Consider the following 72089-nt stretch of genomic DNA (forward strand, 5'->3'; position numbering starts at 1 on the left):
TACAATTACTTCCGCGATCTTCTGATAAGTTAACTCCATACTAAATAGTTTAATACTTACCCTATTGAGATTAACCATCTCATCTATTAAACGTAAACAACTCAGGCGTTGTTAATAAAAGTTATTTGCACCCTCTTTAATTTGGGTAATACCTTAATCATCTTGAAAAAATATGATTACAAACAATGAAACAAATACATAATAATATAGAGATATGTGACTGCAATTAGGAAATTAGTTAAAAGGCTATAATTACGTTATGCTGATGGTCTGTTTCGAATCCTTTTTTAGTATTCTTGTAAATTGATTAAAATTTAAATAGATTAAAAAATTGACCATATTACTTTGTATATATATATATTATATAAAATCTCTACCTATACCTGCGACACTAGTACACGCAATATATGTGAGTAGCATTCGATTCGCGCGTCAACATTATGTGGAAAGTATTAGATTCATGCGTCACATTGAAATTTATGTTTTAATTCACTGTCGTCATGTATGTGATTGATATCGTTTGAGAGACGAGTTTGGTGTGTGCTTAATTCTCTAGGGTAAGTGTGAGATTCCGCTATCCCGCAAAGCCACAATGCTTTGCATTGGACGTTTCAATACTGTAATCTGTTGTTAGTTTTTTATAGTTCTTGTTCTGTTTTAGAAGTGGTGTATGAACACTTGTTTTTCTCCTGATAATATTTCTGGAGTTTCATCGCTTGTTTATTGTGTACAAATTTGTTTTGTGCCGGACCCTTGCTATCAGTAAAATTCCGCATTTTTACTAAAGGTTAAGATGTTGTCCTTAAATTAAATTGCATTATATCACAAGTTATCCGGTAGGTCAAACATAAGAGGATTTTTTTAGCCGAATAAACTTAGCTTACTCTTAAGATAAGTGTTTCAGCGGGAATATTACACTCGAATCGATTGGTCTCAATTTAAGGAATACAAAATTGCTTCAATTGCTGTTGTCCGGATTCCCACTATTTTGAACAAAATATATCTAGTCTTAAACAACGCCGAATCATTTATCAAATAATGACAGTTGTATTAAAAATAACTGATGATACCATATGATTTTGAAATGAATTCAAAAGTGTAAGCTTCGTTTGTACTCTTAGATAAGTCGGGTTTTCCACAACCATGGTCATTACGGAGAAAATATTTTGTTTAACGTATACCTATATGGACTGCACAATTGTTGAGATTTAAAAATGACATTATTGTTTTATTGATGTGGTAAAATAATATCATTTTCAGATATATACATAATGCTATACAACCAAACATGAATATCTATAACATCACTCATGTTGTGTTATATTCAGTATGTAATGTTTATTTTTACAATAAAATGACTTGTTTTTAACCTTTATTCGCGAGACGAATAACAATGACGAAACTGGCATATGGGGCTTCGGTCGATTATATTAAACTTTGCTAATTGAGTTTATGTTCGCTTGTCAGTAGGTTTAAGTTGAAGCTTTAGAATTAAATATAAAATTTAAAGTTTGAATTTCAATTTAAATATCCGAAGCTTACGTATTTCTCTCCTATGGGTTGACCTCGCTCAAATTTTCAAAGTTGAATGACCCTTATAAATAGGTATGATCGTAAGGACCACAGGTATATAACAAGTTATTCAACTCACAATGTCCTAAAAACAGAGTACATCGCTATGAACAGCCACAACTTTATCTATTGTGCAGCTATTTCCATGAACTCGGTCTTATTCAACGCAGAAATGATTTTCCTTTTTGGAAATGTACATATCTTGTAAAATGTGTACAAATGCTGAGTCAACATTTAAGAAATAACACGATACACAACTCGTGTGACCCGTCATCGATCAAACCCGATCTAAGACTGAAATCTTCACGGAGGAAAGGGCATTCATTTTCCATACAAAAATCACGCACATCGGTTACATAATTTAATAAATCGTATGAAAAAACATTCTTACAATTCTTGTCGTTACATGTTGCATCAAATATATCTCCAGCGCCGTTTGAAACCTTTACCTACATACATTTCAAGTGGTCATTTTAAACACACAAGTAATTTCATTGGTCCAATCGCGAAGGTGTCTTTACTCCTTAAGATTTCATGCTTAAATCGGGTCTGACCGATGACACGCGAGTTTTCGGAAACTCCAAGGTTTCGGACACCCTCTTTTTTAGCAAACCAAATTATTTTTCGTGACACTAAGTTTTCGGACATACGGGTTTTCGTCCATAATTAATGTCTCTTAATTTTCGGACAGTATATTCTACCGCGCTTTTCTACAGACCTCGGCCCTGTTTTCGGTTATCTTGTGAAACTTTGATCGTCGATTTTTACATCGGGATTAAGGTCATAAAACCTTGCACATTCATATCTGAGGGCAATATACCATTATATTCGCGTAATTGGGTAAATAACCATGTATACCAGTAGAAAGTAATGGATATATCCAACAGACTTTTAAACAGTGTCGCCCTATTAAGGGAGCAGAATCGTTTTTGTTTTTACGTTTTTGTTCTATATCATTTCTGGCAAGAGTTAGTAAAGCTGTGAAGTTGTTTTTATTTTTAAGCAGAAAATGAAGAGTTAATCACAAGAAAAATATTTTACATATATGTATTGCATTTATGTCAATATAATTATAATTTTCGAACACCTACATTTTTGTCTCTAAATTTTTGGACACCTGTCATTTTTGAATGTTTTTCGTAACTAAATTTTCGGACACGAAAAAATAATTATTTTTAAGTGTCCAAAAACATAGAGTATTTAAGGTATTACATAACATATGTAAGTAGATATTACAAAAAAGATTTCGATTTAGGTTCCTGGTGAGAGCTGTGTCGGTACCCTATTGTGCATTCAATTGATAACAGAAAGCACAGAAGTGCAAAGGGACACATAAACTTGTACATAACTGTTAAAAATTTGGATACAATTGTGTATCGAGATGATACCTGATAGGGCTGCAACGGGTACCCGAAATATCCGATGATATCGGATCCAACTTCAGATTCGCGGGTACGGATCCACCCCTATAAAATTTCGGTTCCGGATATTTATTGTCATAGTTGTATGTAACTTAGCGCTGTTTTCACAAGTTTTGTTTTTTAATACAGACTGGTTATGTTGAAAAGATAAATCATACGTGTAATAGTCGATATTTATTGACGAGTGAAAGTCAAATAGCAGATCAATCGAGATCCTTAGGCTTTTATTGTCATTGGACATTCCGCAATGAGCCTCGAAAGCAAAACTAATTCGTAATCATGGAGGATCTACAAATTACAAATGCAATTCCTAATGGCAATAAGTAAGTTTTCAATCCTTACTGTCTTTCTGAGTTGTATTAAAAACAACGGTATTGGATCCAGTGGATCCAGCTCATTACGGAATGTCCAATGACAATAAAAGCCTAAGGATCTCGATTGATCTGCTATTTGACTTTTTGTATATATTTATTTCCGAAAATTGTATCCCTCTAGCAACAATACTTTGTGAGTAACAAGATATGAGTATTATTATTTAATTACTATTTTCTATTGTTGTTAAGTACTCTAAAATATTATTATTATTCATAACTTTCATTAAATAAGTCAGCATGTATATTTCCTTATGCGAGTATTATTTCCTTAATAGTGTTACTGCTATTTTATACTTATATTTTTAATTTCATTTCGTTATGCTAGAACTACTTTTACATAATTATTCCAATTATTTACATTAAGTAAAACATCAGTAGTTACTTTTAAGTTAGCAGAAGTATGATACATGTTTATATAGATTTATTGTGTACATATATCTTAACCAGACAATAATACATGCTAAAACTCGTATGTGACATGTTGTAATAAGGCGTAGTGGGAAATTCCGCCGTATTTTCCACTGTAGTTTTACTATTCGTAATCATTCAATCTCGTGACTGATCGTGTTTACGTAAACATTTTTAGAATTAAATATCAGGTGAACTATTTAATTGTGAAGTGATCGAACATTATATGTGAATGCATGTGAGAACATTAATAATTGAATACTATTCTTACTCACTGAGAGGACTATGTGGTGCATCTCGCCGTTTTTGCAAAGTAAGCGTGTTTTAACGATGTTGAGGTCAAGAAATGGCAGTCGGGTAAACGATGCGTTCCGGACACTACCGACTGTCACCGAACGAGCACGAAAGTTTAAGGTTTTACCTGCTTGGCGACGGCAGAAGCATCACAATGATCGAACTCTGCTATTCTTTCAGCAAAAGTAGGTTATTGTTTCTTTTTTCTCAAAAATTTCTGACAACTTACTCAAATATCAGACATGCCAACAAAATAATAATAATTTGAGGTTCTTCGCGGCGTCATGAATATATGCTATATATCCATTAACAATGTTTTGTGAAAATAATTATTTGGAAAAAAATGCGTCAATTAATGATTATCTCAAAATTAGAAATATAACTTATTTAGGCCGCAACAAAATAAGCAGCTTTTCATCGGATGTGCCGCACCTTACATTCGTTAAGTGGCCTGAATGAGATTATGGATGTTGCGTTTTTCATTTAATTCAGGTGTGCATGCTTGTATATGTTAGTATATCTTTTTCGGAACTGAGCTGAGAACGTACATGACAATGCAAGAACACGCATGGCGTTTTTAGAATGTATAAAAGAAGACTAGGAAATACATTAATTCATTATTTTCGAACTATATCTTCGACTATGTTCATTTCGCCAATTCTAGAGTAAGTTATCCATTTCTAGTACAGAGATCAGACGAACGCAGTGACATTTAACCCCCATCAATAGAATGAGACGAATTTCGTCAATACAATGAAATTTACGATTCCATGTGAGACTTTCTGAATAGCTAAAAATATTTATGCAGAATTATTTCGCACAGCGGTTAATTCTTCTGATTTGAAATGCCGCCAAATTTGGTTTAATGTATAAAAAGGCAAGTAGAACATCAGTATTTAGCAAGTCAAACCTGCATGAAAACAGCAAATATACAAAGTAAAAACATTTCCATGTTCCTCAAAATAACTGTGCCTGAATAGCTGAATATATTTGCTGTTGTTTGTCGACTAAAAATTATGAAGATAGACATTCAATCATTTAAAATTACAAAATTACAAAACTAGTTGCAGAACAATGCTGTTCCAGTATTTTATATTTTATGAGTGTCAAAATAAACACTAACATTAGCACAAAAGCGGCAACAAAAGTCAATCAAAAACTGAGCCTAATTTTATTAAGAGGAAACGTTTGGAAATAGTAAGCGTTAAATGCGTGGCAGAAATGTTCATTTAAAACGGGCAATTTTTTTCTGTGCACTAAACTCGCCTATGATTTTATCGAAAACTTTTAATACTTTTTGTTGCGCTCGCTGGTTCCATTTTTTTCTGCCAAACAATCGATCAATTACTTAGGACCTTAGTAAAAAGTTGTCCCTGGATTATTAAGTGCTTTATTAAATATGACAGTGTTTTTTGTACTGGCATGGAAATATGATATCAGTCTGTATACAAACAGTTTCATGGATTTGCACGAATTTTTCTCACAAAATGTTAATAAAGATTCGGACGTTTAAGCTCTATGTATATGTAACATCAAGGAATATTAAATTCACATGTTCGAACGATCGACGCATTTTTCTGTTGTAAAGTGACATTTAATTGATAAAATAACACATTTTTTATAAGTACATGTATAAAAAAAGTAGTTCGCATATAAACACAAAAAATGTGAAGCAACTTTATCGCAAAACGCGTTGTTCAATTTCTTCCATTAATCACATACATGTAAACAAATATAATGAAGATTCAAATTATTTATTGTCTGTAATGCCTTGTAATTGTGTAAGTTTTACATGTTTATAATGGTACTATATAATACGAAAACTTAATTGTAATGCCCTTTTTCGTGTGGTTTAGATAATTATAGTATAGCATTTATGTAAACCTATGTTTGTCTTTATTTTCCGATCAAATTAGTTAACAATTGTGTTTTCATGAATACCTAATATAAAGGTTCTTATGAAGAAAACTTGGCGCAAATATTAATGCATTAGATTATTTCAAATTTATTTTGTTCATGTTACGTTTTCTTAAGGTGTTCGAATAATCTAGGATTCGATATGCTTTCTAAGTGGCGATCGAACAATCGGTGGTCCGAGTGTCAAGTAATTATTCATTTGGTCATCGAACATAATTTAAGAGAAAACAGACAGTTCACTATTTTTTCATCGCCGTTTGTCTTCTTTAAAGACATGTATTGTTTAGCATGGCGTGAAGCAGATTTGTTTAGAGATGACGTAATTCTAAAATGACATTTATTCATTCATAATGTTCATTAAAAAACAATTGAAATAGTGTTTTACTTATCTGTTTTCATTTTAATTAGTATTTCATTTGTATGATTTTGCGTTCAAATAATAGCTTTTTATGTCCCCCAGTCTATACTGGGGAACATATTGTGTTTGGCCTGTCTGTTTGTTGGTTTGTTGGTTTGTTTGCGTCAAACTTTAACATTGGCCATAACCTTTGCAATATTGAAGATAGCAACTTGATATTTGGCATAAATGTGTATCTCATGGAGCTGCACATTTTGAGTGGTGAAAGGTCAAGGTCATCTTTCAAGGTCAAAGGTCAAATATATGGGGGGGACATAGTGTTTCACAAACACATCTTGTTGTTTATGCAATCTTGAGTCCCATGTACGAAAAACAAATGATAATGTAGTTAAATTTTATCAGGCTTGTTTGTAAACCATTGGGGTTAGATGTTAAAACGAACATTATCATCTGGTAATAGTATTACATTGTTAAAACGAACATAATCATTTGGTAATAGTAACATGATAAGTGATACATTTTGAAAACAATACACGTGTACTTAAGACACCTCACTAATACTTTTTAAACATTTGTAAACAACGTTTGAAGCAGTGGAACGCCTTAATTAACACACATCGTTAAAATTTGAATGCAGAGGAATAACTTTATCATTTTTCATTGTCTATGGGAATTACGTATTTAATCCATAAAAAAAATAATGTACAAAAGTGTCAAATCATCGTTTGTGACCAATTATTTTTCATATATATCGTTCAAAGCTATAAACATGAACAACATAAGTAAGAAGAATGAATATACATCGACCAGTTCTACTATTATAATGAAAGCCAACGAAGTATCATTTACCCATGGTCTTGTTAGCACTATTAACTCCCGTTTATTGAAAACAAAAGTGGGAGCATTTTATATTTAATTTCTTTAAATAGTCTTTAATGGAGTGTTATTAGCATATTAGCATATTTTGAATAGAAACAATAGCCACATTTAATTGAAGTTAAAGTCTTATATATTTGTGGTTATATAGTTTGTAAGCTCATATGAAATTAAAATACCTTCAAGCTCTTTGTAAAATCGAAACAATCTGATCTTAAATGTTATTTTTGAACGTGCAATATTAACTGAGTATTGATTCATATATCTCCCACATCTAAAACGCTGTTGCAGTATTTATTATAAATCGTTATGCCATTTTAAGATTCAATTACAAAACTACAACTTCAACTACAAAAACGTCATTTTAACTCTTGTGCACAAACAATACCAATAAACGCTGTAACAAGCTGGCAATCAAAACAATGCAATTATGTATCAATGTAATTTTATCGTATGCAAATCGTCTATTTGTGTTTTATTTCTCATAATAGTTTATGATAACGCAAACCAATGTTAAATATAGATTCACCAAATGAAGAAAAGAAGGCCACCATTTTACTGCATAACAAAACAACTCTAAATATTGCATTATAAATATTGATTACGCATAGCACTTTAAATTAAATAAGCAAAAAAATAAGTTGAAGCATAGCAATTTATGGAAATAAATTTATGTCTAGAGCAAAAGCAAAACGAACTTGATTTACTACATTGCATTATTAGTATGAAATTTCTTCTATTGCTACACGCACGAGTAGTCGATCTTTCTGTTAAGGAAAACCGTGGGAATTTCCTAGACCAGTAATAGTAACATGGAAAAGCCAAAATTTGGATTTTGACATTGGTATTTACTAGTATTGAAAACAAAATATTTACGTGATCAAGTGAATACAATGTAAGCTAATTATTGATAAAATTTGAAATGTTTAGTTATTATATACACGTGTATGTATTCATTATATACGGAATAAATTATGTATTTCGATGATTTCATTATTGCATATTGTAATATTGTTACACTGATACATTCAGGCATATATTTTTTATTAATAAATTTCACTCAACATTCAGAAATCAATATATAATCTTACTTGTTATTACATGTTATTTTTATATCAAATCAACCTAAAATTAAATAATATAACTATTAAGTTGCAATAAAGCAGCGATAAAAAATATGTCCTCAATATTATTTTAATTGAACTTCGGCAGCAATTGTTCCCTTTCCACGTATTATTAAACAAAGGAAAACATATCACATCGAAATCGCTGAAAAGTAACGTTTTGGTATTTTGTTATCCAATGAATGCATTAATGGGCATCAAGGAACTGCCGAGAAACGTCCCGCAATGCAGCCGCGATTATACAATGTATGTAAAAACCTAAACATTGCATAAATATGACATAACAGATACAAATCATGTTGTTGTCAGCACGTTGTAGGCACGTGCTACGTCACTTGCAAGGGCCGAGCACAAAACGAAAATGCGTCGTACTCTACTGCACAAACTCGTACGCGGACGTTTTGCATACAATACGTTTTCTATGAAAGTGGCTAAGAACTACAGTTAATGTCTTTTTTGCATTATATCAAAAAGTCCACATGCAATAATACGAACATTTATTGTTACATAATTATGACTTGGTATCTCGGCGAAAACAGATTATAGTGGCTCAATACAAGTACTTAGAGTAGTTCCAAATAATGAGATGTTGGCAGACACAAACATTACAGACTGTAGTGCAAAAACGCTTGAATACATGTCCTTTACACGAATGAATTAAACATATATTATGTATAACAGTTATAAATACATATATAATTTCATATATCAGTTTAGGTTGAGTAATGTGTGTACGGCAAATACGAGTCGCAAACATTATATTTGAATTTAATTAAATGTAAGTTAATTTATTGTAAAGGTGAACGTCCTTGTGTATCATATATGTGTCATCGTGTTATAAGCTTACGTTTGGTATTTAGTTTATTATATACTCATAGATGGAATAAGAACATTTTGTTTTCTTAACAATTAAAACTACAACTGCGACAAATCTTATCCAGTGATGTAGTATTACAATGTGATGCATTTAAAGCTATTATGTAGTGTAACCAAATAAAAACTGACAGAAAATGTTGTTAAAATAGCCTTGTTATGATTTGAAGTAATTAATTTACACCAACATTGTCATTGTCATAGTGGAAGTCATACAACGACAAAATGATAAAAGAATATGAGGTATATTACTGTTCTGAAAACTGTCTGCAGTTTTGATTGCAGTATGTTTCAAAACATTTGAGGTGGTCTATTGATGTATGCTGTTTTCATTCCTTTGTTATTATATGATAAAATAATTGCTTGTTCCCTATGAATGATAGCGTGCATTATCACTGTATTAATAATGATATATTTTGCATATTAGAGACAGTGAATTACGATGTGTCTATGTTGGAAGAAGATAATGGTAAATGACAAATGACATGGACTTTGAGCTTCCAAATCTGAACGATCACTGATCGTAGAGGCCTGCTGCTGAAGCAACCTGCATAATCGATTATTTTTAATCGTATTCCACAATACCGCCAAGTGCAGCATATCCATTTGATCTAATAGTGATACCAGGGTGCAATAGTACGTGACTTTGTGGGGTTCCCAATTAAACGTTAATAGATATAAACACACCGGTAAGTGGTGCTTTTTTAAACATTTTTTCTTCTAAATATTAACTAGTTCATAAAATATAGACTTTAATGCTAGTCATTGCGATGTGAAATACATCAGAATTACTTTATTTAAAAGCCTGTAGTATCAAGTTATTGTGTACTGCACGGTTATGCTTCACGCAACGTGACATTTTGTCACCGATTTCAGACGTATTCGATTTTGTATTCTTATACTTAAGGATATCAAAAGAAACAGCTTGAAAAACTGCCTTTTATACACTTAAGATTTTACGAATGTATTTCAATTAATTGAGATATTTGAAAATAAAATAAAGTTCTTAATGGTGTGTTTAAATTCTGTCCAGCAAGTATGTAAACCCATGAAAACCCCGTTGATTATTCACCCTGGATACTGGTCCGTATTGTATTGATTTAACTGAGCAACAAATGGCATCAGGCATTAGCAAGGAGTTGCTCGGTATTCAAGGAGCCATGTACCAGTATTTCTGTTCAAAGGAAGACGTTATGTCTATCTTGGAAAAAACTACTTAGACAAAAACCGTCGAGCAAATGAAACATATATGGACACAATGCACAGCCAATCCAAAAAAAGAAGAAATTTAAGGTGGCAGGTGGTAAACTAAGTGCACAAAATGCGTCCTTTCCACTAAATATTGTCCTCCATACAATTCCAAAAAGTATAAACCCAAGCTAAAAGACTTAGTAGAGTGCGTTATAAACATCTGGAAACAAATATAATTAAAAATTCGTTGTTTGTAACAAATTATTATTTTGCAGCATTAGTTTTTGTGAAATATTATAAGATGAAAAGATTATGTTTTACCGTATACACCAACTTGCGCATGGCGTCCTTTTTGTGGACATATCTGATCTTATACGAAATGATACATATTTGTCAAAATCATGTACAATCAACACAGATTTGGTGATAAGTTATGGTTTCCTATACACCAACACAGAGGGTCATTGAAATTATGCGTTACTCATTTAACTAATCAATAAGCAATATTACAATAGCATTGTCATTGTTTTAAAAACATATTTATACATGATCAAGAACACAAAAGTGTGGTGTGAAATATAACAATACCGCTGTAAGTAATACTTTTAAAAGTATGACGATCAATTGCACAATAATGTATCAAAGCAATGACCGTACATCACATATGTTTTCGACCAAACGCATTTTTTATCACACTAAAAATATATATTAACCAGCGTGATGTAAGTACTTATATACCTTGACTCGATAGTGGTCTATAGCAAATAAACGTTGCAAATGTCAAACCTCATATTTGTTTTGTTAATGTTTCATTTGCGCAACTCTAACTTATATTTATTGTTCAGCTTACATGCTTACTGGTACAAACAGCTTTTTATACAAACTTGAGTTGTCACTCTGACACATCTAGTACGTTTTTTCATCAACACGTGCGTTCTTACCTGTCATTCGTTACATACAACGCAACCACTAAAAGCAATCAAGTCGGTTAAAGTATTTCGTAACACTGCATTTTGTGTGTGTTCTGCTCAGCTATAATAATGTTTATTTACGGAATATTAAAGGGGCCTTTTCACAGATTTTGGCATTTTTTTAACTTATTCATTAAATGCTTTATATTGATAAATGTAAACATTGGATCGTAAAAGCTCCAGTAAAAAATCAAGAAAAAAATTAAAAAAAGGACAAGAACATTGCCCGGAGCAGGTTTCGAACCAGTGACCCCTGGAGTCTTGCCAGAGTCCTGAAGTTAAAACGCTTTAGCCTACTGAGCTATTCCGCCGGGTACACATCTGGACGTATTTTATACCTTATATAAGCAATCTTCGTAGTTTCACAAAATTTAACGACAAAAACAGAACTCTCCAAATTATTCAATCGTTTCGCGTTGCAACGCTTTATAATTTTTAGGTTTTAAAATCGTCAAAAGATGCATATAATGGCTATATTAGAGCATGGTTAATGTTCAGTATTACTGTTTCCTCACAAATATCATAACTAAAACGAAAACTTACGAATCTGAAACAACTTTTTTCAATTTTGTCAATTTACCAAAGCGTGAAAAGATCCCTTTAAACTTTTATATTTTTTCCATTAATAGCAAGAACAATCATATGTAAAGAAATTCAAATAGGATATATTAGTTAATTGCATTGCATTAATTTCTGCTCACAGGGTTTTGCGCATGCCAAATGGTATATTGTTTATCGTATTTCCATGTGCACGTTTCGTTAGAAATTCCAATTACGTTTTGTGGAGTGTGTGCTGTTATTCAACAGTTTGTGTTAAAGCCGCTTGTTAACGTATAATAATAATAATAATAATAATAATAATAATAATAATAATAATAATAATAATAATAATAATAATAATAATAATAATAAATTTATTTCATGAAGAATTCAAATTAAGAAATAATTTCTTTTTTACAATGCGGTCTTCAGTAATAAAACACAAGTATATATTTTGAAACATGCATACGAACATACAAGGGATAAAAGAAAATGAACTATACAGTTAAATGTTATAATAACTTCCTTATCCGACGACCGAGACGACGACGACGACGATGATGATAATGATGACGATGATGATTATGATAATACAAAATATGCAAAATATGATACAAAAATAAAAAATCAATCTTTCAAAAATCAATCTTTCAAAATAAATCACATAAGACACATCACAACAAATTATTAACAAAGAAAAAAATGAGCATACATGAATATCAATGATTTGTTTGTAGGTATTCTTTAATGTTTATTTTTAATGTAGTATTCGAAGACTTATGTCGGATGCTTATTGGAAATGAATTCCATATGGCTCGTGACCGAAAAGAAAACGCTCGTTTTCCATAATTTGTTTTAAACGGAATAGATAATATCAGTGTGTGTGATGGATCTAAGTGCGTACACATTGTTATTTGAGATATGAACAAGATAAGTATTGATGCAAAGCATCAAAGGGCGTCGGGAATTTCAGTGTAAAAGGCACTCAATGAAGTTACATGGAACGATTTTTTCTACTGTAAATATTAATATATTTATATATTGGCCGATTATTTTAAACAAAATAGAAAAACATAGTTGTCTATAACCATTATCTATAATTTTGTGTTTTAACCCCCAAATAAGCATAATTTATGATGTTGTGTTATAACCCGAAATAACCATTATCTATGATTTTGTGTTGTAATCCCCAAATATTTCATTGTTCATTTTATTTACATTGGTTTCCTTTTTTAGGTTTTAAAAAATCTGCTTCATCTTGTAGGCGTAATTTTATATTTTCTCAACTTCAAGGGGAGATGATTCTGAACTTATTCTTACATTGCTCATTAACGATAGGGGTTGAGTACTCATTGATATGAAAACACTGTAAAAGTTTGATTTTTTTTTAATGAAAACTTTAAATTGCATAAAGAAGCTGCATTTCACAATACTATGAAATTCAGTAAAAGATCATAATAGATTTATTGCTCCGATATTCATCATTTTCAATAGGTATCGAGTAATGCTGATATAAAAACACTATGGAAAAGATAACTATGGACGTAATGGTCGGATAATGCTAAAGGGCCCATACCACCTGGATAGTAATACGTGTCGCGCTTCGCGCTCTATATGTGGCTCTTAAAAAAAACTCAGAGAAGTGCTTGACTCTAGGGAAACGGGTTGCTGGGACACAGCTCCTCCTTGATAAGCGGCTGCTTCCTTTATCGCAACTCATTGTTACAATCAATAATACGTGTCACGCTCCGCGCTCTATATGTGGTAGGGATAGTACTTAGGGCCTATGATAGACAACCATAAAAATACATGGATAATAGATGTGTTGTTTGCATTTATTTGTTAATATAAAAACACGTGTATTTTTTTTATAAGATATTTAAGTGATGTAAGAAATTTTAATTAACGTTGTCACCACGCGGCATCCATTAATTAAAAAAAAATGTCCAATTGTAGTAAAATGGATTTTAAAATGTCTACATAAAATAAAGCTTTATTATATTTATTAACCTGACTGAAAAAAATTGTCAGCCGCCGCACTGTTCCGTTCGTGCCGGAACCCGGGATTGAACCGGGGGCCTTAGATGATTGTTGCGTAAATAACTTCAGTCTAACGCTCTCCCAACTGAGCTATTCCGGCTGACATCATTTATGTACTGCTATTTGGTGAAGTTGTGTATAGCGATCGTTATTATATGTCTATTAATAAACTAATACATTGTACGTTTTCGTTCTACTACGCCTTCCAATAAACTTGCTTGCGCAATAGGTCGTCAAATATCGTACTACATTTATTCTCCACTAAATAAGCAAATGTTTTGTTTTTATACAAAACCAGAAAGTTTCGCGTATTTGCCCAGTCCCTGTGATCTTTCCCCTGTGATCAGTTGTGGATCAGTTATTAATTAAAACAATTAGCTTTGCATTATTGGCAATAAATGTTGGAATAAATGTAATATGCACAAATGCAGTACTTATTTACACTAATTTACACAAAAAATCACCACTATGCAAGATATTCTTAAAACAAAAATATATACATTGATCCGTACAATAACTTCTCCCATAAGCGAAAAAAATGCATTACATACTAGTCGCCGCTCTCCAGAGCGACGCCAATAACATTATTGAAATAAGAGGGCATTGCGCCTATTACAAACTTATGAACAATAGATCCAATTAGGAAAGGACATATGCTATTGAATGTCAACCAACCAAGTTGACTTTGAATAAGGGAGCTGAATGAGTTGAATATGGTTTATTCAGTATTATTTTAGCAGCTCGTTTTTGTATCAAATGTATTTTACGTAAGTGTGACTGTGTTGCTGAACACCATAATGCGCAGCAATAATCCATAGTCGTTAATATATATGAGTTGTAAAATAGATTTTTTTGTTTCATAGTTAATAAAAGAGTTAATTCGTTTTAATAAGGCCAGTTTAAAATTAAGTTTACTACATACACTGTTTTTTATGTGAGATTGCCTTGTAAGATGCTCATCAATCGTAACTCCAAGTAAATTAAAGTCTTTGATTTGTTCAAGGACAATGCCATTAATATTAAGTCTAAGATTGTCAGTAGAACTACGAGCTTTTGATAAAATCATACATTTAGTTTTGTTTGGATGAATTGACATGTTATTAAAGGAACACCATGTTGCTATACTGTCCAACTCGTTTTGCAAATTTAATTGTATATTTTGAACGTGTAAAGTTAAATCGTTTGCTTAAAGATCAAATGATGAGTTTTTAACGAAGGATGGGATGTCATTAATGTAAATAAAAAATAACTTGCCGCATTCATTTCAGTAAAATTGACAAAAATAATAACACATTTACGTTCAAAATAAATTATGTAAACACTGTGAATGTAGAATAAGAGTCAACAATGTACATTTAAATTCAAAAGATATTGCAAATCTCTTTTAAATATTCAGAATCAAATAAACATCAGCTGAAACCCTACTCAAATAACACATGTCAATATTAATTATGAATAAAAGTTGTTTGCGTTTTATGTAGTTTCCTTGAAAAGAAGCAATTATTCGATATTTATGATTATATTTATTATGTCGTCGTGTTTGGATGCCAGGGGAACAATTTTTCGAATGTATACATGTACACAAAGATTACATGTTATTTCACGTATATAATCAAAATAATGCGTTACTTCTTAGTTTTGATTGTTTTTCCTGAATTTTTGTGAATTGTGAAATAAATTGATTACAATTGATTAAAGTTTTGAAGTAGAGTTTAACGGGGATTTCTCTCTTTGCCAATAATACATTTACTACTTAGTGTGTATAGCTACGAAAATAAATATTGATGCGTTAACATTATACATTTTATAAACAAAATATAATCGCGCTCGCGCTTAATCTCAGCTGTTTTTAATTCATGATAAGAATGAAAACAAATGCACCGATCGATGCCCATTAGCCTAAAAAGACCATTAACTGAAACACCTGCATGATAGATTAAATAATGTTCAACCTTGTCAAACCAACATACACTTTGGTGCAGAAAACCTGTGAATGCTGCGAAGTTTTCGATTGCTACAAGTATTCATATTATTAAAAATACTGCGACAACTTGATTATGTGTACATTTGCTACGTCAAACTGTGCATAAGCAACACTTTTGGATTACATGTACTATTACGGGTCAAAAGCATCCGTTTACTTTGTATTAAACAATTAATCGCGAATATGTTTCAATTGAGGGTATTCGCCACGAGTGATGACGCTCGCAGGTAGCCGAACCACATCAGGCTTAACTGGTTTACAAAAGTAGTCGGATATGTATACGATTTAATGTTGTTATGTCCCTATTTGCATACGCCCTTTCCCAAGATGGTGGACAATAGAGAAAAACATTTTCTCGGTGAAAATTACAAATAATAATTTAATAAACGACGGTTCTCATGCATTTATAACAAGATAGGTGAAATGTGTGCGTCCATTGACGACGAAGATTAGGTTTAAGATGAAAAAAATTACTATAAAATAGAAAGCTGAATAGTTAATGTATACTACGGAAATGAGTGTTTGAGATTTGGAGATCAGTCTACTTGCATAGTAAAAACATTGTACACAATTATCGTTCAAAAATGGAAACAGACAAACGTGTTTTTATTTAAAGGAACCTGTAAACAGATTTTGGCATTGTATTGAAGTTTGGCATTAAATGCTTTATATTGATTTATGTAAACTTTTGATCTAAAAAGTTCCAGTAAAAACGAGAATAAAATAAAAGAAAGATAAAATACCAAAACGTGGAAAGGCCCCTTTAAACTTGATCTGTGCGTAATCAGATTCATGTGCAAATTCTGCTGTATTTTGCTGTTCACGCTGTTCAGTTTAGTGAAATAGCATGGCTCTGAAATAGAAGATATTGAAAGGTTAACCTATTAAATATATTAATTTACCTCAGTAAAAAACAACAATAATACTAAAATAACACTTAATTGTGTTAATGTATATGTGTTAATGTTTCCCCCAAACTGCCTTTAATGCGATTAACCCCCCCCCCCCACCCCATCCGTTTTATGCCCCCGGATCGAATGATCGGGTGTATATTGTTTTTGGCCCGTCTGTCTGTCTGTCATTCTGTCTGTCTGTCATTCTGTCCCAAAACCTTAACCTTGGTTAAAGTCAAGGTTAAAGTTTTGCAATAACTTTTGCAATATTGAAGATAGCAACTTGATATTTGGCATGCATGTGTATCTCATGGAGCTGCACATTTTGAGTGGTGAACGGTCTAGGTCATCCTTAAACGTCAAAGGTCAAATATATGGCGGCGTCAAAACTTTAACCTTGTTCATTACTTTTGCAATATTGAAGATAGCAACTGTATATTTGGCATGCATGTGTATCTCATGGAGCTGCACATTTTGAGTGGTGAAAGGTCAAGGTCATCTTTCAAGGTCAAAGGTCAAATTAATGGCTTCAAAGTGGCGCAAAAGGGGGCATTGTGTTTCTGACAAACACATCTCTTGTTTCGCGCTATTTTTGCCCTTTTCGAATTAAAAATGCGTTAAAGGCGCCTTTTCACCGGTAAAGTTACATCATAAAAAAAAGTTTCAGATTCGCAAATTTTCGTTGTAGTTATGATATGTGTGAGGAAACAGTAATACTGAATATTTACCATGCTCTAAATTATTCATTACATGCATCTTTTGACGATTTAAAACCTGAAATTAAAAAGCATTTCAATGCGAAACGATTAAATAATTTTGAAGAGTTCTGCTGTTGTCGTTATATTTTTGACACTCCGAGGATTGCTTATATAAAGTATAAAATACATAAAACATTGCATGAGCACGGATGGTCTAAGCGTTTTTACTCCAGGGGTAAGTGGTTCGAGCCCAGTTGATGGTTATTTTTTTCTTTCTTTATTTTTTTTTTTTTTTGTTTTGTTTTTACAAGAGCTTTTTAGATCAAATGTTCACATTTATCAATATAAACTCATTATAAAGCATTTAATGACAAACTTCAATATCTGCCGCAATCTGTGAAAGGTCCCTTTAACATGCACTTGTTGAAAATACATCGCCATGCTCCCATGCTCTCCTTATTTAAGACAATAAGTTTATTGAATTATTAAGCTTGTATTTTTAAACATTATATGTTACCAAATGATTATTCGATAATACATAAGTTTTTATTATAATACCATTATGTATTTGTTGTGATAATTTTAATAATATATAGATCAACCATATTCCAAGATTTCGAAGCAAATTATTCAATCTCCGACATATACAGGATGTTCCTATTAATTTGCGTTTGCTCAGCGTGATAGTTTTTTGAAATTCTTATGATAATTACGCTTAGACACAAATATATGTTCAGTGTGAGTCTGTGGCATTAGTTTTATTTCGCTCCCTGATATGGACTGCTCTTTTACTTTTTTAATATGTGACAAAAGGTTAGAAAATTGTCGTTCCGACAATCTGTGAACAAGTACCTTTAGTGTCTGTTTAGAATGTTCTGACATGCATAACAAGGTGTGTTTCTGTTTATAATATTTCCCAATACGCATTCGCACGTTTGGTTATTTTTATATGAGGGATGAAAATTCCAATGGAGTTTCGCGTGAGTGTAGGACTTGTGATAGAAACTTATTAACTTCATTCACTTTTGTAAAATGAGGAAAATAACACATTCAAATTTAAAATAAAGTATTCAATCGCTGAGATTTTACCATATTAGCGAACAATCTACAATAACGTTCATAATATATATAGCTTGTTTTTCAATTTATTTATTGCAAAAACGATTTGTAATACAGGTTTTGAAATCTATCAATACATAACACACGTGTAGCTCCGAAATGTAATCGTGCCAAATTTGCTGTTGTTGTTTTTTCAGTATGTTTTATTCATGTAATGAGGTAAGCTAATAAAAATGACGTGCGTTAATATTTAGCGAAAGTAAGGGAAGTATTATGTACCCTGCATGAAAAAGATTGTTAATATCTGTTCAAAGACTTTGCATAATGAGAGATTTTTAAGGAAATTATTTAACAGTCGAGTGACGTAAACAAATGTCATCAGGAAATGAAATTATTTTATTAATTTATTAAATTAACTGAAAAAAATGCTAATTTAATGTTTGAAGTCCAAATATTAGTTAAATAGGTCATTTGTATATGCTCTGTATACATCGCGGAAAAGCCGTTGGGTTTACCGCAACAATATCAACTTAGATTACGTTCTTGACTGTGCTGTTTGTTCTACTGAAGTGAGTCATCGAACAGGTTTAAATAATCTGCATCTTTTGTGTTTGGATATGTTTAAGATGATTTCTTGATGTCATCGTTCAATTAACAATTTTGTGTAAAAAATAAAGGAAATCTAAATATTTTGTATGTGAAGTTTTCAAAGAGCTGCGTATATTTTAAGAAATTAAAACAAAATTAAAAAATCGTAAAATCTAATCAAAATCAAACCCGTACTGTGGAAAACTATTAAATTTATATAGTTAATTGACAATGAATGCAGTTTTATTATTTTGAAATACAGATTTTACATAAAGAAAGATATGTTTTGAAATAAAACATTAACAAACCGCTATTGAAATAATAATCTCTAAAATATTTTTGTAAAATACTATCTAGACTTGCTCTTCATTTTTCCTGTGAGCGTGCATATTATTTAAAATTTCTGTTTCAGGAAACAAGCGATTTAAGAACACTGCTAACTTTCAGTAGCAAACCAGTCCGTTTAAGCGTACCAAACCAATCACACGCTGTCTGATAACCCACAATGCACCGTCCAGAAAAAGAGGCAAAGGATGCTGTTCCAAGTGAAGTAAAGGATTTCATAAGATCCGCGGTCAAAGACCAGTTTAAGTCCTTGAGACCGGAGCACATTAAACACTTCGATGCCGTTATTATATATGACAAGCGCGATTACGAGCATGTAGTAAGGGTCAAATACGAACTCACGGAAATAATGCGATGGGACGGTGGAGATAGTGACATTCGCATAGAGCTTTTTGACAATGAGGCCTATTTCAGTCAATCGAGGATTTCCATCATACAAGACGTCATAAACAAATGTTGCCTGTTGCTCTTTTATCTGACTGAGAACGCTGATAATCCTTATTTTCACTTCCTTTGTGAGGAGGCGATCGCGTACTCGAAACTGTACACAGAGACTGGGGCAGCAGTACGCCCAAAAGGCGAATGCGTCATCAAGCCAATCCATACGCTGCCACAGAGTGCCCGGAATTACAAGGTCCCTCCCGGACTGGCGTCGCTAACCAGTATCGACTGGTTTGATAGGGGATCCAAGTTTACCCGGGACAAGATTATTTCGGTTTTGATGAACGCTAAGGTCACGAGAGAACAGAACGAGGCAACGGATAACACACGACGAGACTTTGCCTTTATGCATTACGCTTCCCGCGTGATGCCAGGAACGAATCAGAGCGTTCACCCGGATAAAGGTTCTCCTAAATACTAAAAACAGGTTTAATTTATTGAAATATTTAGCGTGTATGTTTTTAAATAGTATATGCTTCACAATTGGTTATTCGATAACATATAATATTATATTATTAATACATTATGTATTTGCCGTAATAATTTTGAATACTAATTATATCAACGTTGCCTCCGAGATTTGGAAGCGAACTAATCCAACTTCGATATATATAATACACATGTTGTTTGTATTATACAATATGTATTAATCGCTTTGTAAGAATGTATTGTGTGCAAAAAAAACAAAATCGTCCTTTATTGTGGTTTCTGATTATTTTGTTTAATGTTTCCTCTTTAAAAATTAAGTCGTTGACGCATGTGGCCAAAATGTGGTCAAAAACTGTATTAAAGCATGGCCTCGTGCAGCTGATAAACACACCCACCTGAGTCACAAATAAATCGTCTTCAATAATTGATCATATATATACTAATCGATTAGAGTAAGTACTACTAATGTCCCACAAAAATCTTTACGCGACCACTATCCGGTATGCAAGACAAGGAAAATTAACCATAAAATCTCGAAACAAGGCACTCATTCGATTATAGATATAGATGCTTAAAAAAGTACGTGATATCTGATTTCCAATTTGATATATCGGTTTCGCAACTAAATTTAATTGAAACTGCTCACGATCCAAATATGTCCCTTTTATCTATATACAGAATTTTGAATAGCGTTTTAGAAAAGCAGGCCCCTTACAAGCAAAAGAGAATAAAAAGCACACCTATGCCAAAATGAATAAATAAAGAAAAAGTTATTAAAAGTATGCGCTATAGAGATCACTTCCGCAAAATTAAAGACTGGGACAATTATAAAATGTTATGAAATAAAACTACTGCACTAATTCGCAAAAGCAAGAAAGAATATTCAAACAATGCTGTTAAAAATGGTACTAGTACGGCACATATTTGGAAAAAAAAGATATCTAATAATGACAATGATCAAAAATGCGGAGTGAACTTGCCAAATAAAATTTTAGTGAACGGTGTGTATGTTGAGGACAAAAGTAGGATGCTAATTGCCTTAAATGAGCATTTTACAAACATATCAAATAGTGTTCATAAGCTGAAATTTCCTGAAGAAAACTTTGCTTACTTGAAGTTTTATCTCGACAAATCCTTAAAACAGCATTAATTTTCTTTAAATTACATTACCCATCTCGGAGTAAGTAAAATAATTGGCAATTTAAATGTTAGCAAGGCTACGGGAATTGACGGTATTGGTGCAAATATTATAAAATACTGTGGAGAGCATATTGTTGTACCTATTACCTCAATAATAAATAATAGTATTCGTACATCAATTTTCCCAGATTTGTTAAAAGAAGCGTATGTTCTACCAATATATAAAAGCACAGACAGCGAGGACTGTAATAACTATCGTCCGATTTCAATTTTGCCAACTATATCCAAAATATTCGAAACACGTCTATCAAATGAATTAAAATAATTCTTTCGTAAAACAAATGTATTGAATAAACATCAGTCAGGATTTAGAGAAAATCCGTCTTGCCAAACAGCACTGATTCGACTCATTGATTAGTGGCTAAAAGATGTAGATAATGTTAATTGTATTGGTTCTATTTTTATTGACAAGAAAAAAAGCTTTTGATTTAGAAGATCAACCAATTCTGTTATACAAACTAAAACTTCATCACTTTTCGTATGGTACCTTGTCGCTTTTTCATTATTATCTTAGTCAAAGGCAACAATGCATTTAACTAGGGACTAGTTTTTCTACCCCTCTAACTATTAAGAGTGGTGCCCTCAAGGTTCTATTTTGGGCCCTCTCTTGTTTCTAATTTATATAAATGATATTGGGTTATTACGAAACCAATCAGACATAGACTTGTATGCTGCTGACTCGACACGATATGCTACAGTGACCAATCATTACAGGGGCGTAGCGAGCCCTCCAAGGATGTGCAGGCATATTTTATGGTGTCCGGGGGCATTCCCGACCCCCACATCCGAGAAAAGGGACAGTAGTTTGCGCAGACACGATTTTTCTTGATATAGTTTTTTAAAAATGAACTATTCGTTTCGTTGAACACATTTTAACATAAATGAAGTTTATAAGACAAAAACAAGGCAGGATCATTAAGAACATCCGATTCATATAAAATGTAACGAATAGGCCGTATGGCTCTGACGTTTATCTGAATTTGACACATATTGTGTTAACTAATTACAACAGTTGCTGACGAACAATTGAAAAAAGAAATTGAGCCGTGCTCTGTGAAAAAGTGGTTTAATGCATATGTGATACGTGTCGTCCCAGATTAGCCTTTGCAGTCCGCACAGGCTAATTAGTGACGACACGTTTTGCCTAAAATGCATTTATTCTAAGAAAAGACTTTCTTTAAACGAAAAAGATAATAAAAGCGCAATGTGTCGTCCCTGATAAGCCTGTGCGGACGACACTTTTCCCACTGCATAAAACTCCTTTTCACAGAGCACGGTCCAATTATATCACGCGTATATCATAGAGCAAAATTTTGTAAAACTTGCCTTAAAATATTGATTTCAGTACAATAAGAATCATACATGCATTTCGCATGTACCTTAGACTATTCTCGGTAAACCATCTTTAACTTCTGCAGTACCTTGCACATTTCCCGGTACTCTTACCCGTAAACCGTCTGTAACTTCAGCTTATCTTTAACAATGCCCCATAAACCAACTTTAACTTCTGCAGTACATTGCCATTTCCCGGCACTCTTACCGTAAACCGTCTTAAACTTCAGCTTATCGTGAACAATTCCCCATAAACCAACTTTAACTTCTGCAGTACATTGCACATTTCCCGGTACTCTTACCTGTACACCGTCTTAAACTTCAGCTTGTCGTGAACTATTCCCCATAAATCAACTTTAACTTCTGCAGTACATTGCACATTTCCCGGTACTCTTACCTGTAAACCGTCTTAAACTTCAGCGTATCATGAAATATTCCCCATAAACCAACTTTAACTTCTGCTTTGCCTTGCCTTATTACCCGTAAACCATGTTTGACTACTACTGTATATTGTCCTATCCCCGTAATCTATCAAAGACGTCTGCTGTACCTTGAACCATATCAAATAAACAATGTCATACGTCTTCTTATCATGCGCTATTACCCGTAAACAATCTGAGACGTCTTTTGTATTTAAAATTATGCCCCGTATCATATACTTCTTCTGTACGTATAACAATATTCCCCATAAACCAACAAAGATAGCTTCTGTATTTTGCACTATCTCCTGTTATTTTCGTTAACGAAATAAGACGTCTTATGTATTTTGAATTATCCGCCGCAAGACGTGCCTGTATTTTAAACTCTCTACCGTAAACCGTCTTCTGTAAGTTATATTTACACCGTAAACCATATATAGGATGTCTGCTGTATAGTTCACTATTAATCGTTAACCATCTAATACGCATGCCTGGGGCGGTGGTATAAATGAACGGGAAAAAAAATCAAATACACTTTATTTAAATGATCGTCTCCTACAAATATGTATTAAAGTCAATCGTGTACTGTTTGTAAATGTACTTCCAAAAAAGTGCTGCAATTGGTAAAAAATCCACCGAAGACGGTCCAAAGCCCGCGCTTAAAAGGAGAAGGGTTTGACGAAAGGTTATCTACCCTACCCTTTGAAAAAACTAACTGCTATAAAAACGCCAAACAGCCCAACAACAGACATGAGAAGATGGACCTCCATCTAGAGGGCGTATGACGCAGGGCGATGTAAGCTATGGTCCATTGGAAGCCATCCGACCAAAGACCATCATCTCCACCAAGACCACAACCACCATCGGTACATGGAACGTCCAAACAATTTACTACAGTCGAAACCCGATGTCTCGAGCTCGCCGGGACCGACAACAAAAGTTAGAATACAGGACAAGTGGCCGCAGAGTTGTGAAGGCTCAACCTCATCATCCTATGAATCAGTTAATCAAGACGGACTGGTTCTTGGCAGAAGCGACTGACTTCTGGTGAATTACTGTTGTTCTCGGGCCATGAGCAGGAGGATGCAGGACACACTTAGGGAGTAGCCCTGATAATTTCCTTGTTGGCACACAATGCGCGCATAGGGTGGGAGTTGCACGGAAACGGATCATGACAGCCTATTTCCAAACAAAGAACAAGATGATCAGCGTGCACATAATACAGTTCTAAGCCCGACCAACGACAATAAATAGGGCGAGAAGAATATCTTCTACAACAGACTGTCAACCATCATACCAGACAGAACAAAGGAAAACATCATCATTTTTATAGATGACATAAATGCCAAGATCGGCAGTCACAACCGATGACATTAGGAGATAATAAGGAAGCAAGGGGAGAGATTTGTCGACCTGTGCGCAATAAATAACCTGTACATAGGAGGAATTGTTTAACCACAGAATGATACAAAAGGCAACTTGGTGCCACCAGACCTATCGACGGAGAACCAGATCGACCAAATGTGCATTGTGGGGAAGTTTCGTCGCTCTCTTCAGCATGTACGCGTCAAGCGAGGAGCAATCGTTGCTTCGGATCATCATCTCGATCGTTGTAGCCCGATGGAAACTGAAACTGAATAAAAGTTAAACAGGGTATAGCCAACGCCAGCGTAACAACACCGCTACGCTGAAAGACACCTGGTAGCAAGAAGAGTCCAATGTCACTCTCTCCATCAAGTCAAATGCCCTGCTTAAAGAAGAGACGATAGAGAAGAAATGGCAAAACGTGAAGGTAGTCGTGACTTCAACATTCCAAGAAATAATGGGTCCCAAGTTGTACACCCACAAGGTGTGGATATCAGCTCAGGCGCTTCAGAAAATTGGAGAAAGAAGAGAAAAAGAAAGACAGTATCAACAACAGCAGAACAACAGCAGCAAAAGCGCAAGGATATTGCATAGAATCAAATAAGAATTTCTAGCGAAGTATTAAATCAAATAAGCGGGACTACCTAGAGACGCTGGCAACAGAAGCCGACGAGTCTGCATATCAGAACAGAACCAAGGACATGTACTCAATCATCAAGAGAATAGCAGGAACAGTGAGGCCAGTACGAGAAAACTGAAAGAGCGTTATCAGCTATTTCCAGTAGCTACTCAACAGACCAGTTCCTGTGAACCAATTGCAGGTACCTCCAGCTACACTCGTTCTGGCAATCAACTGCTACGCTCCCACGAGAGGAGAGATGTGCAGCGTCATCAAGCAACTGAAGAACGGCAAATCTGCAGGACCTGGCATCAAACCGGAAGAAGCGCTGAAGGCTGATGTCGAGACCAGTGTGGAGCAACTCTACCCACGCTGTCCAGCAACATATGGGAAGACTAAAAACCAACATAGTGAAAAGAGGGATACCTCATCAAGCTCCATACAAAAGGTGACTTGAGAAATTATGTATCGCTCTCTGCCGCACCGAATAAAAGACTCAATAGACCCGCATCAACGTGACCAACAAGCCAGTTTCCTGTATGTCACATTAATCGATATGTGAAGGCGTTCGACAGCGTTGACCGGCAGTCCCTTTGGAGACTGCAGAGACACTACGGAGTTACAGAGACACTACGGAGTGCAAGAAACGATTTACAATATCAGCAGGAAATCTAATGAAGGCATGCAGAATCGTTCATAGTAGACAGCTCATCGACGCCTTCGAAGTGAGATCCAGAGTGAGACAAGGCTGCTTACTCGCACCTTTCCAAGTATTAAATCGTAAGTGGAACACCGAATGGACTATCGATAATGCTATCTGTATGACGATAACACTGTACTGTTTTAAGATTTAAATTAACATGAGTTATAGATAAATACATGAATGAAAATCCGGCGGTAAACGCTTCGTGAGAAAAAAACACAGAAATACAAGTAGTATAGTGTCATGATAAGAGGATAAGCGTTAAAATTTCTAGCTTAGTTTACAGGTGTGTCGTTCGTTTCCCATTGCATTAGTGGGAGACGAATATTTACTTCATTTAGTAAAATTTCTTTGAAAGAAATATTTTTAAAGATGCAGTGTATTTCTTGTTTTGCTTATCGGAAATTACCGACGTTATCCGAATGTGCAGCTTATAGCCATGCGAGTGTAGTGTGTAAACATCCAAGGCCATTGCTGTCTCGCCTGACGTCTTGTCTGATCTGGCTGCACGTTTCACCTACTTTTTTACGATACAAGGGGCGTTTCAAAAGTGGCATTGAATACACCTTTTACTTCGCGTGGGTATGCACGATTTTGATATGTGTTCAATTGTAATATATTGATAAAAATATGTTACAATAACACAAAATAGGCAAGAAATATTATACATTGAAGTCGAATTTCATAAAATGAAGCAAAGACAAATTAGCGCCCCGAGCCGATTGTGACGAAGATATTTTGTACATATTTCTTACAATAACCTAAGCATTTGTCTTTTTATTAGGATCGGAGTTAGTTAGTGTTCGTGTGACGAATGAATAGACATCGTTGTGCAGGAAATTAAAATGATCTGTAAAATTAAAATGCGATTCACATCGTACATGCACGATAAACATGCTGGCGAATTCGACTGTACAGACATTTTCGATTTCAGAATTATATATCTGGCTTATTTCGCATTTTTCGACACATGTTCTTCTTTTATTTTAATTTATATTGAAATATATGCAGAATAAGTTTTTTACACAATTTATATAAATATTAGACAAAATCGTCAATACCCACTTTCAAATTCAATGTTACGATTGTGTGTTTGTTAGACTGAATGCGTAATACACGTAGTCTAATTAATGAGACGTTAAACGCGAATTTAGTCATGCTTAATATTGTCGCACAGAGCCCTATACTATAGTCGTGCTAGTAAGGCTCGAATGGTCATTGTCGGCTCGGGTACTACTTAAATGTACCCCGGGTACTCTTAAGTACACTTAAATGTACCCCGGGTACGGAAAATATACCAACACGTACTCAGCCAATTTATCCTTTTGAAACCTTTGTTTACATATATTTCAACTGGCCGACATTTAAAACACATGAGGGATTTCATTGGTCCAACGCAAAGGTGTGTCTTTACTCTGTGGAGATTTCATACTGTTGTGTTGTTATTAACATTAGTTAATGCTTAAACGTTTAATATAGAAGTGCGGCGCCAGAAAACATGGTACTGGGTTAACGTTGTCGGGAGCCGTAGTCTTTTCGGGGACCCATACAAACAAATTGTGTGTATAAGTCCCTGGTCTGTTTAACAATATAAATAGTGGTAGCTATATTCTATTTCATAATAAAACATTTTCCATTCCAGTTTATTAAATGCCTTCATCGTAACGACATGCATTAGGCTTATGTGTTACCAAGTCTATAAATACATTTAAACTTTTTAACCACTGTTTTAAAGCAAATGTGTCTAAGGAGCTCTAACTACTGGAACGAGGATCGCACGTGTAAAATGCATTTAAAACATGTGACAATTGTCACACATAAACTTGCTAATACCACCTCGTTTAAAAAAGCACATCACGTTTATCCAATAACGTTAAGTATTATTTGTCACGCCAGGTAACTCTATCAATGTATTTTATTGGTCTACCCTTGTTGCCCGGAAAATCCCGAGCAAGTGACGGAACAAAAAAATAACCGTAAAATCTATTTTTAGTCACGGTAAACATTCTACCATGCTTTTCTACATGTGACTTTAGCCGCTTCGTCATATGTTTAGCAGCTCGGCACGTGAACGAAAGCGTGAGAACAAATGGAAAGGGACAAGACAGAGATTGCACGCTTATTGTATGGAACTGGACTATCAATTTGTATTCAAATAAAACATAAACGTTAATATTGATGGACTTGATTTAAATGACAATTTCACAAGCAATGGAATACGGTGTAAACCCAGCGATGATGTCCCAAAATTTAAGTGAACAGATTATGGCCAGCGATGCGGAACGGTAATTAGATCTAATTACTTTTTAATTGAAGTAGTGCACGTTAACTACTTAAAATCTTAACATAATAATTATAACTAAGTTAATTAATATGCTTAGGTTTTGTAAATTTTTAGCTGAAAGTGATTCATATTTTGAACATAAATGCATGTGAAGTAAGTGGATTTATTGAAGTCAATCAATTGGTAATCATTGATATATACATCCTATAAACACCAATTTTACTTGACTGACATCTTTTCTACCAATGCAATAATAGGAGTACCATTAAAATTTACTTGCAGACAAGTTGCTATTTTGGATCACTTGATCAACGTATTACTATGGTGTTTATTTACAACCTTTGCCTTATAAGCTTTTTAATTGGGAAAAAGGCGTGATAAACCATGACACTGTGAAAGATGCATGATTGTAAATAACAGTATTCCAGCTGTTTATGAGATCATGCTTAACTAAAAAAATTAGGTTATCTTTTCAGTGACACTGAATTATATTGCTGTATAATAAACTAAATAAACTAATTGTTTAATTCATTGGAAAAGTTTTGCAGCTTTTTTGGAAATTTCGGTCAGATTGTTGGGAAAAATTAGATTTTTTACTATTTGTTAATTATTATATAACTTAATAGCCTGTATGACACTGTAATTTTTAATAGCAGAAAATATGACACTGGATTGATATAACATGACTGGCAATCTCTGATATTGGCGGAGTTTTGCCTAAGTTGTCCGACAAAATGTTGTTTGCAACTAGTGTTAATACACACAGAATTGAGCTGAAATTCTGAATGCCCGGATTAGCCCATTACAAAATTTCAGATTACCAGTATTATTACTGTGCACAGTGCCTAATGCCAAACAAATGGATTGTGTTTAAAATATTATATTTCTGAAATTCCTCTTCTGTATGTTTTTTCTTGAAAGAGTTATTCTTGCAAAGTTTAACATTTTGTGTAACCAAATTATCATATGGAAATGGGGAATCTGTAGCCCATATTCATGTAATTGATCATGATAGTTAAGTGTATTTTGCATGGTGCCCAATATTAATCAAACAATTTAAAGAGCACGTCTTCAAACCAGACTTATACAACATTTGTAATAAATGGTCATTTATCAGGGACATTTGATCTTATATAGGTAATCATTAATTTGATTACTTGTTTGTGTATTTATTTATAATATACTTCATAAGCTGCACATTTGGTAAAAACTGAAAGAGTATAACAATAAATATGAAAATTTAATGGTTCAGCTTTTGTTATCGCCTTTTGTCCTTGGTCAGAACATGTTATCTTGACATCTTGTACAAGTTTGAAAAATTTTCTGGTTTGCCGGTAAACATCGTTGTCAGGAGAAGGGCATTTTGCCTAAAATGGCTATATTGAAAACTTGTTTACGCTATACTAGCCACATTTATTGGCCAATCTTCATGTAACTTGGTCAGAACATTTGTCCCAATGAAATCTCAACTGAGATTGAAACTGGGCCATGTAAGCTCAAAAACTAGTTCACAAGGTCAAATTGAACAAACAAGCATGTTAATACTCTAGAAGCCACTTTTTGGTCCAATCATCATGAATCAGCTCGTACTAAAGTTTTCAGAATATTCTAGTTCATTTTGGTCTCAGGTGAGCGCCTTAGGGCCCATTGCCCTCTTGTTTGTCATTATTATGGAAAGATTTAGACAAAACAAGCAGGAAACGGCCCCTCAAGGCTGTTCAACATCATAACTGCGAAAGTCTGTTGAAATTTGATGTGTTTTTGCATATATTCAATGGCATATGAAATGACTTAAAAAGTGTTGGTTTTAAAATTTAGGGCCAGGTTTAATCTGTCATATAATCAGAAGGTTGGCTTAACTTTTTGTAGTGTTGTCATTTTTTTACCACACATAATTTATACCCCAGACAGCGTTACTTTGCGTTTAAATTTGTGGCAGGTATTTGGCCCTATTCTTATGGAAAAAAGTATATACATTTGTATCTTTCCCAAATGAGAACAACAATCTCCCAATTAAAGGTTTCCCCCAAAAAAATATGTGTCACTGGGCAGAAAAAAATAGAGACTTTAGGGATAGTGCTAACAAACAACTGATTTTACTCCCTTATGATATTCTGGGAAATTGAGGAAGATTGTCCTCATGAGGAAACTTACTCCAATAAATCTACAAGTTGTTAATGTATTGATGTAAATTCCAGTGTAACAGTTATAAAGTGTGGATAGTACTGTAGTGCTTAATTGTTGTTACACTCACACATGATGACTCACTTTTTAGTGTATTTGTTGAAGAGTAAGAATAAACTGGGAATATTATAACACTTCTTTAGGCCATTTCAGGCAAAGAAACTTTGAACAATTCTTCTGAATGAGTAATTTTTGTTAAAAGTTAATAATGATGTTGAGGAATTATATATTTGGAAAACACCACAACACGTAAAGATGTTTAGTGATTTCTGAGTTATGTTCGAACATAGACAAATTTATGGACGAGGGATCAACATGATCTACCTTTTTGGAGTGAACTACTTCCACATTTCTCAAGCAATTGAATTGAACCTTATATGTCACCACCATAAAAATGTCATTTGTAAGGACAATTGTCATGCAATTTTTCATTTATTTCGGAGTAATTTGTCCATTAAATTAGGCATGGGTAAAGCTGCTATTCCTGTGACAAAAACTAACAATTCAAAGCATGATATTTTTATTCTGGTTTGATATAGCTGGTAGCTGATTTATACTATATTATTTGTGCAATACAATACTTTTTAATGAATTAAATGCATTCTTATGTACCTGTATAACTTATCAAGTTAACGGTAGTGTTGACAGGTTTGTTTGTTTCTATGGTAGATATGAACATCTGGGAATACCCAGGAAACACAGTTTGGGCTTCGACATGAGGTTGGCCTTGGAAACAAGGTACAAGAAACTTACTTAAGATCTGTGTTCAAGATTGCAGTTAACCATCTGTAATCAGTACTGTATCAGGAGTGGTTTTGTTTGGTCAAATTTTGCCCTGAAATACGTCCCCTATCCCACATTGAATCTTTTAAAATGTGTAAAAAGTTTAAAAAAGTAAAATAAGTTAATATACACTGGCTATTCAGATTTGTTAGTTATACTTAGAACCATTGAAACACATTGTTAATTCTCATTGATAATATTTGTTATTAAAATGTAAAAATATCTTAAATTTCACATTTAAGTCAAAATTACAACTTTTTTTCAATCAAAAGGCCTCCACCCTCATTCCCAAAATTGTGGGGAAAAAACACACTGATCAGCTATATAGGTACATGTAATGGACAGGATTAATTCTGGTTTATCTGATTGCTGCTTTGTTCATTGCCAATCTATTACCGGGTATCAGATTGGCAAAAATGATCAACCAAATCAGGTTTAATGTTACATGTAACTCTGTAGCCCTAGTTGTGAGAGGTGGGGTTGGCTGTAAGGCAGCAGACCTTTGAGAATGTGGGTGTTTTTCTCCCCCAGAGAGTATTTTAACTGCACTCCTGTATTAGACCCCATCCCCTTCTGCAATCAAATCTTAAAAAGTGTAGGGTAATTGTTTTTATGCATTGCAATTCTGCTCATTGATATCTTAGTTTTTACATCACACCAATGCAGTTTCATATTGAAATCGTGTAGTGTAACTGAGATATAGCCCTGAAAAGTTACACAATACAAAAACAACAAAGGGCAATAACTCTTATTTAAGAAAGTGTAGGGTTATGGTTCTTGTGCATGACACTTCATGCTTAAGTCTTGTATGGTATCTGAGATATAGCCTTGAAAAGTTACATCATACAAATACAAAGGGCAATAACTCTTGTTAAAGAAATTGTACGGTTATTGACATCATTGTATCATTCATGATTGCATGTTGCTTTGTGCTTGGGTGAAACTCGCATCTTGCCATTGCGCTAATTTATTAAAGGCATCAATGTTTGATTCCATTATGCACTGCCCCTATTGCACAAGTCTCTCTGCACAATCAACATACACATACCCAGCATGCAATTTACGAACAAGAATGTTGCATCTGTTCACATGAATGATACCATTTAGCAGAATGTAAATAGACATTGGTCATCAGGCAAGATGTAAGTGTCATCAAGCATGAAAAGGTGTCTACATTAAAAGTACCATCAAGAATCATGACACAGTCATAACGAAGGATGTAATTTTAACCTTAATACCAATCCATACATGTGCATGGAACTTTTCCTAATTGAAATCTATACACCCATGAAGTTTCATATCTTATATAGTATCTGAGATGAAGCCATGCAAAGTTTTGTTACAGACGGGCGGATGGAATGACAGATTGATGGATGTACGGGCAAACAATTCTATATCCCTCCGCCTTTGGCTGGGGATGAAAAATCTGGAGTATTTTATATTTATGCATAGAAACTGCTGACCAATGTATAATAACAAAGTCACACAGTCATTGTTTAGATGACAGCAACCATTATCATGCCCCCTTCGAAGAAGAGGCCTTAGAGGGGGTATATTGCTTTGCACATGTCGGTCTGTCTGTCGGTCGGTCCGTCCACCATGTGGTTTCCGGATGATAACTCAAGAACGCTTGGGGCTAGGATCTTAAAACTTCATAGGTACATTGATCATGACTTGCAGATGACCCCTATTGATTTTGAGGTCACTAGGTCAAAGGTTAAGGTCACGGTGACCCGAAATAGTAAAATGGTTTCCGGATGATAACTCAAGAAGGCATACGCCTAGGATCATGAAACTTCATGGGTAGATTGATCATGACTTGCAGATGACCCCTATTGATTTTGAGGTCACTAGGTCAAAGGTCAAGGTCACTATGACCCGAAATAGTAAAATGGTTTCCGGATGATAACTCAAGAACGCATACGCCTAGGATCATGAAACTTCATGGGTAGATTGATCATGACTCGCAGGTGACCCCTATCGATTTTGAGGTCAAAGGTCAAGGTCACGGTGACCCGAAATAGTAAAATGGTTTTTGGATGATAACTCAAGAACGCATACGCCTAGGATCATGAAACTTCATAGGTAGATTGATCATGACTGGCAGATGACCCCTATTGATTTTAAGGTCAAAGGTCAAGGTCATGGTGACCCGAAATAGTAAAATGATTTTTGGATGATAACTCAAGAACGCTTTTGCCTAGTATCATGACACTTCATAGGTACATTGATCGTGACTCGCAGATGACCCCTATTGATTTTCAGGTCACTAGGTCAAAGGTCAAGGTCACAGTGACAAAAATCGTATTCACACAGTGGCTGCCACTACAACGGACAGCCCATATGGGGGGCATGCATGTTTTACAAACAGCCCTTGTTTGAAGATTATAATATGCATACTGTAAGGTTTCTGGGGAGAGTCAGTTAGAAGTTCTTTAGTGTTTTTTATTTGTCAGTTTTCAAGAGTGTTAATATAGCAACTTTAATATATTTCTCAATATAATTGACATCAGCATCTTGCAATTATCACAACAGAGGCAATAAGAATTGCTTCAACTTCAAATGACCTATTCTTTTAATTGCTATATACACAATTAGTCAATTACAAATAATTTATCATTTCAAACATGGATATACGATACAATTTGTATAAGACATCTTGGCAATCAGTTACAATACTTTGTTCTTGATGAACATACATTCAGACTTTTGAAAAAATTAGCATGCAATTTTAATTGTAATACATGTTCATTTGTTCCCATCCTTAGTAAAAAAAGAATCATATTGTAAAGGTTAATGCAAACATGGGAATAACTTTGGTATGCTTTTAGTTGTCTCTTATTACAAGACAGTAGTGAGTACTATATGATAATATACCATGGTCATGTCAGTCATGAAGAGTTTTTGGGTGTATATCAATGAATATTGTAGGGTGAAGGTTAAAAATCATTTTTTTTTAAACGTTCTCTGAATTATGCCAGGCTTTGCCAGTGTAACATTTCTTTGACCTTAAGGTTTTCTGAACTATGCTAGGCTATGAAATTGTTATGTACCTTTATTTCACTATTTTAATGCTAGCATGTTTGTTATTTTCAGGTCGCTCAATTTTGGGACTTCCCACTGTGAGGACTATGACATGCACTTTGCGAAAAAGCCAAAAACAATCCGAGTATGTATAATTCACTTATCCCGGGCATGTCACGGATCCTGCGTTAATTTTTGTATAGAATGTCCTGGTAAAATACTACTGTTAGTATTTAAATGCTACAAGAATCTTGTTTAGTTTTATGTAAAAGCAAAATGCAAAGACGTAAATACTACCTTATATCAAGTCATAGTTTAACTCCAGCATTTGTTTGTAAAACGTTTGAAAGACTTAATACTGGTAACATCATCTACGTCTTCACCTATCTTGTTAATAGTAATAAAATAAAACGTTTGAAAGACTTAATACTGGTAACATCATCTACGTCTTCACCTATCTTGTTAATAGTAATAAAATAAGCACTCTCCTGTGAGACATTCGTGCAAATGCTTACAACAGATCATGGTTCTTATACAAGAACAAAATCATCGCATACCAAACATGGAAATCGTAAGCCATCGATGTATGTTGTACTTTGTTCAAATGCAAACAGACATGAATATGAGCCTGGCTCTGTGGGAAGGCAGTTAAATGCATGTGCATTGAGTGTCGTCACATATTAGCCTGTGCAGTCAGCACAGGCTAATCAGGGAAGACACTTTCTGTTTTTTAGCTCACCTGAGCACAACGTGCTCATGGTGAGCTTTTGTGTTCGTCTTTTGTACGTCGTTCGTCATGCGTCGTCAACATTTTTCCTTGTGAACATTAGAGGCCACATTTATTGTCTTATTTTCATGAAACTTGGTCAGAACATGTGTCCCATTGATACCTCGACTGAGTTCGAAACTGGGTCATGCTGGGTCAAAAACTAGGTCACTAGGTCAAAAAAAAGAAAAACCTTGTGAACACTGTAGAAGTCACATTTGATGCCCAATCTTCATGTCACTTTGTCAAAATGTTTGTCTTAATGATATGTTGGTTGAGTTTTAAAAATGGTTCTGGTCCGTTGAAAAACATGGCCGCCAGGGGGCGGGGCCGTATTTCTTATATTGCTATAGAGAAACCTTGTGAACACTCTAGTAGTCACAATTTTTGCCCAATCATCATGAAACTTGGTCAAAACACTGGTTTCATTGATATCTCTGACAAGTTCGAAAATGGTCCAGATCTGTGAAAAAACATGGCCGCCAGGGGGCGGGGCAGTTTTCTCTATATATATATAGTGAAAACATGTGAACCCTCTAGAAGTCACTTTTTTGGTCCAATGTTCATGAAATTTGGTCATAAGATGTGTTTTCTTGATATGACGGTTGAGTTCGAAAATGGTTTGGATCGGTAAAAAAGCATGGCCGCTGGGGGAGGTCATTTTTCTTATATTTATATAGTAAAGCAGCTTGTGAACACTCTAGTTTAGCATGTCAATGGAAGTAACTGCAAAATGGCTTTTGAAAAATTATGTTGAATCAGGGCTTTTTTTCCTTATTTATGAGTGGCCGTGGAAGGACATTTCACAATTTTGAAAAGGACAATTCACAAACCTAACATGGCCGTGAATTTTTACAAAATGGGCCGTTTTTCACAATTTTAATAATTTCACGACTCGGTTTTTCACAATTTTAAGAAGTTCGCGACTCAATTTTTCACTATTTTGAAAAGTTCGCGACTCAATTTGTCACAATTTTGAAAAGATTGCAACTCATGTTTTCACAATTTTGAAAAGTTCGCGACTCATTTTTTCACAAAGTAAGGGGGCCAGGGCCGCTTCACAAAGTCAGGAAAAAAAGCCCTGGTTGAATTGACAAAGTTGTCACCCTTTTTAATTTTTTTTTTTAAGCACAAGAAGATTAAGTGGAATTATTTATGAATGATAGTTTTACATTCTGGAAGATAGCAAACTTTTGAATATGTTTTTTATTGTTTGATGGTTCTGTACAATATGGCATTCTTTTGTCAAACATTAGAGCGAGACTATTCGATTTTTATATGTGTTAAATTGTAATATATTGATAAATACATGTTACAATAACACAAAATAGGCAAGACATGAAGAGGAATTTCATAAAATGCAGCTAAGACAAATTAGCGCCCCGAGCCAATGGTGACGAAGATATTTCGTACATATTTTTCTACAATAACCGAAGAATTCGTCTATTTATTAGGATCGGAGTTAGTGTTTGTGTGTCGTATGAATAGACATCGCTGCAGAAATTTAAAAACAACCATTAAACTAAATTAAGATTGACATCGTACATGCATGATATACATTCTGGCAAATTCGACTTTACAGACATTTTCGATTTCAGAATTAAATATCTGGCTTATTTGGCATTTTTCGATACATGTTGTTCTCAACTTTTATTATGCGGGGCATTTTTCCTTATATGGCTATAGTAAAGCCTTGTTAACACTCTAGAGGCCACATTTATTTTCAGATCTTTGTGAAACTTGGTCAGAAGATTTGTCCCAATAATATCTTGTTATCTCAGGTGAGCGACTTTGGGCCTTTCAGGCCCTCTTGTATGATATGTTTTGTTAGCTCACCTGTCACGAAGTGACATTGTGAGCTTATTTGACCATGTGATGTCCGGCGTCAGTTGTGCGTGTGTGTGTGTGTGCGTGCGTGTGTCCGTCAACAATTTGTTTGTGTAGACAGTAGAAATCACAGTTTTCATCCAATCTTTATGAAATTTAGTCAGAATGTTTATCTTGATGAAATCTGGGTTGGGATTGTATTTGGGTTATCTGGGGTCAAACACTACGTCACTAGGTCAAATAATAGAAAAACCTTGTGTATGCAATAGAGGTCACAGTTTTCATCCAATCTTTATGAAATTTGGTCAGAATAATTATCTTGATGAAATCTAGGTTGGGATTGTATTTGGGTCATCTGGGGTCAAAAACTAGGTCACAAGGTCAAATAATAGAAAAACCTTGTGTAGACAATAGAGGTCACAGTTTTCATCCAATCTTTATGAAATGTGGTCAGAATGTATATCTTGATGAAATCTGGGTTGGGATTGTATTTGGGTCATCTGGGGTCAAAAACTAGGTCACTAGGTCAAATCATAGAAAAACCTTTTGTAGACAATAGAGGTCACAGTTTTCATCCAATCTTTATGAAATTTAGTCAGAATGTTTGTCTTGTTAAAATCTGGGTTGGGATTGAAATTGGGTCATCTAGGGTCAAAAACTAGGTCAAAGTTAAAAAAACTTTTGAAGACGGTAGAGGTCACAGTTTTCATCCAATCTTTATGATGTTTGGCCAGAATGTTTGTCTTGATGAAATCTGGGTTGGGATTGTGTTTGGGTCATCTGGGGTCAAAAACTAGGTCACTAGGTCAAATCATATAAAAACCTTAGACAATAGAGGTCATAGTTTTCATATGATCTTAATGAAATATGGTCAGAATGTTTATCTTGATATTATCTGATTTTGGATCGTATATGGGTCATCTGGGGTCAAAAATGAGGTCACTGGGCCAATTCTAGTAAAACCTTGTGTAGATGAAAGAGGTCACAGTTTTCATCATGTCTTGATGAAATTTCGTCAGAATGTATTAATTAATGAAATCTGGCTTGGGATTGTATATGGGTCTGATAGATGTAGCAAGGTTAGTCAGGTGCCCTCTTGTTTATAGAAAAACTCTTCTTAGCAAAAATCCAGTTTAGGCGGAAAGTGTCATCCCTGATTAGCCAGTATGGACTGTACAGGCTGATCTGGGACATTTTACGCACATGCAGTAAACCACTTTACAATACTAACTGTTCAATTAGCAGCGGGTATTTTTGCAGCATTTGTTAGTATGTTTAATCTGATTGCAGGACCCGATGTCTCACCGCATTATAGAGAAGCGTCGCCGAGATCGGATGAACAACTGCCTTGCTGACCTGAGTCGGCTCATACCTACCAACTACCTGAAACAGGTAACACTTTTGTTGGAGGTTCTGGCGATATTGACGTTTGTTTGTTATACACACATGTATTCCACATCTTCACTTATACATAGGGTACCTACCAAGATGCAAATGCAGGTTCTTGTATGCTTTTATTGATATAGGTATTCATAACATTTTTTAGAAATTTTTCGTTTGCATAGTTTTGTCCTCTTACAAGAATTTTGTTATTGCCTTATGTATAAATCAAAGCCTTTTCTTAAAGGTTGTACTGTGACTATTGTCCTAATTTTCGAGCAATAAACTGCAATTGCATTATCATTCTCACTAATCAATTAATTTTTTATTATTTTAATGTGACCACTTATAAACACTGCATCACTTTTTGACTAATCTGTGTGAACCTTGTATTAAATTTATTTTATTTTTCATTGTGTTTGAAGATTAGTAAAAAATAGGACAAAACAAACATTAATTAAACCGATGGTTGAGTAGAATAGTACTATAATTTTGTGAACAATCTGCATACAAGTGCAGAATATTATAAACTAACCCCCCGTTCACACATAGCTGCAACTTTACGACGATTACCTCCATCAAGCCGAGATCTGAGAAAAAGGATCATGGCCGATCAGAGTCTAAATCAAGCAATTTGACAAATTATGGTCTTAATTTCTACCCTTCTACGATGCCCCTACGTCAAACGCTTACTACGTTTACTGCCGCGACATTCAAGATCATACTACGACGCTATGCAGAGCTTTTGCAGCGCTTTAACTACGATCATGAAGATCTCTCCACCATGCTTTTGCGCTGCCTGTATGATTACGGCACTTCTACTACGCTCTTTTTACAACTTAACAGCGATTCTTGTTGGCCATGATCCAGCTACGCTTGTTTTGAGCATTTTCAAAATAAGCGTGGCAAGAGCATAAAGCTCTCCGATCACGAAGACTCTACCACGATCATACTGCGCATATGAAGACTCCACTACATTTCTCCTGCGATTTTGTCACGATCGGCCACGTTTTCGGCCACACTTTGATCGTAGTAAAACAGGCGCCTATGTGTGAACAGGGGGTAAGGCACACACTATTCTAAAAACTGGTGATGTAGATTTTTTTTAACTAACAAAAAATGCTGGCATTGAAACCTATTCCACCTTTTTTAAATGTTTCTTAAAGGTGTGTTTGATTGGAATACGGATTTGTTTATGGTAGTAATAATAATGAAGTACTTACAGTTAAAAGTGTTGCCAAACTCATACATACGTTCGCTTAAATAACATCCCCTTTATATAAACGTTATTACTAATGTATTGCTAAATGTAATTAAGGTTAATGGAGTTTCTACAAAAACAAACAATGGCCAACTAAGCTAGCAGGCTGTTTTTTTCAAAAACAATTAAACAATGTTGTTAGAACCATACATTTCTGTAACAACATTAATAAATGTACAATATTCGCTGTAAAGAAAAATATTTTTATTTCTATTTTCATGGGAGGAAGCTTTTGCATTCATCTTCAAAAGGTTAAAATAATTCACAATACATTACTAGTAAATTTTAAGCATGTTTCTGGTGCACCAATTGAACAGTAAGCTTAATTGGCCATTCCAGTGCATACTGTAACAGGTTTTGGAACTGTCAATTTGCAAAAAGTTCTGGTGTTTTTTTGCACAATGACAACAAAAGAGGTGTGTTAAAAGCTTACAGTTTAGGTTTGGGGTGTTGTTTGAGTCGTTGGGATGGTCAAAATCTGCAAATTACTGTTGTAGAAATACGTTAGAATTGCTTGGGGCTTTGCTTTTCTTTTGTATCACACTGCAACGGTCTGATTGCATGCTGTTCACAACGTCTCATCGATGTCAGGGCAACATGTCTTGTAGTATTTAAAGAAATGAATGCCTTAGACAGGACTTTCAGTGGAACAGTTATGTTATTAATATTTGCCAATATTTACAGAAGATCATTGGTGTTATCTCCAATCGACATAAATGTCTTTGAAGTTGTTTACTTAGGCCATTCCATTTGAAGAAATGTTAGATCATTCACTTTTGATAAAAACACAGCTTTTACATACAAAAAGTAACAATAAGTATTGTTTAGTGTGAGTGATTTTCAAACTTCCTAAACCTGTTTTTGAGCGCCAAACCAAACAAATCGCATCTTGAAAAATTTATCAGTTATTTACTTAAAACCATGGAAACATTAACTAAATACCATTCACCATTCTACCTCGATTTATTTTTCATGTTCTATCAAGATATAATTGGCTGTTACACCTGCAGCAGTACAAGTCAATGAACTTATATGCAAAGTTTAATGTAACATGTACATGTATTTGCATTGCAGTACTGATTTTCAGGAATACTGCCACATTTCGAAATGTGTTTGTTAAATGCTTAAAGACTTATATTTGGACTGTGCTCTGTGAAATGGGAGGTTAATGCATGTTGGTAAAGTGTTGTCCCAGATCAGCCTGTGCAGTCCACACAAGCTAAGTGTTGTCCCAGATCAGCCTGTGCAGTCCACACAAGCTAAGTGTTGTCCCAGATCAGACTGTGCAGTCCACACAAGCTAAGTGTTGTCCCAGATCAGCCTGTGCAGTCCACACAAGCTAAGTGTTGTCCCAGATCAGACTGTGAAGTCCACACAAGCTAAGTGTTGTACCAGATCAGCCTGTGCAGTCCACACAAGCTAAGTGTTGTCCCAGATCAGCCTGTGCAGTCCACACAAGCTAAGTGTTGTCCCCGATCAGACTGTGCAGTCCACACAAGCTAAGTGTTGTCCCAGATCAGACTGTGCAGTCCACACAAGCTTAGTGTTTTCCCAGATCAGCCTGTGCAGTCCACACAAGCTAAGTGTTGTCCCAGATCAGACTGTGCAGTCCACACAAGCTAAGTGTTGTCCCAGATCAGACTGTGCAGTCCACACAAGCTAAGTGTTGTCCCAGATCAGACTGTGCAGTCCACACAAGCTAAGTGTTGTCCCAGATCAGACTGTGCAGTCCACACAAGCTAAGTGTTGTCCCAGATCAGACTGTGCAGTCAACACAAGCTAAGTGTTGTCCCAGATCATCGGCAGTCCACACAAGCTAAGTGTTGTCCCAGATCAGACTGTGCAGTCCACACAAGCTAAGTGTTGTCCCAGATCAGACTGTGCAGTCCACACAAGCTTAGTGTTTTCCCAGATCAGCCTGTGCAGTCCACACAAGCTAAGTGTTGTCCCAGATCAGACTGTGCAGTCCACACAAGCTAAGTGTTGTCCCAGATCAGACTGTGCAGTCCACACAAGCTAAGTGTTGTCCCAGATCAGACTGTGCAGTCCACACAAGCTAAGTGTTGTCCCAGATCAGACTGTGCAGTCCACACAAGCTAGGTGTTGTCCCAGATCAGACTGTGCAGTCAACACAAGCTAAGTGTTGTCCCAGATCATCGGCAGTCCACACAAGCTAAGTGTTGTCCCAGATCAGACTGTGCAGTCCACACAAGCTAAGTGTTGTCCCAGATCAGACTGTGCAGTCCACACAAGCTAATTATGGACGACAATTTCAGCTTTCATTGTGTTTTGGGTTTAATGGAAGACTCTTGATGAAAATCCAGTTTAGGCGGAAAATGTCATCCCTGATTATCCTCTGCCGATTGCACAGGCTAATCTAGGATGACACATTACACACATGCATTAAACCCCTTCCTGTGCCAACTGCACAGGCTAATCTAGGACGGCACACACATGCATTAAACCCCTTTTTCACAGAGCGAGGCTCTATTAATAACAAAATATTTTGAAAATCAGAAAAATCTTCACAAACAAATACTAGTCCTATTTAAATCGATGATGCATAACAAAGATGTAAGAAATCGAAAGGACATATGTGTGAGAAAAGTAGAAATTCAACTCCGGGTGAAACTAATTGATTTCTAAAGCCGTAATTAGCTGTTGTTGACCACTCTAACTACCAGTGCAACAATCAAAACCAAATAGGTGCAAGTTTTTATCACACACTGGTGTTGATTTTCAAAATGGTTATGTATGCACATGCATGTAACAACCAGGAGGACTGCATACAAACTGAGCTTGTATACAGTCTTTCTTTGTGCTTTGAAAGGATAAGCCTGGTAAAATTATTGTGTAACAAACAAGTTTGAGAACTTTCTTGCATGTAAGTTGGTGCCAGAGTGAATCTGTGGATGTGTAAGATTGGAAGAGGGTGTGGAACTGAGTGTTAGTGAATGTTGCATTTGATGTGTCCACTTCATCTTGCTATGACCAGTGATATAATCTCTTAGCTATTAGCTGCTGCAGGTCAATTATATAGCAATCGGGTGTTAATTGGTGGACCTGGTTTGTGGGATGCTACAGGTTTCCGCATGGCCCTGCATCGATGGATTTTGTTGAATGTTCATGGAGGAAAAAGTGACAATTTTCTTCTTTTCTTCTTTTAATTTCTTCACCTTATAATCTTATTCACCTGTACATTTTAGTACCTTTGTTACTTTCTTCTTAGCATTACAAACTTAATTTTATTTTGCCTTTAAGTTGTTCAGTTATTTATGACTAGTTAGCACATAGATAATTCTATATATTTTCTTAATTCTTCTCATTACTTCTGTAATTCATCTGCGATCATTACTAAAAATTAAATATAAATTGAAGCTTTTATGTGAGCCCGCTTTTCAGATAAAACCTTATTATTACAACATTTATAGATTTACAATATCTTTTGACTAATCATTCATCAAGTCTGGTGTTATTTTGACCATTTGTAAGGCTGATCACTTCTGGTTTCATTGTGTGCGCCTGTTATTGTTTCAGGGTCAGGGACGGATTGAGAAGACAGAGATCATTGAGATGGCAATCAGGCACATCAGTAACCTGACAAACGTCGTCAACAAGCAAGGAGGTATGTTGTGTCATAAACTGGTCTGAAATATTTAGGTCATATGAAGTCCAGGGGTGCGATTTTTCCTTCTTTCAACTGATTTCTTCCTTTTCAATGCCAAAGTTGCCCATCAACCATTCCTTAAGTCTTTAAGCAGTCTGAAACATTGATGTTCATGTCTTATTTATGTTAGCATGTGTTGTTTCCTCTTCATTTGAGCTTATTTCCTCCCTCAAAGTTATGTGATAGATTTGCATTTAGTTTGTAATTTTGCTAGATCTTTTTGAAAACGAAGTGAATTTGTGAACTCAATAAGAACAGGAGGGTATTTTGCTACACTGAGGTAATTTCCAACATTACACACCGGACTGTACATGATAGTTGCGAGTCTATATACAGCATCTCTTATAACTGAGAATGGTATTAGGGAAAGATTAATAAATGGGACGCGCTCTGTGAAAAGGGGGTTTAATGCATGTGTGCAAAGTGTCGTCCTAGATAAGCCTGTGCAGTCTGCACAGGCTAATCAGGGATGATACTTTTCGTGTTAATTATATGTTAAGTTTAAAGAAAGTCTCATAGTCTCTTAGCAAAACAAGTGAAGGTGGAAAGCGTTGTCCCTGATTGCAGTATGCACAGGCTAATCTGGGACAACACTTTATTCACATGCTTTAAACCCCCTTTTCACAGAACGCGGCTCAAATTTAAGTATTTAAGTAGGATTTCTGTGAATATTTTCTCAGAAATATATGGAATCCCATTTTGAAATGCTTTAAATATGAACCCATTTTAAAACCCTCATGCTTGATTATGTTTAGTGTTATTGTTTGTCTTTAACACTTCTTGTCCTATCTCTCCATTCCAGCCCTGACTTCAAGTCTGCCAGACCGTTTTCTTGGATTTAAGGAGTGCCAGGATGAGGTGATGCGTTACCTGGTCGAGGTAGAGGGATGGGACGCGCATAACAAACTCTGCAACCGCATGATGCAACACCTGGAACAGGCTGGCGAGAAATTTAGAATCATGAATGGTATATGTACACTGTTGTTACTTCTCGTTTTTCACATGCTCAAAGAAATAAGAGAAGTTGAGAATCATTAATGGAAGGGATTGGTGGCAGTTTTTCCCATGTCCGTGTCAACAAAAATTGTGAAAAGATCAGATTCAGGAACAAGCATGGTCATCACTTATTGTTTTTTCCTCTGTAAAATAGTTATTCAAAAGTAGATTAATGGAAGGAAAAGCTTATGATAACTGGAACAGTATGAGATTTTTTCCTTATATCTCTCAAGTTGACTTGTTATGTCTACAAACAACTCATGCTTGCTTGTTATTTCTTCAGATTACTCCAGCCTGGTATTTGCTCAAGGATTCACTGTTGCTTGTTATTTCATCAGATGCCTCAAATATGCAACATATTTCGTTAGACTACTTGTTGCTTACATGTACATAATATTTCCTCTGATGGTTCATGCTTTTTTGTTTTTTTCTTGGAAGAATAATCTTTACTTGTTATTTCCTTTATATATAAAAACGTGTGCTTGCTTGTTATTTTCACCTGTTGATTCATACTTGCTTGTTATCTCCCTTAGATGAGTCTCTGAGCCAGGCAGCGAAGGAGGAGCAGTATCGCCACGTTGAAGAGGAGATATCAGCAGGGCGAGACATACAAACAATCACAATGGAAACACCGCCCGATACTGGACAGGTACGTGTTTCTCTTGTTGATTTCAACAGTCTTGTTGCTGTGTTTTGTTGATTGATTGCTGAAATTCATGATATAACTGTTGCAAGTAAATGTTAGATAACATATTATGTACAAGCTTTCAGTCGTTATGTTAATTTCAGTATTTTAAGAAGATTGTAGAGTGCAAAAACTAAAGTTAAAACTATGCATATAGTTATGTAAAAAAAATGATTTCATTATTTCTGAACCCTCACTTTTGAGATTGCTATATTAAAGTAAGTTTCTCCATAGATATATATGCAAATGCTTGTATTTGTTTGATGACTCAATTAGAGTGGACTCTAAAATGTAACACAGTTAACAGCCTTAAAGGCCAATGTCAATGTAAACCTGAAATGTATTTTTAATCATTATCTTAATAAAATAAAATAGATTCTCTCATTGCCAACAAATGTGTACGCATATTTTCATGATAGGACAGACTTCAACCGTGTTTCTTTACAGGTCCATCACCAGTTTCAAAGCTCTGTTCAGCACCCACCCACAAACCCAACACCCACACATTCGCCGAAACTTAGAGAAATGGAAACAAGTGCCCCTCCGCCTCCGTTCGGTGGCTTGGAGGCCCTGGCAAGTGCACAACAGATCACGCAGGAGCATCTGAAACATGACAAGCATCTTTGGAGCCTCTTGGCTTCGAAGTATGAGGAAACGAAAATGAACGCGGAGGACAGTTCTTCACCGTATCCGAGTTCTAACTCATCAAATAAGACTGACTCTGGTATCAAGTGCTCATCTCGTGGAAGTGATTTGTGCAAAGTGACAGTTGACAGTTTATGCCAAAACAGCAACGTGGAAAGTTGTTCGGACAAAAACGATGGTAATGTTTATAAGTTTAAGCATAATATAACCAAGCGATTTTCGGAAGAGGGTAAGAAAATGGAGGTCAGTGACTTTGTATCTATCTCAAATGAGAACATACAAAAGCGCATAAAACCAGTGTTCAGACATGCACGAATGGGAAGTCCGTCAAGCATGATGTCATCCCACTTTTCTAGTTCAGACTTAAATGGCAGTTCCTCCACAGGAGAGTCTGCCAGTTGCATTAACATAGACACCAAGCTGGCCTCCCCCCTGCCAGGCTTTGTCCTCCATCCTTTTGGCACGCATTACATCCCAATCACCATCCATCCATCAAATCTCGGTTGTGACCTTTTCGAACGAAATAAGCAGGAACGATGCCGAGTGTTCCATCCTATCACTATTCCAGTAAACTTTTCTGGGCCTCTGTTGTACTTAAGGAGGATCAAGGAGAGGAAAAGCGAACCAATCCGCCAGAGCGATTCCCGCTCTGGGTCAGCGGAATCGCAGAGTGTGGGCGTATCGTCCATGGAGTCGAGCGGAGTTTCTGACAACAGCCCACCACCCAATATGGAAATGAACGGATGAACGCATCTCACATACATTATATATTTTGAGGGCATGTACATTTATAAATAATTTACTTGTTGCAACCATATTGTTAATGTTATTTCTGCATTAATATATAGGTGCATTAATATTGTTGTTTTGTTATTGCTGTTGTTTCATCATTGTTTATTTTTATATTAAATTGTTGAAATGGCACCTTGAAAATATATACACATGTTTCTTTAAACAATTAAAGCATTACATTTAGAAATTATTTATCATGATCAATTTGTTTTCATCACCATCAGAATCATTCTCATGTTCTTAGTTTCATTGCGTTTCATATGTCATAAATGAAGGGCTGCTAGACAAGTATTTACTCTACCCATATTTATAGTCTCACAATATTAAATAACAATCACACATCTAATGGTCTTAAAGGGGAGAGCTGTTGAATCCATTCACAAATAAATATGCTTTCACTCTTAGTCACACCAATCCTGGTTAAGTTTGGAACTGGGTCACATGAGGTCAAAAACGAGATCAATGGGTATAGAAAAGGCTTTAAGACACCATAGAAGCCACATTTGTAAATGATTTGTTGTCCAATTGGCATGAAACTTGGTTGGAACATTTGTTCTAAAGATATCTCAGCCGAGTTCAGCAATTGTTCCAGTTCTTTGTTTAACCTAGCATCAAGGGGTCAGGGCAGTTTTCCTTATTATATGGCTATTGCAAAACCTTTTTAACAAACTGGAATTAAAAATTTGCTGAGAAATTAAATATTTATGTTTCATGAAGTTGTGTATTGCTCTTAACTCCACCTTCTCTGTTAAGTTATTTCCTTTTGTCGATGGTGAGATCATAGGGTCCATGACCCTCTTGTTTGATTTAAGATTATTTAATATATAAGACATTACAACAAATAACATGTCTCTGAATATTTCTATTATTTTTTCTTCTTTTAATTGGCATTGAGAACTCTCAAAGTAATGGTTGGTAAATGTTACATATATATATATATATATATATATATATATATATATATATATATATATATATATATATATATATATATATATATATATATATATATACACAGTCAAATATGTATTTTTGCATATATACATGTATATAACAAGACATTCAGTGATAGCTCAAAGCATTCAATTTTTGTTAATTTTGTTCATCTTTGGGATCTTTCTGAGCTAAAAAGCGAAAATCATTTTGTATATTATTATTTCTTAAATGTTGATGCTTTGAAAAGACATGCAATGTAAATATGATTGTTAATATTAAATATTCATATATGTAGTCAGTACAAGCTTTTTTTTCGGCTGTACAATTTTAGCTATTAATGTACAGCATAAAGAAATACATGTATTATTTTTTTTATGCTCCCCCAAAATTTATTATAGTCGCAGCTTCGTCTGTCCGTGTGTGCGTCTGTCTGCCTGTCTGTCCGTCCGTGCACAATTTTTGTCCGGGCAATTTCTCAGCAACTAATGACCGTTATTTAATGAAACTTAATGGAAAGCTTCACTACCAAGAGGAGATGTGCATATTATCAGGGGTATCTGGTCGGACAATTTTTCACAGAGTTATGGCCCTTTGAAAAAAAAAATCCATTAACTGTACATATAGTGCAATTCTGGTCCGGGCTTTTTCTCAGCAACTAATGACCGGAATTCAATTAAACTTTATGAGAAGCTTCACTACCAAGAGGAGATGTGCATATTATCAGCGGGTTCTGGTCATATGATTTTTCACAGAGTTATGGCCCTTTGAAATTTTCTATAAAAAATTATTGTCCCCCTCAAGACGTTTCCTTTTATCTGAATATATAGTGCAATTTTGTGACCAAAAAAACCTTTGGGGAACATCACCCGTCTCCAACGGTTTCTTGTTGTTATTTTAGATAGTCTAACCTTTGATCTCTAAGAAGCTGTATGTACTCTGAAAACATATACCAAACATAATACTCCTTAAGTTTGCTGAAAACAATACATTATGTGGTAGTTGTTTTTGTATTGAAAAAAGATTGGGTGGTTAACAAAGTGCAGCCATTTTTGTTTCGTCCTCATTATATGTTAATCAGACTTGGGATTGTTGAACAATTTTTTTTTTTTACTGTAATGATAACTGTGATCAGTTTGTAGCATAGCATTTTGTGTACAAAGTATGCCTAGAAAAGGTTTGATGGTTAATGTTTGTGTTGTGCAACGTTTTTTTTAGCTCACCTGATTGCTCAGGTGAGCTTTTGTGACCAGTCTTTGTCCGTCATATAGGTACATTGATCATAACTCGTCAATGACCCCTATTGATTTTCAGGTCACTAGGTCAAAGGTCATGGTCACCATGACCCGAAATAGTAAAATGGTTTCCGGATGATAACTCAAGAACGCTTAGGCCTAGGATCATGAAACTTCATAGGTACATTGATCATGACTCGTAGATGACCCCTATAGATTTTCAGGTCACTAGGTCAAAGGTCACGGTCACGGTGACCCAAAATAGTATAATGGTTTCCAGATGATAACTCAAGAACGCTTATGCCTAGGATCATGAAACTTCATAGGTACATTGATCATGACTCGAAGATGACCCCTATTGTTTTCAGGTCACTAGGTCAAAGGTCACAGTGACCTGAAATAGTAAAATGGTTTCTGGATGATAACTCAAGACATCCAGCATTCTATCTGCAATACGCGAGCTATTAAGATATTTCAGCAATTCAACAATTTGTTTGTGTAGACAGTAGAGGTCACAGTTTTCATCTTAATGAAATTTGAGCAGAATGTTTATCTTGATGAAATCTGGTTTGGGATTGTATTTGGGTCATCTGGGGTCAAAAACTAGGTCAAATAATAGAAAAACCTTGTGTAGACAATAGAGGTCGCATTTTTTATCCAATCTTTATGAAATTTGGTCAGAATGTTTATCTTGATGAAATCTGGGTTGGGATTGTATTTGGGTCATCTGAGGTCAAAAACTAGGTCACTAGGTCAAATAATAGAAAAACCGTCAACAATTTTTTTGTGTAGACAGTAGAGGTCACAGTTTTCATCCAATCTTTATGAAATTTGGTCAGAATGTTTATCTTGATGAAATCTGGGTTAGGATTGTATTTGGGTTATCTTGGGTCAAAAACTAGGTCAAATAATAGAAAAACCTTGTATAGACAATAGAGGTCACAGTTTTCATCCAATCTTTATGAAATTTGGTCAGACTGTTTATCTTTATAAAATCTGGGTTGGGATTGTATTTGGGTCATCTGGGGTCAAAAACTAGGTCGCTATGTCAAATAATATAAAAACCTTGTGTAGACAATAGAGGTCACAGTTTTCATCCAATCTTTATAAAATTTGATCAGAATGTTTATCTTGATGAAATCTGGGTTGGGATTGTATTTGGGTCACTTGGGGTCAAAAACTAGGTCACTAGGTCAAATAATAGAAAAACCTTGTGTAGACAATAGAGGTCACAGTTTTCATCCAATCTTTATGAAATTTGGTCAATATGTTTATCTTGATGAAATCTGGGTTGGGACTGTATTTTGTTAGTCAGGTAGGCGATTCAGGGCCATCATGGCCCTCTTGTTTTAAGTTTCAACTTGGTGTTTGAGCTAGTTGTTGTTTGTTCACCCAAAAAATAACTGTGTAAAATTATTGTATTAATAAATTACTATGTTATCAAACTATTTTAAGTTTATTTGTGTTCATTCTTTTTTTGCTTTTGAAGTTGTGATTTTAGGTAAATGAAATTTATTTTCTGGTAATAAGTATGTACTAGTATACACTCATAGGCTGCATAGTGGTATTTGGATGAGCATGCATACCATATGTCCTTTAATACATTTTTGAACAAATACTGCTATGATTAACGGTATGAATAATGAATAGTATATTTCTTCTATCTTGTGTACATAAAAAAGCTCAGTTTCTTTCTACATAATGGTAACAATTAAATTTATATTTGTTGTTTTTTCATGGCACATGTGGTGAACACATTGTTACAGATAATGTACACATTTTTTATAAACAAAAATGCATATCATATTTACTTACTAAACCTTCATCTATGGTTTCGCCAGATTTGTATATTGTAAATCCATAAATTCATTATGTTTTGTTTATTGAACATTCACATACAATCATGTGATATTGTTGAATCATTGATGTTGTTAAGTTTAAAATGAATAAAATGATGAATTTTACTAATGCGTTTGTCTTTTTTAAGCATAGATCATACAGGCATCCTCAAAGATGCAAATCAAAATGACACGACATATAGATCTTTGCAAACGATTCGACAATGCATTAGGATTATGGCATCGGTAATAAACTGGATTTTCGCTTTCCAGATTTGTTAAAATCGGTATTTCCATGAATCAGACATAAACACATACTGTGTGACAACTAAATCGAACTTTATTAGTATCTTTGTTATGTTAACGTTTAAGTTATTTGTAATGTGCCGTATTATAACTAAAAATTACAAATGTACTTGATCTGAAATAAAAGATCGATAAAATGCCATTTCAGATGCACAATTATAGATCTTCGTAGATCTTGCGACAGGAAACGAAATGCTGAGAAACCTTAACCAAAAACACAAGCTGTACTTACAGAAAAAAAAGATTTTACATTTTGTCCACCTGCTACAATTGCATTTACAGAAGTCAGAGACATAGATGTTGTTATACGTCGCCATAGAAACATGAAGCAGTGGGGAGATCAGTGAATGACAAATGCTGTATAGGCACTATATGGGATATATAGAGCATCGATATAAATATACCATAGTTGAACTTGTATCAACCCTAGCGGTGTTAATTATTTAAATACTAAAATCCTCATTTGATACGAATAATTATGTAGGTGTATCCCACCCTTTTCAATGTCATGCATTTATTTTGTACATTTCTATAAAATTAATGTATGAACCTATTGGTGTTTCTATCAAGTCAACTGTTTACCCGTCTTTGCTAATAGCACCCAGCCACCCAAACCATAACTTGTCGAATAAACAACAATTTTAGTCTACAACTATCGCGCATTGAACGACAAAAATACTAATAAAGTCTCATGTTGACATTAGTGCCCATATCTCACTGAAAGTGAAGAAAGCATTCGTCACGTGAATGCACATGTGCCGTAGAACGTAAACAGTCGCAAGTGGCGGGAAGCATGCGGGCTACAATCCCACTCGTTGTCAATACCGTGCTATCGCTCCTGGCGGTTGAGCGGTCACGTTATTGGACCGGCTGTCCACGGGCGGGCACGTATGTCGTCGCTTAAAGGTGTTCAACCTCAAACAACCTGTCAATGTGATTTATTGAATATGTTCATATGATTATCATCTGAATCCATCATGCTAATACTGCTTATATTTTTGTTAAAATCGATCCCTAAGCGCGTGATTTTTTACGAAAAGACATGCTCGTTGAATATAGGGATATATTTATCATATTCCAGATCACTATATAAAAACGCACTGTAACGCTAGAAATCAAAGAAGGTGGGCACTTTTTCTTCAGACTACACTACTGCGACCCCCCCCCCCCCCCCCCCCACACACACACACACAAATAAAACAATCAAAAAAATATATTTTGATAAAATTAAATCAAGCTTTCTTATCTCAATAAAAACCCGAGGTATTGTCATAGCCAGCTCGTCGTGTCGTCCGACGTCCGCGTCGTGCTAAAACCTTAACATTTGTTAAGGTTTTGAACATTGGCTCTAAAATCAAATTGCTTCCACCTTCAACTTTGAAACTTCATATGTAGATGCACCTTGATGAGTTCTACACGCCACACCCATTTTTTGTTACTAGGTCAAAGGTCAAGGTCACTGTGACCTTAAAAAAATATTTAAAAAAATCTGACAAGCTTTCATTTATTCTAAACTGCACCCTTAGCCGAGCGTGGCACCCGTTATGCGGTGCTCTTGTTTAAGTTTATTGTAACTTGTTTTGCATATTTTGTTTTAAATATTTATGTCGTTTCGTAGATATAACAAGCTTTCTGTATTAAAGCTATAACTGCACACCAGTGACCAGTGTGTGTCATAACCATGCTATTACATGGTGTTCTTTAGTGATATGTTTTCGAAGATAGGTAATGATGTGTTAAATAATTCCACACACATACCATCTCACGTCACGAAAGTCAGAGTCGTATTTCTTTCCTTACATGGGTAAGTTTATATCTGATAATTTATCTAACATTACCATGGGTGTGATTCATCGATGTATGGTAAACCGATAGGGTGACAAATGTCTATATTTGCGCATTGACATTATAAGTTATTTTTTCAAATAACACATTTTTCTGAACGTGCTAAAGATACTTAATAAGTGTCGACACCGGCAATATGTCGTTTTTAAACTGAAATACGAAACCAGCGTCAACATATGGTGATTCATGTTGCGTGGTTATTATATTTCTATGATTCGTTATGTTTTTCCTCCTGTGACTGCATCTTGACTCAGAGTGCAAAAAAAAAAACAACATGTTATCCGTATAGCGACCTTCCTCAAATACACTAAGTGAAACAGACAAGAGATCGTTTCAATAAGACGCGAGCTTTCGATGGAATATACCTCAAATGTATAGGTTTACACTAAAGAGTATTCACAGAGCAAGCAGGTTATAGGTCAAAGGTCATATCGTCCCGCCGTAGCAGTATCGGACCGAGAGGTTAAAATAGCTAAAGGGCATATGTTGCAACGGATGACGTCCAGGGGCCGTATTCCAGTTGCTTCTTAAGTTAAAATATAACTTAAGTTGAAATATTGCGCAATATTTTTTCTTATCTCCGCCATTTATTCTTTAAACATAATTTCACTTAAGTTAAATTCTGGTAGCATCATAAACTTAATAAATTTCTTTACTCTATGTATGTGTTCTCATATATTTAAAATTAAGTTAACTTCCTTTAACTCTTAAAGGAATTTATTAAAGAGAAATACTAAGCGTCTCATGTTTTGTTTTTGACATTTCAAATTTAACTTAAGAAATTTATTTAAGAAATTTCTTTAACTGAAGTGAAAACTTAAGAAGCTACTGGAATACGGCCCCAGGTCATGCTTGCCCGATGTATAAACTTTTAATTTCACGTAAAATTCAACAGCTACCAATAATAATTATCAGCGCTTCCCGTCGATATATTTCTAATATATAAAATAAAAGATGATATACGTGTTTTCATTAACGATTCTCAGCTTTACTTACGACGTTTAATTAGCAGCATATCAAGACATGTACAATGACATCGTTTCCGCATTAAATTATGCCTAGCGTCTAGAAAAAAGGCCTTGGCAAATAGCGTAGACCCAGATGAGACGCCGCATGATGCGGCGTCTCATCAGGCTCTGCGCTGTTTGCTTTAAGGAATTTTTGTAAGAAATATTCTAAATATATAAATAAATATACTAGACATGCCAAATTTTGGAAATAAATTGATCTTATTTAGAAGGATGGGAGAGTCCACTAGACATAAATGGGTTAAATGTCGCAAATAAGATTTCGCTCCCCGGGATATGGATTTTCGGACCACAATATGGTACTTCCCACCCCGTATCGGATATGTCATTATCCATTTTCGACTATTAACAGTAACATATGCAAATAAGATGGTTGAGCAATGACGGCAATATGCCAAACGATCTGGGAGCAGAAGAAGTGTCACAATGAGTGGACCCAGTCTCTGGTCACCCTCTACAGAGGAAGGCCAACCTCAAGCAGTGCGACAATTACCGCACCATAAGCCTCATCAGTCATCCCAGCAAGTAATGCTACATATCCAGGATGCAGAATCACGTGTCTTTGTGGGGTTCCTCCTTTTAACTTGCATGGATGTAAACACGACGGTAAGTGCTGCTTTATTTCAAATAACGTTTTAAAATAATTTTTCTTCGGAATTTCAACTTGTGCACAAAAGACTGATTTATATTGCTTGTGGCAATGTGAAATGCATCAGAACTACTTGGGGTACGGGCATTAGCCCTCTTGGACATTAGCCCCTAGGACATAAGTACCTAGGACATTAGCCCCTAGGACATTAGCCCCTTCAAAAAAAGGGCACGCTCGGACATTAGCCATCAAGTGTTTTAAAACGTACATAGCTTTTTTAAAGTAAGTTTTTTATTCCATTTTTTTGATTTCATATGTAAATACATACAATTATTTATATGTTGATGTCTAGTTCAATATATAGCTTGTACCACGCACGTAAAGTTTAGTGTTTTTAACATTTCTTTACTATTTTACTATAACTATTGGTGGTTTATTTATTAACTATGAAGTATTTTTTACTTTGAAAGATGTTCATATTTTTGTTTCTTCTTTAACTACAAGTTACAGTTAAAATTGCATATCTAAAGTAAAACATGGTTTTATATACATATACTAAGTGCTCTGTTTGTTACGTTTTTTGCATGAATGAGCGTATGTCGCGATTAAACGTTGCACTGTATCGTATTGCATTCAATCTAAATTTAAATTCACTTGCCTATAATTTAATGTCTATCATTTTATGTTTTACTTGATGTTGTTATTAATTGGATTATCGGATATATGTGCACGTTAGAAAGCGGTATGTTTACAGTTAATGGATACTAATTTTTTTTCAATTTCGCACCCCTGAAAACACAATACACAATACACACAATGGGTTATTTTGTCGGATTAATGAATGCAACACTAAGTGTTAAATTTCTTTTGAGGGAGTTTTTTTGTCCGCCTCCGTTTTTTCATGGGAGGGTTTTTGTCCTCCCCCGTTTTTTTCATGGGAGGGTTTTCGTCCGCCCATGTTTATTCATGGGAGGGTTTTCGTCCGCCCCCTATAAAAATGACGGGAGGGTTTTTATCCGGGAGGGGTTTTGTCCGTATTCCGTTTGTTACTAGACATCTTATAATGTCATCTTGATATTTATATCATTTCTACCTTTTTTGCATTTCATTTAAAAAAGATACAATTAAATGCCTAAAACTGAATTTAAAAATAGGTAAGGTATAAAGTTCTAAGGGACTTTTGTCAGAACGGGAAAATGTCCTAGGAGGATAAATGTCCTAAGGGGCTTTTGTCCTAGGGGCTAATGTCCGAGAGGGCTAATGTCCTACTCTCGAATTACTTTGTTTAGTAAGCCCGTGTTCTTGTTAAAAATTCGATTTGTACTACACGGTTATGCTTCGCGCAACGTGAAATTTTGTCACCTTTGTCAGACGATTTTAAGGATTTATTCTTATACCTTAAGATATTGGCACAAACTGCAAGAAAACTGTCATTAATTCACTAAAGAATTGTCAATATGTATTTCAAGGACTTGAGATATTTGCAAAAATAAAGTTCTAAACGATGTGATTTCATTCTGTCCAGCCCGTGGGTAATCCCCCGCATTCCCCGTTGATTCTGCACCCAGATACCATCCTTAATCGATTTAAAAGCAATGCCGGGGAACTGTTGACGGAACAGCATGCTGGATTCAGAGCTAGGCAGAGTACAGCGGAACAAATCTTCAACTGCAGAGATGTGATTAAAAAACACCTGCAACACCGACGTGAGCTCTTCCACAACACTTAAAAAAAAGCTTTTGACCGCATGTGACATGATCGCCAATGACAGGTTATGACAGGATTAAACTTTGACGATAGACAATGGGCAGACGGGCGACTTATTAAGGACATCAGTGGTCGTCCGTCAGGGATGTGTGCTCTCCCCCCGTTGGGTTTAACCTCACCAACATTCTCTATGAAAGAATGGAAGCATACGGAATGGAGGTCAGCAAGAAGAAGTTAAAGATCATGGCTAACAGCACAACCAACACCTGTGCAGAAATCACCATGAAATGCCAGAAGCTGGAACAAATGACCAGCTCAAAGTACTTGGGAGCAATCATGTCCAAGGTTGGTACCAGGACCGCTTTGGTCAAAATAAGAATGTCATGGCAACCGCAGCGATGGCCAGTCAGGGGAGGTTGTGAACAAGCAGCTCTATCAGCTTCCCAACCAAGTACAGGCTCTACAAGTCCCACCTAGTACCGGTATCTCTCTAACTTTACGGCTGCGAGACCCAGCCGCTTCACGCTGCTGCTGCTGTTGCTGCTGCTGCTGATGCTGCTGCTGCTGCTGCTGCTGCTGCTGCTGATGATGATGATGATGATGATGATGATGATGATGATGATGATGATGATGATGATGATGATGATGATGATGATGATGATGATGATGATAATGATGATGATGACTTCGATTGACTTCTTTGTGTAAATATCCATCAAAACCCAACCCGCAAGACTAATAAAAGGGGAAATTAAAAATTCACTCTTTTATATGTTATGATATGTATTACATTAATACACATGTATGTATGAATGTATTATTCACAGCTGAATTTCTCTGTCCTTTTTCTTAACTATATATCAATAATTTTTCAACATAAGGGTCAGACAGTTCAGCCTTCGTGCACGATCTCAGTTTTCTTAGCCATTTTGAGTCTAATTGGGATTTTTCAATCGATAAAATGGCAAATTTGAACATTTTTTATCAATAAAATGGACCAAATTGGAATGTTTTTATCAACAAATATTAACACAATAAAGATACATCAGGTCTTTTCCTGGCCATTTTGGGAAAAATGCAATTCATATGAAAAGTCCACAGATGTGGGAAAAACTAATTTAATATAACTCGTTATAATAATTCAAAATCATATAAAAAAATATATGCTTTGTTAGTTGTTTATGAAATTAATTTGAGATATATTTTTATCATTAGAGAGTTCTTTGTAATAAAAAAAATTAACTTCTGGAGGGGATTTTTTCTACAAAATTGGGGAAAAATATATACTCTTTTTTAAGGGGAATGGGGCCGAATATCGGCCCCGAAATTGCCATAAAAAACACTGGTTATACCAGGGATGTATAATAGATACATCCCTGGTTATACTTAGAGAACAAAAATATTTTCAATCATATTAATGTTTTTCACGCGTATATTTACTAAAAATTGTTTTAAGTGGCAGTTTAATTCCTTTGAATTAAAGCGATCAATTAAAATTAAAAGAATAGCTTGTCCTTAATCAAAACACCGACAGTGCAATCACGGAAAAGAACAATGAAACAATTAAGGCAATGACATTTACCCGGGCCCCTGGTTTACGACACCTTACGAGGGATATTGACACATCACTATTGGCAACCTCGATCGATGCAGACGGAGAGGGGACACATGGCTTCTGCACTGACGGTGCTAGCTAAAGAAACTTCAGCGTACAGTTTATATAGTATTGACAGACCTGTACGCTGAAGCGAACCCCGTATCGAAAGTCATCCAGAATCGTAACATAAAGTCGCGCCAGTCAAAAATCATAACAAGCGACATTTAAAGTTATGGTAGCCAGAACTATAACGGTGCGTGATTACAAAAATACTGGTTTCGTGCCGGCGATTTTGGGGGATTTTTAAGACTATTTATATAACGAAGATTGACCGAAATATTGGGGAGGCGACCGCCTGCCCTGCCTCCCCATTACCTACGCCCCTGCAATTATCAGTCGGAGCAGGGACCTATACAAACAATATTTGTTTGTATAGGTCCCTGGTCGGAGTCACCGCGAACTTTCTATCTGTTTCTTTCGGATCGTTTCCTTTACTTGCAGATTATAAATTGGGTTACAATGACGGAAAAACCGACTCCTGAGAAAATTAAGCAGTTATTTTCTTCTTTTCTGGGTGACCATGATAAAGACAGGTGCAATATATATTTTGTCTATTTTTTAAATATTGTTTTCATTGCTAGATTTGTAGATTATAAACTAACATTGTACAAATAACGCGTTGGGCTGATATTGCAGCAGTTCGGATGTATGAAATTCGGATAAAATTTAATTTCGATTTCTGTAACAATTCATGGTTATACTACATTTCTGTTACTGTGAAAGTTTACTTACGGTAATACATTTATCCGTATTGTCATTGACGAGTCTTCTTTTATAAAGTACACAACATGTTCAATTGGAGCTCATGATTTTTTATTTCAAGAGTTAGTAATGGCGTTTTGATGATTTTAAATAATGATTAATGACATTAAATTAGGATTTGTAGGCAGAAATATTACCAAATTCAAACCTTTAATCCAATATTCTATAGAAGTTTGAATGGCATATTCAGAAGTGATTTGAATGAGTTTGTTTATTTTCAGGGGGAAAAACAAAGATGACAAAACGCAGTCAGAAACTGATACCCAAATGTGTTCTTCTGCTGGCAACATTAAGCAGTTCTTTGAAAGAATTGAGACCTTCACAATATCCTTCCCTAATGTACTAAATATAATCAACATTGTTCCTTTATTGTTGATTTTGTATGTAACTTGAAATAAGTTAATTATGAGATCATGCACTGGAAAGCCTGGAAACATTTATTTTTAAACAGTAAAATCGCCTATATTAATATTTATAAAAGATGATTATATGCTTATGTTAACTTAAAACCATGCAATGAAATTATATTAAATCACTCCATGAAACTACAATCGGACAGACACTGTCTTATTACGTTTAGGACCCACAATAACAGCAAATTGTTTTTCAGTTCAATTGGACAATTCTAGAAAAAATAACATTTCCACTTGCAATTAATCATTGATGAAGGCAATTTATTTATCTATTTTTTTATGCTCATTTTTATTTTATAACTTTTTCATAATGATATTGTACAATTTCTTGCAAACAACTTTACTACAATGTTGTCAAAATAAATGTAGGACCACCCTACATGGAGAAAATAGTCTTTAAATGTGATGTTTAGTAATAATAATTTATGTGGACCCAACAAAATTATGAATATTTAAAAACAGAAAATATCACTCTTATTTTGATACGAAAACTGCTACCGCAATTGGGTGTTCATATTTTTTATAAAAGACACACATTTTTAAAAAAAAGTGGACTTTGTCACTTTTAATTTGGATTTGATTTGGGCATGTTTCATTCAGGTTCAGGAAATCAAACTGTTTTTGTCATGTGGCAATCAATTAAGTCACTTGAACTTTTTTAAATTTAACAACCTTGGAAATAATTTAATAAAGCCAATTTTCATTTGCATGTTCATAAATCTTTAACATAATTAAGCATTAACATGGTTTGCCAAGCCCCAGGAGTTTTCCCCCCTGGCATGTGCGAGGTACGGATGGAAGAACATCGACACAGACATGCTCCAGTGTGTTAACTGCAGAGCAATGCTGTGTGGAACACTGCCTAAACAAGTGGATGCCTTTTACTGTATGTTGGTGCTCAGAGTAGTTAAAAGATAAAAAAAATTGTGTGTGCTGTTGCATATTGCTCAAGGTTTCAACAACTGCCCGGTTTACACAAGTTTAGAGTTTTAGATGCGTATGTAAAAATTGGACCTGATTCGTTTGATAAAAGTATAACAAATAATTATATATGTATATATTTATTTTGAAATGTGCTGAAGTTTGTTGGTTGTTTTAAAATGTACTTTTTATCAATAATAAATACATTACAGCCAACCCAATCATTTTTGTCTGAATACCAGTAGGCAGATTTTGATGGTTTGTTGCTTGGCCTTATTGTCATGCAACTGACCCATGAAATCAAAGCTTAAAATCTGTCATATTTATCATAAATCTTCAGACAAAGAAAGTTGCATGAAATTAAGAGCCAGTCTGATAGAAGCTCATGAAACTGCCTGTAAATGGACAACTAATCCAACTCCAGGTAAGGTTTAAAGAACACACCCAATGTTTTAGTGCTAGCCCTTCATTTTTTAATAACAAGTATAACGCTCCTTGTTGATAAGTCTGTATATGGGCCATACTACTGAATGGGAAGGAAGGACACATATCAACTTTTCCTGATGTGATTAACTGATTATTTATCTATGAAAGAAAACATTCATAACAGTACACAACATTTGTGATATTTGTAATAATTTCCTTTTTTTAAACAATCTCATTGAATGGCTTCTAATTCTTATCACGTTCATGATACCATTTTCTATTCATCTGTTTTGCGGTATATTTCTCTGACAATGATTATTTTGTTTTTATTATTATATAGACTATAGTCACCAATGTAAGACTCTTAATTTTGATTTGCCAGAGAAGTTGTACAGCCTGCCATTTCACAGTCTAGAGGAGTTGTTGCAAGGTTTCCTATCAAGACTTGAATCACTGAAGTCACGGAAGGTTCCACAGGTCTCATACATATCTACAACTGAACAGGCAAGTATTTGGGGAAAAATCTTTCCATGAGTAACCTGAGAAAAATATTGTACAATAAATTGAACTTTCCAATTACAGCTATATATCAATATTTGTATGTGTTAAGTGAAAATTATTTGATGGGTCAGTATGTTGTACAATTCAACACACAAACTCTATAACACAGCAGCTGAGCCACTAATGGTAAGAGATTAAGGATTTGTTTCATTTGAGCCTATACGTGTTTATGGTATTCAATGATAATTTTTACAATGTTTTTATATAAAAAAATATAGTACGTTCATGAATAAAACATAAGATTAACATTTAAGAACAAATATTACCAGATCATCAACAAAATTAGAGTATTATAGTATAATACAATTGCAAGTTGTTTTGGCATTGCTGTCAAAAATTAATTCATGTAAGAATTATGTGTATACACTATTGGGAAATCCTAACTATTCTCTGCAGAATTCTTCATATGACACATAGGCACTATGTTTGCAAATGATGGTTGCACAGTACTTTTTGCCACAAACAAACTTATATTTTGTCAATACAGGGCATTTCCAAGGAGTCTTTGTTGAATTCCATCCTCCATATACAGGGCACAACTGAAGTGGAGCTATCTCTTATGGCCCTGTGTGGCTGGCAAAACTGGTGGGTGACTGTACCGACTAGTAATGGTTCAAGAAATGGAAGTTTAATTGTAAATTTTTTATAAAGTTTTGGATTTTTTTGTGGGCGTCTGAACATTAAATGTAGATTTTGACTTGATTACATTGACTTCCAAATTTACTATCAAATATGTTATTGTCCCCTACCGGTTTCACCGGAGGAGACTTATGGTTTGTGTTCTGTGTGTCCATGAGTCCTTCACACTTTTCTGGATCCTGCGAAAGCTTTAAAAGTTCTTCATTTTTTTTCATGAAACTTGAAACATGGATAGATGGCAATATGGACATTATGCTCGTCATTTCATTTTGTTCCTACGTAAAAAATTCTGGTTGCTATGGCAACAAATATTAAAAAAAAAAAAAAAAAACTGACAATGGTGGAGCCGGTAACGGACTTATATTGCTTGGCAATAGTCTTGTTCTACCTTCTTTCAAAGAATTTCCTACCTTACTTTTGAATGCTCTCATTTATATAATACTGTAAAATATTGAATTATTATAGACCTGAACATTTGTTTGGGTCCGTCTCTTGAGGGGCTGTGTTATGAGAATGCCCTTGGTGGATTAGTGTTGCTTTGGAGGCGCTTTAATGGATTCTGCTCTATAAGTTTAACATAGTAGATTGATTCTTTATCAAAATTTCTGTGAGTGATTATTTACATAAAATGGATGACAAGTTTTATAACCAGCTAGTTCTCATCAGGCACTTCAGAGTTATTGCCTTTATCTATACAAAAAAAACTAATTTTCCTTTCAGAACTCTTACTCTTACAGATTTTTTTAAATCTTAAACAAACTTTTTATAAATGTTTGTTAACATAAAATGGAGACCAAGATTAATATGTAGCCAATTACGCCAGACTTTTCAGAGTTATTTGCCCCTTGTGTGTACAGAAAATGCAAAATTTTGTATTCCTTACTTTTGCAGTTTTCATCTAATCTTCATTAAACCTTCTGCAACTATAAACTGACATAAAATGGAGGATAGCAAAATGGCACTTAACTAAATTTAAAGTTTTTTAAAGGTAATAAAAAATGTTATATAGGTGATTTTAGCTCTCTTAAGTCAATTACTTTTAACCGAATCCTATTCAAGATATGTTTCACTCCATCAAATGACAGTTAAGTTTGATTATTAAAGAGCCAACAGGCTTATATATCTGTCCATGACCTTTATGTCTTCCAGATATCTAAACTGTTACAAATGTCCATTGTTTTCAGTGACTCTCATGAGAATGTGCTGCAGTGTTCCTTGTGCAGAAGGAAGATTGGACTCTGGAACTATGGTTTAACAGAGGAAACAGAAACTGAACACACAAACTCTGTAGATGTACCTGACGAAACTTCAAAAGGCGTTCTGAATGGTAAACATGGAAAGCATAGCGACACAAATGTTATTTCTGACAACAACTGTAAAGGTGTTCAGAATGGGGACCATGGCAAAACTAGTGATAATGGGTCAATAAATGAAGACTTGTTGACCCGTGACACCAGTGTTGTGAGTGCTAAGCGAGGCTATGAAGGTGCAATAGAGGTTGAAGATGTGGAGGGTGTCACTGTTGAGCCAGCTAAGAAGCGGCCCAAACTGGTATGTACAGAAAACTAATCTTTACTCTTGCTTATGTTTCTACTTTCTAATTTGCATGGTGAACTGTTGTGTTCAGATTATTTCTTCAATCAGTCTACAAAATACAACAGAAACTGTAATGGGAGTTAATGAAAACTCTGGGTTTATTATGCCATTAGCAATATAGAGCAAAAGATACAAATTAACAAAACTATTGAAACTACAGAAAAATCATCAGAGATCCTGGTAACCTCCCTTGACTGCTGTCAGTTTTCTACGCAGTGCCTATATGTCTTCTGTTTTCTTCAATCCATCTATTGTTAAAAGTAAGGTATGCAGTTCAAACTTAAAATTTGTGTTGTTTCAAAACTATGACTTTTTTTGTATTCAAATAAAAAATATATTCTAACAAATTGCCAAATACATTGCAGAATCAGTTATCTTATTGCTTGAATTGAGACTTTCTCTTAAATGGTCAGTCTTTTTTAAAGTGCATTCTTAAAGTTTCATCCTTTTGTTAAAGAGGTTCAGCAAAATTAAAAAGTTTTGAATTTGATGGATAATGTCTTTAATCACTTGCGATAACAACTTTATACAACAGGAGAAGAAGCAGTGTTTTGACCCGGTTGCCGAGCACAGGTTCTGGTGTCCATGGATACAGTGTGAAGTCCCAGAGAAAGGTGGGCATGTAGCAGGAAGCAGTCCTTCGCCTTCCGTGGCCATAGCAAATGCAGAGCATGCAGACACAGCCGGGAGACCAGGCTGGCTGAGAGTGGTGAAGATCCTGTGCCATAGTGATGAAGGCAATGAATTACATGTCCAACTGAAGAAGGTATTGAAATGGGTTAAATATTCTGTTGGAGACGTTCTGATGCACTAGTACTGCCTGACTCAATGAGCCTTTTTTTTATCAGTGTACATTTTATCTCACAGATTTGTAATGCTTAGAAACATGTCGTTGACTGCTATTGTATGCCTGTGAACAAGTCCTAACATTTAAATATGACATTATCCCCGTGTTAACCAAAAGTGTTTTTATGCCCCCGAAGGAGGGCATATAGTGATCGGACCATCTGTTCGTCCATCTGTCTGTCTTTCCGTCACACTTTGCGTTTAGGTTTCGCGTTTAGGTTTCGAAAAATGCTCATAAGTTGTTCCTTCACATAGCAACTTGATATTTGGCATGCATGTGTATCTCATGGAGCTGCACATTTTGAGAGGTGAAAGGTCAAGGTCATCCTTCAAGGTCAAAGGTAAAAAAAAACATGTATCAAAGTGGGGCAGTAGGGGGCATTGTGTTTCTGACAATCACATCTCTTGTTTGAGAAGATCATGATTCATAGACTGTTGGCTTTTCACTGAAACTGTACGGTGTTTAGTATATGAACACAGCTTATCAACAATGCCCTTGTACTATATTGATATTTGAGTTGGTCTCTGGGAAAACCCGACTAGATCAGTGTAATCATGGAGGACGCTTTCTGCCTAGACTGGATTTTTCATTAGAAGATACTTTCTTTAAATTAAAATTCCATGATAGTTTAAAGCGTTATTATTGATTTATATGGGACAATGTTTTGTGCTGATGAATTAAGCCTTTATTTCAATGAGTTTGGCTCATTTCTTTTCCTTTGTTCCAATGTCTTTTCTTTCAGAGCCCAGAGCTTCACAGTCTTCGGCATTTACGGAGAGTACTGCACGACTGTACGACAGACAGGAGAAACTTGGACCTTACTGCATAACTGGTGAAGGTCTTGGTGGACAGGCGCAACTTGGGCCTTACTGCATAACTGGTGAAGGTCTTGGCCGACAGGCGCAACTTGGGCCTTACTGCATAACTAGTGAAGGTCTTGGCGGACAGGTGCAACTTTTCCCCTACTGCAAAACTGATGAAGGTCTTCAGTTACAGAGCTTTTAACTTAACACACAGTGCTTTGACTGGATTATGTTAATTCAATAAACACACAGTGCTCTGACTGGACTTTGTTAATTCAATAATCTTTTCGCAACAAAATCTCCATTAACAACATCAGTGAAGATATTTGGGAACTGAGACTTCAGGCATTAAACATCATTTTCGGTATGGTAATTGTACATGCTGTAAGGGAAAGATCTAGGATCACAAAAAGTACAGGGTGCTGCTAAAATGGGAAGCACAAAAGCATTCAAGAGACTTTTTTAGCTGACCTAATTGCTCAGGTGAGCTTTGAGGATCAGTCTTTGTCTGTTGTCCGTCCGTTCACATTTGGTTTGTAAACACACTAGAGGCCACATTTCTTGTCCGATCTTCATGAAACTTGGTCAGAAGATTTGTCCCAATGATAACTCGATCAAGTTCGAAACTGGGTCATGCTGGGTCAAAATCTAGGTCACTAGGTCAAAAAAAAATAATGTAAACACTGTAGAAGTCACAGTTCATGCCCAATCTTCAGGTTACTTTGTCAAAATGTTTGTCTTAATGATATGTTGGTTGAGTTCAAGAGTGGTTCCGGTCCGTTGAAAAACATGGCCGCCAGTGGGCGGGGCAGTTTTCCTTTTTTTAGAGAAACCTTGTGAACATTCTTGAAGTCACAATTTTGCCCAATTTTGCCCAATCATCATGAAACTTAGTCAAAATATTGGTTTTATTGATATCTCGGACGAGTTCGAACGAAAATGGTCCAGATAGGTGAAAAAACATGGCCTCCAGGGGACAGGGCAGTTTTCTCTATAATGTATAAAGTGAAAACATGTGAACACATTAGAAGTCACATCTTTGGTCCAATCTTCATGAAATGTGGGCAGAACATTTGTTTCCCAGATATGTGAGTTAAGTTCGAAAATGGTTCCGGTCGTTTGAAAAAACATTATATTTATATAGTAAAAAAAAGCTTGTGAACAGTCAAGAAGTCATATTCTTATGTTGTAAATGAAACAGTTGTATGTGTGTGTGTGTGCGCGCATGTTTGTGCGTGCGTGTTTGTTTTTTAGGGTATCTGGACTTTCTTCTGTTAACATTTATAAGCCCTTTTTTATCTGTAGCATTTGTTTAAATGAGCCGCGTTCTGAGAAAACAGGGCTTAATGCATTTGCGTAAAAGGTCATCCCAGTCCGCACAGGCTAATCAGGGACGACCCTTTCCGCCTTAACGAGATTTTCGGTGAGGAGAGACTTCCTTTAAACTAAAAATACTATAAAAGCGGAAATTGTCGTCCCTGATTAGCCTGTGCAAACTAAGTTTTTTGTTCTAATATGTTCTATCTTCTTGCATAGTCCATTAAGCAACTTTTCTTGCATGAAGTTTGCATAGCTTAAATGCTGTGATCTTAACGTATCTCCTTTTTGTGATTACAAAAGATTTGTACAAACCCTTTCTTGGTGTGTTACATTTAATAAGCCTGTCAAAAGGCAGCATGTAGATAGAGTCAATACGAGATTGATGCCTTTCACTTTCTTATTTCCATCTGTCCATTCATCTATCAACTATATAACTGTCCATAATGAACTCAAAAGCTTAAGAAGCTGTATTTTTATGTCCCCCAGTCTATATGTCCCCCAGTCATTTCAATTACACAAGTACATGTATAGTTTTAACACACCTAACAGGTTTAATCAGTTATTTAATCCATTTGATGTGTTATCATCGCCGGCAATTTATTGTTGATTGTGTGTTTGTACTAATTGTGCAATTTTATTTTTCTCGTTCGTGTTAATTTTTAGTAGTGAAGGGACGAGAGTTAACAGTTACAACGTTGTCATCAAAAGTTATGTTTGGCTGAATTGACTGAAGGGAAATTACTGGTTTTACTGCACTAAACGTTTCTGAAATACAATAAAATCGTTCTTGCACGTTGGTTTAATAATGGCGTCATTCTTACATGGGTCTTATGCAATATGCGGCCAGTCTTGCTGCGTACTGGCGAGCTTATTCGCACAGTCCGATCAGGAACTGGCCTTTCTTTAAAGTGACGCAAGTAGAGATAAAACTTATGTCCTCTTTTGTATTGATGGGAAGTGTACTGTGGGCCCTTTCATGAGAGAAAATTTGCAGTAGGTCCATTATTACAAAAATCCTAGCTTGACAGCAAGCTGGGGGGGGGAGGCCCAGGCCCCAATCCCACCCAATGGGCCTGGTTGTTTCATTTTTCTACTGATCTGTATCTCGGATACGGGCGTGCATAGTAAAGATTGCCGTTTCATTAACAACTCGGTGCTGTGAAGTCATCCACAATTGCACAAACGTAAATCATCCCCAAAGCGTTTCACAAGATGCCTACGCTGAAACGTTCGAGGCGTTTCATTGTTAATGGTCAACAGTTTGGCTTTTATTTTAGTGTATGGGTATGTCCGTGTTATTACATTTTTGTCTACTGATTTGTTCACGGACTTTCCGTCAATAAAAAAAATCTTATTTCCTCGTGTATGGAATTCGATATTGTCACATATTCATTTCAGGATAAATGGGATCTACACATATCTATATGGATCTCAATGTACGTTGACAAGTATTGTAAATCAAAATAATCTATTAATGTTAGTGTGGCCTTGTGCATTGATAGGTCACTCACTATTCAGAGCAGTTCTTCTTGATTTCAAAAGGTTATAATTTGATCCAGTTTTGTTTTGAGCCATGTTTTACCAAGCGTCTGTAATTTCATTGAATATTGTTAATGTATTAGAAACTGTATAAATTTCAAAATCTTGAATCGATTAATTTAACAAACATAGCCGGATGTTCTAACTGCAAATTTTGCTTGAAGTTTTAACATCGGCGTCACATGCACTTATTAAAGCATGATATATGCCCGCAATATTGGCGTGGCACTCCTGTGATAGCGGATGAATTTCAAGCAGTTTGCAACCCTCACCATCTGAGACAATGACCTCGACACCATAACCAACAGCATCAAGGATGAACTACTGTCATCGGCCGAAGATTTTTTCTTTGGAGAGAGAAGAAAGAACACTCCATTGGTGCGACCAAAATCATTGACCTATTTGACAAAAGTAGAGAGTCGAGTCACGCAAAGACCTACAATTAAATGGTAAAATATATCTTTGTTTTGTTCATTTTAAGATTCAATAGTTTGTTTAATGTTATTTCGTTTTGTTTATTTAAAGAAACAATAAGCATTTGTTTATCTATTATAATTTAAGGTCTACAAGTAAAAAAACAACAAATTCCATTAAAGAAGAACGTTGAATAAAAGACTTCTTTCATCTATATAGACAGTTTTTTTAATTTCAAGTACATTCAACGTTCAACTGTTTCAAGACTAAGAGCATTTTAGTCTGAAGTAGTTCATTTGAAGATTTTATAAGTTATTCGCTAATAAAATCGTCAGTACGCAATAACAGACTTAAAATGATCGGTTCAGAATAATAAATGGAAAACCCCACTTTTGAACAAATCGTATAAACAGATTATTATTAGTTATAAACAGTATATGGACCACAGCCTTCGATCCAAATTTGGGCTGCATTACTTGTCTCATAGGGATATCAGTGGGGTTTTCCATTTGATAAATAAACATTTATATGTTATGATATAAACGAAGACGATTTGTTACTCTGTGGATTCCGTTGGAGGTTTTTGGTATGCGTTTGATATATAAATCATAAATTAGGTAGTATTTGTATAACTTTTAAATCGTTGTCATACAACTTGCATATGTAGTTGTAGAATAGTATAGTATAAATAGAATGTACAAGGACTGCTGCTATATTGATTACAATTATTAAAAAGTGGATTGATAGAACGTGACTACTTCAAACTACTTGTGGCTACTATCATTTAAAAGGTATAAGCTTGACAACAAATTTGCGGTGGCATTTGTCATGAATGAGTGGCTCAAACTATTTCTTGAAAACGCCGAAATATTTGACATGGGAATTAAATCTTTAGATAATATTTATACTTATATGACGCATTGACAACTTATATCCGGATTGCATACTTCCTAATGCGGGCGAATATGCGTGCATTAAGTTGGCAACTACTGAAACAAACACGCGCGTTTTCAGATAATGTAAGTTATGGAGATTGGCTTTAACGTGATAATAGCAAGAAAGTGAAGGGGACTACTATGATAATATCAATCATTTTCACAAAATATGACATTTAAAATAGTTGTATGGCAACAATCCGTAAAAAAACTTGCGATAAACAGTTCATTTGTGGTAAAGTACACACACCAAAAATGGAAAAGACTTTCGTGATATAAGTAATTCGTTATCATAATTTTGATGTAACATTTTACAGCATAATCATGTTCTATGTATTCGAAGGGCATTTCATACAATTGCAATATGTAAACGTTACAATTACTTACATCGTTATAACGGTTGGACACAGTGTAAGTGGTTTTATATTAACATTGTATAAAATCGACATCCCCAGTAATACACATACCGTAGACTTTTACGACAATCAAGAAACTGAGCAAATAATTATTAACCGTTCCTGCTGTATTTGTAGCTGAACACAATGGTAAATACAAACGAGGTTTGAGTCGGCATACATGTATACAACAATAAAAAAAATACAATTTAGGCTGCACCAGACTATGTCCCAAAAATGACCATCAATCATACATGTGCTGATCATCAGTAACATTACATTTTTAAACAATTCAAGTTATTTTCCACATATATATCAATTATTTCAAATGTTGTATTCATTACTGTAACTGCTGTTGTAAGTCGGGGATGTTGCTCCTCATTAAACATTACACCAGGTCAGTGCACACTAAAATATATTTTGCTTTAATTATTAATCTTCTTCAATGTGTTGTCTGAAAAATTAATATTCCGTCTTGCAACAAGACTGTGCAGATATTGTTTGTTTATTCGTTTAATGGTTTTGTGGAATGTACTGACAATTATTGATTATATTCGTATAAACATCATCCAAAGTAGTTTTGTTGTATCATACCCCTTGAACATTTGGTGACTGATTTATACTTTGTAGTAATGTTCCAAAACCTAATCTAGTATAAACCCCCGATAATTTTAAATTTCCTTGTATAAGTGTATGTGTCCTTTGTTGTTACAAATCATATAACAGAAAATGTGTTCAGATATTTGCATAGCTACTTTTTGGATATTAATACATGCATTACTGTTAATGTCACCTAAACGTAGCATTCTCACCAACCCATTTATGAACTATGTTAACTATGTTATTTAAAGCATGCAAAATAGTAAACAGTTCTATAATAATTATATTTTATTGGTTTCATATCGCGAGCTAATTGCATACACCATATATTATCGTGTTATTTATGTTTTAATTCTATAATATCCAAGTGAACTAAACTTGTTTATAGCTCTCTATAACACAATCCTCAACATTATGCAAGTTATATGGCCTCAAGGAACCAAGTTTCGTCACAACTAAGGTCAAATATAAATAAACGATAAATGACGAGACCCACAACCCAATTGAGAAGTCTCCCGCAAACCATCATCAACGTGTAAGCACAACAATGAACTGAAGTAAATCGATTTATGTATAAAGAAGTTGCGATTGAGGTTTTAACCACCCCGGCAAGAACATTTTTTGAAGATATGACTCGTGTATGAAGTTTATCAAACGAACAGTTATTCTTTGAATGATTGTTCTGCCATTAGTAGCTTAATTCGTGTATGTGTGTTGACAGTGAAAATGCATTAAAATAATAATTATAATACAGTGCATGTTCGCGAGCAGTTCTGATGGCATTAATGAAATAACTTTAATACACAGTCAGCGTGGTAGTAGCAGTCGCAGGTGGAGGATCAGTATCGTGCGTAGTAGCGGTGATGGCTCTTGCAATCTTAACTTGAGCCACAGGTAAGTTGCAACATAAGAAGACTTTGTTTACAAACGTGTTTTTATAAGACATGCATTCATTTTTTCGCGTATGATTTCACCGATAATCATGCAACAAATAATGTAGCTGTCAAAGTGGATATACCGGCTGAAGCCGATATAAAGACAAAAACCACGTTATATAACGCTGATTAATATATTGAAGCTGTTCATGCAAATGTGATTCATGTGATTCAAACGTGACACGTCAAGGAACCAGAAGAGGCCATATATTCCAACGCTTTCACGGGTGCTGACGGTAAAAAGAACATCGATCTTGAGGGCAATAGAATAAAGTCGTTGCGGAAAGGTCATCGTACGAATGCTAGATTAATTTAATAATAATGCAACATCCAGCAACAAACGATTTCATATACAAGTAAATGGGGTAAATGAATATGATAAAACTGCAGCAGACACTGATGAGCCTCATTATGCATTACCCGATAACCTTGACACTGATAAATCGAACTATGATCGTAGTTGAAGACATAGTAGGAATGGGCACAGTAAATACAATTCAATAATTAACGATGATTGTCTAATCGATAGCTGCTCTAACAGTAACTGTTCAGATTAAAACAAAGGTCTTACCAAGTATATTTCAAACTTTACACCGGCTATCAACGTAGATAAGAGCGTCGTATATATGGGCACCAAAACCATTAAACTATTTACGATGCTGGTTTGAGGACAACTTTGATTTTATTAAGAAAGCTTCATTTCTGGCTAATTCAGTAAAAAAAGAATTCCAGTGAAAATAACCAATCATGCCTTCAACCAACAGCAACAATGAGTTCTAACGTTCATATATATCCAGATTTCATTGGCGGGTCAAACATGCTAATACATACACCAGGCTTATTCGGAGTACATGCTGCTACCGTTTGCAGTACTACGTACCATAGGCGCTTGATGTCAATGTTTATATTTATTTTATTTTTTTTATTGTTTTTTTAGTTACCCGTTGTTTATTATAATGCATACACATACTAAATCAATAAAAATCTTCCGACAAAACGTCTTCTTAAACAAAGTTCGTCTATGTACATAGATATTGTCAATATCTATGTAAAGCGGGTGTACCTATTTCCGAACACTTAAGCCACTTATAATGATGTTCGGAATTACGATCACTTACAATCAAAGGGAGACAATAATCAACTAGATATGTGCATATGATATACTTTAGTCCAATATAGAAATATATAATGGTCAAACCAAAAAGAAATTATTAACAAAGCATGCGGACATCGAACTGTTCCTAATTCCGAACATATGTTCGTAATTCCGAACCGAAGTGTTCGTAATTCCGAACATGATGACCTTTTTAAAATAAAAATCCCGATGATTCCATTTAATTGACACAGTTTGAAAAATACCAACTTAGAAACAAGTTCTGTAATAAAAACGATTACATGGTAGTTCAATAAATGACAAGGTCGTTAAAAAAGTAATATAGAGCAATAGATCTGGAGGTTTCGGTAAATTGATATTTTTAAAAACGTCAACAAAACAAGGATATTAACACGCATTTAGA

At 35.0% G+C, this 72089-nt stretch overlaps 3 protein-coding genes across 7 annotated transcripts; all 3 read left to right on the forward strand.

Annotated features, from left to right (window-relative positions):
- The first annotated feature begins 3917 nt into the window (after positions 1 to 3917).
- LOC127880385 (uncharacterized) lies at positions 3918 to 20674 on the forward strand. The gene is made up of 2 exons (XM_052427758.1): positions 3918 to 4254; positions 19594 to 20674. The coding sequence occupies exon 2, from the start codon at positions 19687 to 19689 to the stop codon at positions 20386 to 20388; it is 702 nt and encodes a 233-aa protein (XP_052283718.1). The 5' UTR covers positions 3918 to 4254; positions 19594 to 19686; the 3' UTR covers positions 20389 to 20674.
- Positions 20675 to 28083: 7409 nt separating this feature from the next.
- LOC127880322 (uncharacterized) lies at positions 28084 to 47255 on the forward strand. 2 transcript variants are annotated; one of them, XM_052427708.1, is made up of 8 exons: positions 28084 to 28319; positions 31172 to 31240; positions 34382 to 34454; positions 38193 to 38294; positions 43081 to 43168; positions 44013 to 44177; positions 44740 to 44855; positions 45339 to 47255. In XM_052427708.1, exons 1-8 carry the CDS (start codon positions 28228 to 28230, stop codon positions 46281 to 46283), a joined length of 1650 nt encoding a protein of 549 aa, XP_052283668.1. In that variant the 5' UTR covers positions 28084 to 28227; the 3' UTR covers positions 46284 to 47255. The 2 variants fall into 2 exon arrangements, with proteins under 2 accessions (XP_052283668.1, XP_052283679.1); XM_052427719.1 differs by lacking the exon at positions 31172 to 31240.
- Positions 47256 to 57855: 10600 nt separating this feature from the next.
- LOC127880325 (zinc finger C3HC-type protein 1-like) lies at positions 57856 to 65103 on the forward strand. Of its 4 annotated transcripts, none has more exons than XR_008049522.1 (10): positions 57856 to 57999; positions 58450 to 58551; positions 59376 to 59527; positions 59903 to 59986; positions 60371 to 60492; positions 61037 to 61134; positions 62373 to 62739; positions 63320 to 63550; positions 64374 to 64517; positions 64566 to 65103. XR_008049522.1 is itself a non-coding variant. In XM_052427740.1 (10 exons), exons 1-9 carry the CDS (start codon positions 57926 to 57928, stop codon positions 64458 to 64460), a joined length of 1317 nt encoding a protein of 438 aa, XP_052283700.1. In that variant the 5' UTR covers positions 57856 to 57925; the 3' UTR covers positions 64461 to 64469; positions 64518 to 64650. The 4 variants fall into 4 exon arrangements, 3 of the variants coding, with proteins under 3 accessions (XP_052283700.1, XP_052283710.1, XP_052283693.1); XM_052427740.1 differs by having other exon boundaries at positions 64374 to 64469; positions 64518 to 64650; XM_052427750.1 differs by having other exon boundaries at positions 64374 to 64469; positions 64566 to 64584.
- Positions 65104 to 72089: the final 6986 nt, after the last annotated feature.

This window comes from Dreissena polymorpha, chromosome 1 (genome assembly GCF_020536995.1).
Source record: "Dreissena polymorpha isolate Duluth1 chromosome 1, UMN_Dpol_1.0, whole genome shotgun sequence".
Classification (NCBI taxonomy): domain Eukaryota; kingdom Metazoa; phylum Mollusca; class Bivalvia; order Myida; family Dreissenidae; genus Dreissena; species Dreissena polymorpha.

Coding starts and splice junctions, on each gene's coding strand:
- LOC127880385 (XM_052427758.1), top strand. CDS start 19,687: ATGCACCGTCCAGAAAAAGAGGCAAAGGATGCTGTTCCAAGTGAAGTA.
- LOC127880322 (XM_052427708.1), top strand. CDS start 28,228: ATGACAATTTCACAAGCAATGGAATACGGTGTAAACCCAGCGATGATG. Junction 31,241..34,381: donor AGGTTGGCCTTGGAAACAAG/GTACAAGAAACT, acceptor TGTTATTTTCAG/GTCGCTCAATTTTGGGACTT. Junction 44,178..44,739: donor GAAATTTAGAATCATGAATG/GTATATGTACAC, acceptor TATCTCCCTTAG/ATGAGTCTCTGAGCCAGGCA.
- LOC127880325 (XM_052427733.1), top strand. CDS start 57,926: ATGACGGAAAAACCGACTCCTGAGAAAATTAAGCAGTTATTTTCTTCT. Junction 58,552..59,375: donor GAAAGAATTGAGACCTTCAC/AATATCCTTCCC, acceptor TTAACATAATTA/AGCATTAACATGGTTTGCCA. Junction 60,493..61,036: donor ACATATCTACAACTGAACAG/GCAAGTATTTGG, acceptor TTGTCAATACAG/GGCATTTCCAAGGAGTCTTT.